Below are 72089 nucleotides of genomic sequence, written 5' to 3'. Positions count from 1 at the left end.
AACCCAGGAGATGCACACTTTTTTTTTTCTTAACTCATTAACTAGTGCCTTTGAGATCTACTTATGGAAAGTCCTGCAGAAAAGGTTGGTGTTGTTAATTAAAGCTTTCGTGTCTTTCTTACTTGGTAGGAGATGAAATGCAGCTGTCAGTGTTTGCTGTCCCGATAGCTGTAAAGATGTTGGGCCATGACCTTAGTCCTGTACACATTGCTACCTGCCCTGCTTATCAGCCATGCTCATGTCAGCTTCCATTTCCTTATTCTGGGTTGAAAAGTTTCTGTGGCACTTGTTTTAAGTAGCGTCACTTGCCTGAGAGCAGCAATGACAAAGGACTGCCCGAGGTGTGCTCACCTGGTGAAGCAGATCCACACATTACACAGCACAGCCCTCTCCAGTTGCTCAGCTGCTCACATCCTGCCAAGCAAAGCTGTTGGAGCTCCTGCTCCAGCTGCTGGGCACAACTATCCTACAGGACCTGAACTCTGCGTGTCTGATGGGGTATCACCAAGAGGCAGGAGAGAAGTTCTGGCCCTGCACTGCTGGGTACACTCTAGCAGGGTCTCACCAATAGGTACATTTCCCACCTGCTCTCTAGAAAATTTGTTTTGAAATTTTGCTTGAATGGAAGTGATGTGTTCAGTAACATCGGTGTGCTGAGGACTGAGTAAACTCTGCTGGTTTCTGCCTTGGCAGAAGGTATGTTAATAATGGGAAGTATTTGGGGCACAGGGGCCCCCTAAAGCTCTGAGGACTGAGAAATCAGCTGTGGCTCATACTGAGTGTAACTACTGCAGAGAGTTCAGTCAACATGCACTCAACAAGAATGATCATTTATCTTAAATATTTAAATTTTGATTGTGTATGAAATGGGGGGGGGGGAAACATTATATGAAGTTAGGATTTAATAGCTGTTTTGTATCTTTTGAGGCATTTACAAACACTTTGTGGATGATGGATAGTTCTACAAATATGACTTTCCCAAGAAAATCAGTCCATTTTGCAACTGTAATGAATCATGATATACAGTAGTCCAAACACTGCTTGCCAGCCAGCTACCTTAAGACAAGATGCTAAGGGAATATTTTTCTTGATTAGATAATGGGCTGGTTGAAATTCTTTCAGCTTTGCTGAAACAGAAGTTAGCAATTTCAGACATATCAGATGATGCATCAATTTTCTGTAAACAGAAGACTGTGCAACCCACTTTATTGAAAAGGCCTTTATACTGCGCTAGATTTAATCTCTCAATTTGAGAAGCAGCCCCATGAAATAAGATGTTTGCATGCAAAATCTCCCAGATTTCCAATGGAAATATAAAACAAAGAAGAGCATGTTCCCTTGGGGACTGCACCTATCTTGGATTAGATTTTCTCTGATGTTTTTGCATCATATTACCAATGGCTTCAGGGAAGTGAAACAGCAGTTTTCTTTCTTGAGAACAAAGGCTTGTGAAGTTAAAAAAAAGTTAATATATTTAAAGTACTTTTGGCCACTGTTCTTTTTATTACTCTGAGAATTCTGGAGAAAAAAGACATCTTATTGTATTATTTTATCATCTATGTTAATGAAATTTGCATTTAAGGCTACAGCCTGAGAATTCTGTAAAGGAAAATGATTTCTAAATGAGTGCTTTCTGTTTCTCATGGACATAGATGTTTTAACTATTAGTACTGCTCTGATAATGAAGAGCCAGCTCCAAACCCACTGGAATCATTAAAAATATTTTCTTTTTTTTTCCCTTTGTCAAAATTCTGTGAATTTTGGAAAGGATCCACTGGCCACACATGCAATGTATGTAATCGCAAGAGCAGGATTGTATTCTCCTACCCTAGATTTCAGTTCTGACACCTTTCCCTATTTGTGTGAGTTTTCCCATTGTTAGCTACATTTTATATTAAATCAATTGTAGTAGCTCTCAGAGCTGTAAGTTTTGCTCATATGGTTTGTCCCACTGAATGCAATGGGTTAGTATCATAGAAGGGAGCCGCATCAAACACTTTTGTTCTGCACCTGTATAGATCCAAGGGAAGAACTTTACTTTTGCTTTGCTTAACCAATGTAGCAGATCGTTATTATTATATATAAATTAATTAATAATTTAAAAATCCTCATCTATTGATAAATAATTTAAGAACGTGGGTTTTGTCTACCCTGTTTGGACAATGTGAATTAATAAAGCCCTTTGCAAAGAGATAGTTCTTTTTACACGCTTCAGGTAGAAAGATTCATTTTTGTGTTTAAATCACTCAGTGGTGGCCTGAGCATGCTTTAATCCTATGAAGTGTTATAATGCTTCATTGTAATGTTTTAAGTGTTATAATGATAAATGCTTAAAAAAAGTGTCTTTTACAGATCATTCCTTTCTCTCAATAAGAGATTAGCAACAGGTATTATAACTTAAAAATAGATTAAATAAAAAACATGAGGGTAGATCATCTGGGAATTTATATTCAGCCTTTTTAGAACATTCAGTGAAACAGAGAACATGCAATGATTTGGAAGAGTATCCAGAGAAAAATAGCAAATAAACACCTCTTCTGTAGGAAGCTCATTTGATTGTGGAACTGATGGCCTCTCAATGGTAAGAAAGCAAAGCAATGAGCAATTTGTTTTGAGTTTTTTTTTTTTCATTTTGCGGGGAAGTGAGGGCAGAGAATTGGTTATTGCTATGCTTGGCAAGAGTTTCTGAATTTCTGATTAAGGATATTTAAAGTAAAGACAAGAGCTTGGGAAGTGTGTGCCTACAATTCAACTGGTTATAAACAGACAGCTAATTCTTAGATCTGAGTAGCACTTGGATTGGCATGGTGGAAGGTAATCATTGAGGATACAGCTACATGTTTACTTCTCTTTAAATTTTACATATCTGCTGTTAACAGTCACCAAGATTGCTCTTGATGCATGTCAGTATTACCATTTCTACTCCCAGTTCACAGACTAACTGGGAGAGCAGTAGAGCAGCATAAGACAAATTATGTACAGCCACTCAGCAAGACAAAGAGTTAGAAAAAAAGAAGGGTTGGGGGGGAAGAAGAAACCAAGCCACAATGCCATGGGTAGCGCAGCAACAGCTGTACTCCTATTACCTCAATGTTGAGAAGATTTAAGTTTCACAAGGTCAAGGAATACAATCGAACCTACTACAGAAAGTAAACTACATAACAGAATATTGCTGATTAGCACTTCCTCTGCTTGTGTTGCTGGGAAAAAAAAACCAAAAAAACACCAAAAAAAGCAACAGCTTCTTAGGCCTCTGGACATGGAGAGAATTGCCAGCAGTATGCATCAATAAAGAAATCAGGTAACCTTCTCCTAAGTTGCTCAACTTGTCATCTGCAACCCAGGTAGACAATTATTTGAGTACAACTTTGGTTGTTGTAAAGTAAATCAAGGAAGAAGAAGCAGAATTAAATTTCACATCTGACATATAAAAGGCAACACCACTAGTATTGAGTGCAAAAGCACTAAAAATGCTTGTACAAAGCAATTCATAAATGTACCCATCCTATTGCTATGCAGGCATTCCTAGGTTTATATCCAGTAAGTTCCTGCAACCAACCAGTAAGAAAGATCTTTGTGATGTTTTCCCAAATGGTTAACATGAAACTGTACCTGTTCCATATAAAATCCTTTTGAAGAACATCTAAAGTTCAATTTAAGAGCAGCATAGCTCTGCTCCGCATTAGTTGCCCTTCAATTTCTTATAAATGCCTTTGTGTTTCAATGTCCATACATAAAAATCCTGTGGATGGCTGCAAAATCTGTATATATGTATACATATCTAATAAAGATGTGATAAAAGGATACGTATTTATTATAACAAACTCTACTTGTAATACACCACTGCTACTGTATCTAATGTGATAATCAAAAAACTATATAGAAAGAACTAGAGTCTTAATTTTGTCATTGCTAACATTCAGACATCGAGACGACTTCACCTCAGTTGACCTGGGGCCTCAGTCTTGAACCACTGGTCCTTACTCTCTTCATAGTCCATGGAATAAAATACATACTTGTAGTAGATCCTTCACCTCTTCCTAAGGTGGACACCCTACACAGACCTGATGAATGCCTCCTTGGATGTGCCTGCCTCTCTCTAAGTTATCTGCAAAGTCCAGACAAGGACACCAGATATGCTACCAGCATAAGTAGTCATGGTAAGCACCTAAGTGGGATGCGACGAAGTCTGCACTTGGATCATGTTAGGTGAAGGTCTGACCTTCTACAGAAGAAAATAAAACCAGAACAAGGCATTAATTATTCAAATAGTGTAAAGTTGCCAAGTCCTCCTAAAGCTCACTGTCCCAAATTATCAGATACCTTTGACTGGCTGTTTATTCTTGTCCCAGTCCTCCTTTCCTCATCTGTAAAATGGACATAGCCACTGTATGGAGTATCATGGAGTACCACTTCGTCTCATATTTCAGATACCAGTCTCAACATTTGTGAAATGTTCCCTCAACTCTTGGTCTCACAAGTGACCCTACATGGAAATTAACAATTCTGTACTCACTGCAGGGTCTGATGATACGGATTAAATAAGGCCTGGGGCCTCATGTCAGCTGGGGGAATAAAAATAAATAATGAATTGTAAAGCACCACAGAGGAATGACACTAACAGAAGACTAGAATAACAGACTGGCAAACTAACCTCTTAAAGTCCAGTACTAAACATAGTGCAGTGCACACAATATCACATATTTGGTCATATACACATTCACATATATTTTCTGTCTACTTCTATGCTACGTTGTAGCTTTTAGCATACCAATCAAGTAGAAAGAACTTGAGAGGAATTATATCTAAGATATAATTTAGTCCACTGAACACCAACATACAAGTAAATACAGGAAAAAAAGCTCTGTTTATATAGCCACACTCTCTTCTGCTTTTTAAAAAAGCCAGCTGATCACTACCAAGAAAAAATACCACCAATATTCATCCCTCTGAACACACGGTGGAGAGAGGTCACCAGAACCAGTCTTCTTATTGTGTTTCAGGTTTTCAAAAGTGCAATGGGGACATACTACTGGTTGTGGGGTATTTACTTACAGCACCCAGAACATTCCTGAGCTGTAGGACACAGTAAATACACATATGGAAGCAGCACAGGTCTCTGCCTTAGAATTAGAAAAACAAAGAAAGTAAGAGAAAAAAATCCAGACTGATATGATCAAAATATTCATATGTGGTGGTATGAACTCCCCTTTTCCTCTGAGTTATCTTCTCTTAGGTTCAAACTTTGGATAAGTAGGTTTGCATGCTTAACTCTAGACATGCTTATCTTAGGCCCATTGGAACAAAGAGGTTTTACCATAACTGAATTTTCATCTCTGCTGTGAGAAGTGCAAATTTTACTTCAAACTCAACATGACCCTCTGAGGCACAGTGCAGTGCATAACATCAGGCCTCCTCTCTAGGCTATCTTCAGCTCCTCTTTGCTGCTTTTCCCTTTGAGTCATATGCTATAAGATAAAAATGAATGAAACATGTTAATAGAGCACACAGCTAAGTTGAAGGGACATAATTATATGAGATCATGTAGGATTTTTGAAAGGATGACTGAAAGAATTCTTTTCAAGCAGGTGGTTGCTATGTTAAAAAGCAAATTCTCCCTGTCCATTTGGTGTGGATATGATCTCATCTCAGGTGGTTTAAGAAATCATCTTTCAAATGTAATTAGGTTAGAAAACATGTACACTCAAATCTGGAGATTTTGGAAGCACGGCATGAATTTCTGGTGAACTATGACTGGAAAATGCAGAGGCAATATCACATTTCTTATCTGCTGGAAAGGCAGCATGGGACACGAGTAGCTGTGAGAACCCTGCTAACTCCTGAGATGTGCTCTTTTTAGGGACAGCTTTTGGGCCTTCTCTCTCACATGTCCCCTTTATCCACACATCTTGTATTTCTAACTCACTCACAACTTTTCCAAAGTCAACTACAACCAAAAATCACAGTGGTATGAACAGGACTTGACTCAAAGGACAACACAGAGCAAAGTCAGAGACTTCCAGAGGTAGACGTCCAGAGGTGAACCTCTGGGTTTGGCCAGCCAACTCTCATTGCCTTCATTAGGACTTCGTCATAAAAGAACAACTCTGTTTTGCAAGATTGAGCACTTTGTAAGGCAATGTCCTCCAGTTTATACATCAAAACATAGAAGGTGCTAACACTGGTATTTCTGTTGGGCTGGATGACTCCTTTGTAAACTGGAAGCTGTGCTTGGCTAGCTGATGATAGCTGCCTATACACGTGTGGGAGAAGAAAACATACTGCGGGGCTTCCTTCAGCAGCTGTTCATCTCCTCCAAGGTCCCTGCACAAAAGTGCTACAGAAGATACTCTATCCATTCTCCATTTAGGACTACATTGTTCTAGGGTATTAAAAAAGCCTTGGAGACCATAAAGCTAAGAAGGAATATTTTGGATATTAACATCACAACCTTGCATGAGTAACGTTTGTTAAGGTGACTGGGGTCTTATCACTGAAATTCAAATGCTGATGGATGCAATCACCTATACAAAAGGATTTTTCAAATTAAAAGCCCTGTAGAATGTACAGAAAGAAATTTTGGTTGTCTTTAAAAAACACACATGCTAAGGCTTTTTCTATGAGTTTTTCTTCTAGGCTCATGCTGGAAATCAATGTAAAACTTGAGTGTTGCATTGTGCAACAAAGGTTCTAACAGACATTGTTCAATAGTCTGACAGGTATTTCCCACTTGAAAATAATTATAATTTTCCATACCTTAGGATATGTGTACTTTATATAAATGTCAAATAACCACTCAGCCTCACCGTAATTCAGCTTTCTCTACATTTGAAAAAACCCATATGTTGCTTTGTAGTCACCTCTAGTAGTGTGACTTGCAGAGAAGGGAGATAATTTAGCCAAATGCAAAATGTAAGCATAATTGCACTTTAAAGAAATGCAGTTTTCAGCTACATAAACTGAGATCATCTATGATGACCAGATTTTGTTGCATCTGGAAAAAGATTAATTCTCTGACATTGAACCCTGAATTTCTGTTTTGTTGAACTTACAACTGTTTAAAGATTCCTTCTAGTATAAACTTGAGATTGGCATATGAATACTGAGGATTACTGTGTAAAGTCCCAGCTGGAGCAAGTCTCTGAATGTACTGTGTCATTGACTCACACAGGAAGAAAAGGAGAACCTGGTAAAGTACTTCATTCACTTATAAAATATGAGATAAATTCTTCTCTCTTCCAGTGAGCAGCCCTGAATTCAATAATTATACAATTCAAAGGAGAATTTTGCAACTTGTAGAAACAATAAACCTAGAAAAATTCCATTGATTTTTCATTTCTTAGCAAGATATTTGTATAAATAAAACACTAGGTGTTTCTATAACTGCAGATCTTATCGCTACTGACTTTAAAGAACAAAAACAATGTGGAAACAAGAAAAAGAGCGAAATCTGTCGATAAAAAATGTGAATAAAGGTAGCTGCTTTCCCTTTTAAATAATTTCTGGGTTTGTGTCTTACTCTTTTAACACTATCCACTTGATTAGACAGAAAAAATGTTGTTAGAAAACTATCAACAAAGGATCAAAGCAGTCAAAAAAAAGGCATTTCTGTCCTCTGTCCTACCCAGAGTCATATGATCCACAGATATAAAACAACATAATTCCATTGACATGAAACAATCTGGGCAAGTTTCTTTTAAATGGGCAATGCTGTGAAGAATGGTAGAAGCAGCAGCAATACAATTCATTACGATGGTGATTTTTAGATCCCTAATACACAGCCAGTTTCTGGTCAATGAATTGGTTTAAACAGTATGTGACTAGACCAAGGTTTTCTTGGTCAGTATACAAACCCATTGGAAACCATAGTACCTACTGTGTACTGAGATGAAATATCAAGAATTACTGAAGGCACAATCCAGCAAGAAAAAAAAATAAAATCAGTTCTTGTTTTCTCTCCTTTTCAATATAAGTTTTGATAGGCTCCTTTAAAGGGTGCAACTGCCCAGGAGTGCCACTCATATGAATCTGTTGTTATGTCTAGCACCATTCAACTGCTCGTGGCAGTTATTAGCTCTGCATTATCCTAAAGAGAATTTTTAAGTTATGGAGTAGCTCACTTGCCGATTCCCATCACAGGAAAATAGTCTTCTTAGATTTTGTTCTTGTGTGACAGTCTTAGTCACTAAAAAGAGGTTCTGAGGTATACACACGCATGCGTGCTCATGCACACCCTACACACAGTGCTACATATGCATATGTGTATGCAAACATGCACACACAGACACACAAGAAAACCTCTACAGGTATTTATACCAGGTCTGTGTCTGAATCTCATGAAAGAGAAGTGCATATTGCAACCAAAAATATCTCATTATTTTCCACAGTGAAAGTTGCATGGCCTTTCTAAGCAAAAGGTGATGCCACAGATACTACAGGCTACCTGGCATGGCAAAAATTTGGGCATTCCCTCATACCAAAAAGAAAATATTTCAGGAAATGCACAGAAAGGCAGAAGCACAGTCACAGAATACTTTGTTGTCCATTCAGTTCTTATTTAGGTATTTTAAATCTGATATTAATTTTTCAGTTCTTTCAGATATTTTACTTCTCAGTTCACTAGCCAAAATTAACATCCTTGTGAGCCAATACTTCAACCATTCCCATGCCTACAGCAAACATCGCCTCATCCAGATGTTCTCTGCCAAGAACAGGCGTAATATGTGTGGAATAGGGATACATGTTGTATTTACCTTAATTTAATAATTAGTCTTCTGGATGACAGTGACCACATCTCAAACATTAATAGCCTCTATTGTGTGATCACTGGTATCAATCACAGCTGTTCCATAATGAATCTCATAAAAATATTCAATCAGTGATGGAGAGGGCCTTTGAGATCCACAGAATGAGTTTCAGATGTTTGCAAAGTACTCTGAGGTAGGCTGCAGCTCACACAAGGGAAACTCTACCAGGTGTTTGCAGTTTCATGCCTGCTGCATAAGTAATGTAACCCATAAAAAGGATTTTTTTCCCTCCCTTGGAGCAACTCAGCCAGGGGAAGCAGAACAAATAAGAAGATAAAGAAGCACTTTTGGAAATGGAAATTTTGACCAATAGGGGTGAAATTCACTTAGTGTCATAGCATTGGATAGGGAAAGGGTAAAAGATGTTTCAGGGCTTTTCTGTGGTTTGTGTTTTTGGTTTTTTTTTTTAGAGGGAGAGGAAAGACTTGAGGTGTTTTAGATGTAGGAGAATACATGAATATAGTCTGAATGCTGAAAAACATAATTGGTCCAACTTTGTGACAGAAAAATTCAGTCTTTTCACAAGTTTTGTGGACTGTTTTCTCTCTTGTCTTGCAGATAATATCTTAAATGTAAATAAACACATCTAAACTTTTCTCAAACTATGCATCATATTACTTCCCCTTTTAATGGTTCCTTTTGATGAAATGCAGTATATGAGACCCTATATACTTGAGCTAAAGCACTGGAGTAACTGTTTCAGGTTTGAAAACAAAAATGAGGATATGTGTGAGGGTCCTCTATACTACTATACAGAAGTGGGTCAAGGATCCAGAAAGTTTCATACTTGGTTTCAACAATGTTTCCTTCCAACAACTGGGATTATGTCCACTGAAAGGAAGCCATGATGCAGCCCTATGCCCTGATCTCATGTTGCAGATTGCTTTCAGGCCATACACGATCACGATTTTCTTTTAAATAAATCTTCTTTTCCATAAATTCTAGTTTTTCTGGCAATTCCATCTCTTGCACAAGGATTTTAGCCTCTTTGCCTCAGTATATTTGTATTAGTGTAGGTGTAGGATCCATTCAATATGTACTTAGAGACATGACAACCACTATAATCGACATACCAGTTATCTCATTCCTTGTATCTGCAAAATGAGTCCATTACACAGCAGCTTTTTCTTGTGCGAAACCTGCCTATGAATACTTGTCCCATTACTCACAACGGGAAAAACCCCAAAACCAGCAAAACCCAAAAGGGCCAAACCCTGAGAGGGAATTCTCATGAGAGACAACTGTCTTGTTAAAATTTCCATTGGCAAACAACACACCTCAGGAACAGCTTTCTGCGGTAAGTGAAGTTATATATTTCCAGAGACAGGTGAGGATGTAAAATTGGAACAGATTAAGTGTGTGTGTGGGAGAAGTTATCCAACATTTTTTCAACATCAGAAGTACTGCTCGGCACTGGACAGCTCTGCTGCATACAAATGTGCACATCCCAAACTAAATACAGAGACTTCAGCAGTTGCCACAGCGAAGTACAGTTGGGACATCAGTCGGACGCACTCCTTTGATTCCCTGCCCAGTTCCAGGGTAGCCTTGAGCAGTCTGAGGCCAAGGGACAGCCTTAATTTGTGGCAGCTGGACACAGTCATTGAGGTACCATATGGCAGCTGGGAGAAGCCAAGTCAGCCTTCTCCTGCCCTGGGATACCCTTTACAGTGGTAAGAGGGAAGCTCTGGCCCCACAGGGTTTGCACCTAAGCCCTGTGTAGCTTTAGCCCTGGGTCTTGCAAGGTGTCTTAAGGGGACTGCAAAGGGTTTAATGCTAATCTGTCTCCAAACATCTGTCCAGGCACATCCTCTGATATCCAGAGAGATATTTCTCCACTGGAGAAATCTCCTATGGAGTTAAATGCTCTTACGAATTACACAAGTAATGTGACCTTTGCACTGAGCCCATAATTTCTGCATCACTGTGGGAGCAGCCACTGGGACACCCTCCTATGGTATGTCTTGGGTGACAGCAGCTCCCAGGGGTCAGGGATTGGACAAAGCACCACAGATTTGGGAGCTAAACGCTTCAAAGACATCTGGTTTCAATAAAAGTAGAAACTGGGCCAAGTTTGGTCTGCAGAAGTTTCTTACAGTTACAGCACTGATGTCTTATCTCAGCAGCATCTTAGCTTTTTCATACCTTTGCATTAAAAGTCAAATGATATTTATGTGCATACAGTTACAGCTCATGTGGCAATCTTCTTAAAAGACATTAATGTTATGTTTTCATTGTTGAGCCAGTAAGAATACAAAAATTGTAAATTACAGGGAACAATAAATCACAATATGACACACTGAACATCCTTTAGGATCCTTTGTTTGTATTGCAGGATCCAGAGTTGTTGGTTTTTTTGTTTGGTTTGGGGTTTTTTTTAAATCTATATGTGACCTAAGATAACAGCAGTAAAAGAAAAAGGAGAAATGTCTGCTCAAACCTCACATGCAAAAGCAGGTTTTTCTATCTAGTTTAGTCTAGAAAAACAAGGCAGTCTACCTTCCCAAAAGGGCCAGACATAAAAACAATTTTACTTGTGGCTTCAGACATATTCAGCAACATTCTGGATTAGTTTTAAACATTAGGTAATGCAACATTCAAACCCCATTACCCCTTTCACAAACCCAATTCATAAACCTTCAACTGAATAGTGCATTCACGTATTTCACGGATGCATAACCCAAGAAACAAAAGTTTAATAAATTCTTCTATTCGATGACTGGATCAGAACATGTGTCTTCTCCTTAGGAGGTTAGGAGGTGCTCAGACTGAACACAAAACTCAACAGCTATTTTCATCCATTTCTTGACTTCCTCCACAAAAGTAATTTGGCTCATTAGCATGATGATAAGCCATTTTAAAAATTGTTCATCTCACTCCTTTTTGGGGTTCACTAGTGTTTGAAATCTTTTCCATTATTTTTTAATTAAATGAGAAAAATATACTGGTTTAAAAGTGAAAAAATCTACTATGACATATCAGAGAACCAGTGCAACTTGAAGATGAAGGGAGAAACATCTTAACTCATCAGGTTTCCACTTGAACTTTTGGCCTCAAAGAGAAATCACCACGGCTTCTCAAAGGCTGGGAAAGTTTTCTTGTTAGATTCAGGATCTTCTTTCTGGTAGAAACCAGAAAACTTTTGCTTTCAGAGAGCCTTGCACTTATTTTTGGTATGGTGTGTGCCAAAGTGAAATAGAAAATATGTTTGGTGCCAAAGATATTATGCCACTGAAAAGACGATAAATCCTTGACTGTCAGTCAGTCTGTATCTTGTGGTCTGAAGCTGCAAGGGCAGCTGCTAAATCTGCAGCTGCAGTGACACAAAACTTGAGGTATTAATCAGCACTAAGAGCTACATGAATAAAAGCAAAGCAATGTGCACCATACCCAGCTCTAAAGATTGCCACATGAATTAACCCTTGTTTCACTCCTCTCTTCCAGGAGTTCTAGAGTTCTACAACCACAAACCCACCAGTTAAGCATGGGGATGTTGCAATCCCCTCTGTCTTCCTACCTCTCCCCAGGTGAACAGGGAAAGACTGTGACCATCCAGCATTAGGGAAGAGGAGGTGGAATCAGGGAAAAAATTCTGGTAGCAAAACAATGTGGGGCAAGGATGGGCTTGCCTCGGTAGTACAATGAGAGACTTACCATATATTACTGTAATGAGACTTTGTTGACAGATTATTTTGGTGCTGTTGAACCTCAGGCACTCTCTACCTCTCTCTATCTCCCATGCTTTTTACTGTATTCCTTTTCAAGGTTTTGGTTTTGAGGGATGAGAGGAAGATGAGGCAGAGGTGCAGGAGGAAGGCAGTCCGCAACATCTACCCTTTGTTTGCAGGAATGTCATCAGAGGAGGATTTGGGTGCAGGAACCTCAGGATCTGGCAGGAGTGACGTGTCGCAATCGGTCGTGCGCAGCGTACAGCTGGATCATAACAGAAAAGTCACCAGCAAGAATATAAGCCATGCCAGGGTCAGATGCTGCTGTGATTTGTATTGGTGCAAAGATGTAATGTCAAAAAAATGGCAGTACCTGGAATTTATAGTGGTGGACCTGAAGTCAGGATGAGACCCACAGGTCTGAAAAGGGTGAAAAAAGGAAAAATATGCAGAGAGCAGTATGTGAAGGCAGAATGGAGAGACAACGAGATAGTGAGAGGATATACTGCACCAGGATAGTGTGTCAGCAGCTTTGGAGATACAAAAGTGGAAAGGGTTAAATTAAATTGCATTTTAGTGCTCTTTCTGGTATGCTTGAGTATCATGAATATTATAATCAATAGATTGATAATTTTGATATCTTAGCAGAACTGAAGTACACAGTCCTCAAAAAGTGTTAGATTGTATCAGCGTGGAAATCCCAGTAACTGGAAATTTCAAAGATCTCTAGACAGATCCTTAACTGCTTCTGTGGCAGTGCTCCCTTCTTCAAGATTACATTTTGTTATTTGATTTTTAAAAAATATCTCTGCTAATAATTAACAAAGATTTGTATCTGAGAAAACAATCTCATTTGCCTGTTAGGTAGGAGGCGATCAAAACTTTGCACAGTGACAGTCCCAAGGGACAAAGGGTAGCAGCTCCACCACTCCACAGTGTCTCATCAAGCTAATTCACAGTGTCACATGCAGAGAAACCCACAGGTGCTAAATACAATCTCCAGTATGAGCTCTGTGACCAAGCCTGTCCTCAATAGATTTTCCTGAACAACCTTGCCAGGGGAGGGAGTTTGCAAGCATGGTATTTGGAATGACTGCTGTTTAACCAAACCAAGCAATTAATAAAATAGCCTACTCACTGATCAGAATGACTAAAAGCAAGGATAACCATTAGGACGCCTCTATGTCTTCTGCTGGAGAACTTACTAGTCTTTCAGAGGTGTATTTCTTATTGTTACTGTGAACGGTAGCAGGTATGACAAGATTTTCAGAACTTCATCCATAAGTGCTAATAATTATGTTGCTACTGAGAAAGGATATAGTGAGGGGAGGGAAAAAGCCAAGTCCTCAAAATAGACATTTTTTTCCAAGCCCCGAATGGCAGCTCAGCTTTCCTTTTAATAAGCATTCTGAGTTGAATTGCCAATGCTGCCGTTTCAAATTTCTGCCAAATTTCTCCAGCAAATTTTACTCAGTTTTTAGTCTACCAAAATCATATTCACCTCAGTTGGAGTTTTATTGGCATTGGAAGTGAATGAAAAACCTGAGCAAGGACTTTGGAATGTGGCTGAGATATTATATGTCTTTGCATGTGTGTTTATTCATTTTTAAACATTGTTATTTATACCCTCTGGAAGCAAGAGAAAAGAAAAAAAAGTGGGGATGTACTATAGGTTAGTTTAACAAAACAACAATGATTTGCATTGCTGCTGACAACTATCTTGACTCTCCAGCACTGAGAAGTGCCAGATGGCGAATTTGGAACAGTTAGCAGCAGAAAATGTGACCATCCTAGGTTCAGAGAGTCTCTGAAAGGAGGATTTGGAAACTGGAACTCCACATAAGGATATGATCCAGAAGCAGAGCTCACTTTTATTGAAGAGGTGGCTGCAGGTAGCGTGCAGTGCATTAAAAGTTCTTCAAGGTCTCTGTTCTATTGTTTGTCTCCATTCAGCTGATGAAAAGAAGAAAGAAAAATCTCTTCTGAATGCATATATACAGGGGATTTTGAAGAAGAGACTGACAATGTAGAAGTCAGCTTAATAAATATAGGTACATATATCATTGCAAGCAGGAACCTAGAGCAGAGTTCCAATTCAATGTTTTTGGGGAAGACTCAGTGAGCATATTGATAATACGTGCTACCAAAACAAGCATTTTCAACTGACTGATGCTGTCTGGTGGGATTTCATGCCTACACATTTTAGCGGGAAGCAGTGGCCACATATCTGACCAGCCAGAGTGAGGTTAGAGTGATCAGCTGGGACAGCTATGTCAGGGAGGCAACATACAGGCCTAGTCTGAGAGTCAGATGCTTGTTTCTTTCTCTTTTCTTAACAGATTCAACACTGACAGAAGACAAAAGCAGTGGTGTGTAGTATTCCTGTCCCAAAATGTTACATATCTAGGTAGTTATCCAGGAGCCCCCTATTCTTTCTAGCACTGAAAGGCAGATATATGAACTGCATGAGTTACTCCATCTGAAGGTGCGTGTCTAAGATGCGCTGGGTAAATCCCAACTTTTAGGGTTCATACTTTTCTTGACTACACTGAATGCCAGAACACCCAGGCCTTTAGGTGAGATGTGAGGGCCTAAACAGACACATATCATGATCGGTACCCCAGGGTGTCCCACCTGACCTCTTACTGCCACCCCTGAAGAGCACAAGTCTGTTGTAGATCATCTGCTTGGGCTCTGACTTTGAAAGGAGGATTTTCATTACCTTTTCCAGCCCTGTCCAAATGTCCTGAATACCTCTAGGTATATCTACGGTGGTGCCAAACACCTGAATTGCTCTCCTAGTGGGGGAGCAGCTACTAGGTAAACACAAATCTATTTTGCGTTGTCGAAAAAATTTTACATTAAATGAAATTACAGTACAGCAGAGCAAAGGTCCATTGAATACATTATGCTTTCTCCAACTGTGGTAGTTAAATGGATGTCTAAAGAAGAGAAAGAACAAGATAGGTATGTTTGAAATTTCCCATTAATAATCTCCCACTCTTCAACTATTTTCAGTTTGGGAGTTTGTGATTAAGTTCATGGTACCTGTGTATTTATAATCCTCACTGGGTTTCTCTTCCAAGGACATGTTCAGTCTGGCCTTGAACTCAAACTAACTTCTACCAAAAACAGAAACAAAAAAAGACAAACATCCTGCCTTCCCCAACCACCTAGCAGTAGAGAAATGTATCCAAAAATAGAGAAAGTCCTCAAAGACCATGTGATCACTGCTGGCTTAGTAAAAGATAAACAGAGTGACAGAGTAGAAATAATTTCTAAATATTTTCTGCTAAAAATGGTGTTGGGACAGGTTACAGGTAAGACTCGTAAACATCCACTAATTTTCAGATGGTCCCATACAGGCAGATGCAGAAGGCCTAATACTATGCTAGCCTGAAAAACATAGGCCTTTTTTCAAGTTCTGAGGAACTATAAGGAATTATGTCAAGAGTTTTTTAATACATGTTAAGCAACGAAAAGAGGTTATTGCACTATAGATGGAAAATCAGATTCCTTAAACATCCACTATGTGTCCTTGTTAATCCTTCAGTAAAAAAAAACACCTCACCATCAAAGTAATTTTTCATTATCGGCCTCTACAACAGTACGTTCTGCTTTTCTTCCCTTCTCCAGTTGATCCCAAATTTAAAATGTATTCTTCCAAATCTCATCCATTACTGTAAATTTTACAATTGTATTTATTGTTTCATATGTTCATCTATTAAATTAATTTAGATTTGAGAATACTGGGGTAAAATATGTTTTGTAGAATATAAATATTTTTTTATAAAAACATAAATGTAAATACTGAGACAGGCAACGATATTAATATGGAAATCCCATGCAGCAAGTCCATTTGAATGAAGGGCAGGAGAACATCTCAGTAGCGTAAGGCAAAACATGTTATAGGAATGGTGATTGTTTCAAAATCACATTTAACAAACTGAGGAAATACATAGTGAATATGGGAACAGGCTATAGAAAAGTGGAGAGAGAGAAAAATCAAACAATCTGACAAAGATCTCAGGTGACGATGAGTTTGCCTCTTTTTTCATCCTTTTGATGTGACCAAAGGACAGAATTCAAATTGTCATGGATGTAAATAACTACAAGAGAAGATGGTAAATTAATTACTTGGACAGAGAAAGTAAAGTTGGAGTTCTGCTAAGAAACTGATATTTAGCTATTGCCTTATGATATAGTTGAAGATACAAGAGACCAAGAGTAAATTACAGCAGCTCTCTGGAGGCTGTTGTGTTCATAATACCAGAAACTGTATTTCAAATGTTCTCTGAACAGTCTTTGGGGCCACTAATTGTTGTGCAAAGGCAGCATAGCTCCTCTGGCACTTGTAGATGTGCTCTTTGAACTCCAGGGCTGTAACACAGATGAGACTTGTGCCTGGGGACTTTCCACAAGACCAGGCTTTGGGACTCTGGTGCTGAGGACATCAGAGGATATTGAATGGAATAACAGGAGGAACTGGAGAGACTTTGGTAGATGTTTTCATAAGTTTACTGAGTTCAGGAGTGGTCTCTGAGGAAAAGGATGACTAATGCGTAATTCCATAACTTTAAAAGTGAACCCATAGAGACATGGTAGGAAACTACACACTAGTCAACTTGACATGAATTGTGAGCAAAAACCTTTGAAACTCTTTTAAGAGTCAAAAGGGAGAACATTTGGAAAAGAGCAGATTAACAGAAAATAGCCAGCATGGCTTCAGGAAGGGGAGGTCACCATGGCTCACTAGCAGAGGGGAATTCTTTGTGGATGTTACTGCTGGGCTATGGAAGGGGCTACAGTGCATCATTGCTGGGGCTGGGCATTTCTCAAAGCAGTCTGACAAGCTCCACAGTGGTAATTAATGGGTGATTAACAAAATAAAGGTATGGAGTTTACGGAACTGGAGGAGACTGCGCATTCAGACTGAGCTAAAGCAGAGACTAGAAAAGATGACCTAAAATGGAAAATTTTAAAGACGAAAAGTAAGAGAGGGCTACAAAGTCCTCCAGGAACTTGAACTGGCTGGAGTAAATAAATAAAATAAAATTAAAAAAAAAAAAGGGGGGGGGGGGGGGGAAGAAAGAAAAAAACCAAATCTCAAAAAAAGAGAGGAAGGCTTCTTACTGATTCAGAAGACAGTGACCAAGACCACCGCTCCTTGGCAATTATTAAGCCCCTCAATGCACTGTAGGCTAGGTAAGAATTGCTATGGTCTTTTTGCACAAGAGGGAAAACAGAAGCACCACAATATTAATAGCTTGCCCAAGCTCACACCTCCTACTTCAGGTGTACGGCACATCAGCAGCACTTGAAGGAGAAAGGCAAAACCTAGGAGTATGATCCTGATGAATAAGTAAAAGGGAAAATGATTTTTTTCCATATCTTGTTTTAAAATAAACATGCTTCAAATTTGGGGGGAAAATCTTGTGAGACAAGGGAAAGATGTTGATTGATCTTCCCTGGGAATCTGTATATTGAAGTCTACCCTCTGGTCTCCCTGATGAGGTCCCTAATGCTGAGAGCTCTTAGGCACCCAAGCTGGACTCAGGGTGACTTCTTCCAGGGATACCCTCACAACAAGATGATTTTCAAAAATCACCACCCTTTATCTCCTGGTACAAATATATCATATCCACTTGAGGTTTCAAAGTTGCAGATGGAAACAATGCCACAGTGAAATTGCACTTCACCTAATTGACAATCTAACTGGTTTGTTTGGGGTTCTTTTCCAGAAAAGTCTGGGTGCCGAAAGCTCGCCTCTACTGTCTGTGAAAGACTGTGATCCTGTAGTGCCGTCCAACTACCACAAGAGCAAACAGCTCTGTCCTGGGCACAGAGGTGCTGGGGCTGCTCAGCCTCCTGTGCTATGTGAAACCTCCCCTCAAAGTAATGAATCACAGAGCCACAGATTTCAGTGTGCAACCTTTTCCAGGCTTCTCCTGCTGTTGACGGGAACTATAAAGGCCAGGACTTTACTCTGACTGCCTGTGGGTTTCAATGCCTCTTTTTCCTTTCCTTTTCTGGTGCTTCTTTGCCCTGTCTTACATATTCTAATTAGCTTTCCTGGAGGAGTTTTACAAGATGAAGATAAGCAGCTTATCCTAGGCAGTTGTTTGTCTTCACTTTTTGCCTCAGAAAAGATGAAAAAAAGCATTTAAGGACTGAACTTCTATCTGAACCATTATTTGAGGGGCTAGAGAACACAAATGCTCTGGGCAGTCAAGCAGGGAACTTGAAAAGGAATCCAGCAGAAATGCAATAAAACAAATATTTGAAGGGATTTTTGAGGAATTCCAGGACAACCCATTCCTCCCTTTTTATTAGCTTCACCAGTGCTTGATAAGGTGGCTACATTCTCAAAGTGACTCACAAAAGACACTTTTTAACCATAATTTAAGAAACAACTATGTGGCTGTATGATTGTGTTACCCCACCAGAGAGGAGTTTCTTGAGCCATTCATTGAGCTGACATTTCCTTTTCCCAATTTCACTATTTTTGGGAAAAGAAATATTTGCTTTCCTTCAATAACTAGCTTTTGGAGTCAGTTGAGTGTAGCTGGGAGACAGCACAATAAATATTGCTAAGCCACAGCGTAATTTTTTTAGTAAAAGGTCATGACCCGAGTCTCTCCAGATATTCTGGCACTTACTTGCTCTGTATCCTGTGAGTTTGATTTCAGTTTGGCCCACAAATTAACAAAACTGTACTTGGCATCCCTCATGCATTCATTGCAGTCTTGGTTCTCATGTTATGAAGGAGGTCAAGCTTGCACATCTTCCTGAAGTGGTTTCCTTGCTTAGGAAAAACTGTGGAACTCCCTCCCACCACATGCTGTAGAAGTCAAAATATCAAAGGGCTTTAAAGTACAATTAAACAAATTCATGGAAGTCCACAAGAACATACAGACATAACCTTGAGTTCAAAATTGTCTAATCTGCAGTCTGCTAGAAAGGAGGTAGAAATACTGAGCAAGGATCGCTGTAAGATAACCTTGTTTTCATACTAAGTCTTTTTGGTAAAGCAATGATGCAGTGTCCACTAAAAACCTAAGTAGCCTAGCAGATGTTGAACTCAGAGTTGAGCCCCATGAGGAGGAAGACATTTTTCACAACACTGAGCTACAGCACATATATTTTATTCTGCACATCCCTCTTTTTTTTCTGAGTTTTGTTTTGATATGTTCAGCTGGTGTTCAGCTTACAGAAATCAACCATAGAACAGGAGAAAAAGCAGGCATGAGTACACACAAGAGGACTTCAATATCTGTCAAGGTGGTTTCTAGGTACAAGGCTGCATATTCAGAGGAGGTTTCTATGTAGAGAAGAATGGTAGGTCTAGGAAGTGATTTTAAGATGGATTGAGGGTTGAATGGCAGAGAATTTGGAGGTTTGATGATAGGGTTGGTGAAAAAAAAGTAGGGTATTTGGTTATTGGATAGGAGGACAATGAAAGAATAAGAAGTAATATGGGCAGCCTTTTACCTCTGTCCACGTGGGCATTTCTAATCGTCCTTCTGAAGGGAAGAAAGCAACTTTCTTCCCATATTCTCTTTCTCAAAGACACACAGAGGTAAACAAATGCACAGTCCCTGACTGTCCAGTTCCTACTCCTCTTCTCATTTTGCACAACAGTATAAGTTTTTTATTCTATTGGTAGAGAAACACAATGTAAGTTTTTTATTCTATTGGTAGAGCTTAGGATAGTGAGAATGTCTTCTTGACACTCCAAAGAAGTCTGATTGTTGAGCAGCTTCCCACATGGCAGAAAAACAGTGGACTCTATGGCTCACTCACTCCCCATCCCAACCCATCTCATCTTCTGCCTTAATGAGGGAATATATATTTGATTCTTTATCTCTGTTCCTTCTATCTCTGTCCTTATCTTACTGAAGATAAAGTCTTCAGTCCACGAGAAGAGGCTCTTCCATTGAGGTCTTGAGACTAAATATCTAGGAATGACCCAATCAGAGGCTATTTTCTGGACACCTCATCCAAGAAGCTGATCAATGAATTTCAACTGTGAACTCCTGGGAGAGAGACTTGCAGCAGTTTTGGGGTAAGTAACAAGAACACAGTTTTTCAAAGATATCACAAGAGAAGATAATTGCCTAACACATGGCTGACCAGAATAATTGCGGAAGTTCAAAGAACTTCAGGAAGAGCACAGATATACCAGCTGCCGGAATATACAGGCAAAAAAAAATATAGTATAAATAATATTAACCAGAATAAATTCTTTGTATTATTACATATTATGTAAAAGTTTTATGTGATTTTTTATAAAGGAAAAAACAAACAAACAACAACTTTAGGAAAGACTTATGAAGTACTACATACTTACTGGGATTGCTTTTCCATGTGTCCTTCTTTGGAGAAAAGGAAAATACCTATAATACTTTTGAAGCTCAGAAAAAATTATGGAGTATATACTCTGATATATATACTATTAATTTAAGGTCAACATCAAATTTTCCTTATATAGAATTTCTCTACACATCTACTTACATATATTTTGCCTGTCCTAGTAGTATATGCATGTCTACCAAATCTATAGCAAAATAGAATCCAAATGCCTTGAAACACAAGGAAAAAAGCCAAAGCCAGAAACTGTTCCAAATAACACCTCAGCCAAAAATCTATGTCCAAACAGTCACTGAAACATTAGGAACTAAATAGTTTAGGACCATTTCCACTGCTAATAAACCTATCCTTCATTATTAGCTACCATACAGGTGCTTTAATTTCTGTCCAAGTCTCCTATGGACAAAGCAGACAAATAACATTGTGAGTTCCGTGTCAGATTCTTCTCTCCTTGTTGCTGTGCATCTTTCCTGTGTGCTGCTGACATAATGCCATTTGATTAACCCTGATGGCTCTTTTCCTTTCTTTTTTCCTTTTTAAGCAAATGGATGTGATCAGCATCCTCATAGGAAGTGGTTGCATGGTTTTGAACACATAATATTTTCTCCAGAATCAAAATAATAATTTTTCATTGGCTGTATTTTTTGGGTTATGGGTTTGGCTCAGGCAAAATTTTTTCTTCACCATTATTGGAAGAGGTGAGGGTATAACTGACCTCTTAATAACGGAGAAGGACTAAGAATGGAATAGAGGGAAACAGTATGGTAACAAATATTCAAAATATGAAATTTAGTTCTTGTCTATCTGTCCTTTCCTCTCCTTGGCCCTCCATTAAAAAAAGGAACCATAAAACACATATAGGAAGATGAGGATGGTCAGAAATATGAAGTGGCTTCCAGATAGAATCAGCTGGGTTGGAAGGGATGTCTGAGATCATCAAGTCCAACCCTTGATCCACTAACGCCCTGGTTACTAGACCATGGCACTAAGTGCCACATCCAGTCCCATCTTAAAAAACCCCTAAGGACAAAGAATCCACCACTTCCCTGGGCAGCCCATTCCAATGTCTGATTACCCTCTCTGTAAAGAATTTCTTCCTAATATCTAACCTAAACCTCCCCTGGCAGAGCTTAAAACCATGCCCTCTTGTCTTACTGAGAGCTGCCTGGGAGAAGAGACCAACCCCCACCTCCTTTCAGGTGGTTGTAGAGAGTGATGAGGTCTCCCCTGAGCCTCTTCTCCAGGCTAAACAGCCCCAGCTCCCTCAGCTACCACTCATAGGACTTGTGCTCGAGTCTCTTCACCAGCCTCATTGCTCTTCTCTGCTCCAGCACCTCAATATCCTTCCTGAACTGAGGGGCCCAGAACTGGACACAGCACTCCAGGTGTGGCCTCACCAGCGCTGAGTACAGGGGAAGAATCACTTCCCCGGACTTGTTGGCCACACTGTTCCTGATACAGGCCAGGATGCCATTGGCCTTCTTGGCCACCTGGGCACACTGCTGGCTCATGTTCAGGTTCCTGTCAATCCAAACTCCCAGGTCCCTTTCTGCCTGGCTGCTCTCCAGCCACTCTGTCCCCAGCCTCTAGCCCTGCACGGGGTTGTTGTGGCCAAAGTGCAGGACCTGGCACTTGGCCTTTTTGAACCTCATCCTGTTGGAATCAGACCTCTCTCCAGCTTGTCCAGCTTGTCCATGCTTTAGTCAAAAAATCTGTGGAAGTTTTTGACAGACCAACCCTGTCTTTCACATTTTGCTCTACGTATTTCGTAGGGGATTTCAGAGTAATCAAGGAGGTTTGTAACACATTTGGGCTTAAGCCTGAACAACTCTCCTGGGTCATTGTTCCACTCTTCTGATGGTCCTTCCACTTCCTCTCAGTTTTGGACTTACATGAATCCTACTGTTGACCTAAAAAACCCTTGATTTTCTTGCCTCTGTAGCTGGAGACAAGAGCTTCCAAACACACAGTTGTTGACTTTGCAGATGGGCACACTGCTACTGTCAGTGTAGAGGTATTAGTCCAGTTAGGACACGAGGCACAAGGGAAGATTTAGGGGAAAAAGGTGAACAAGAAGGAGACAATTAAAGTATCCATATCAAGCTTTGCACTGCTGACCACTGAGGCAGAAACACTGGAACAGTTCTCATCCATTTTCCACACAAGTTTTATTCTTGCTTTAACATAGGTGGTAAGACAGATAGAATTAATGAAATAAAAAAGGAAGGCTCTGTGGGTCTTCTGAATGTTTTTTGTGATAGGGATTTTTCAATTCTCTCATGTCCTACACAGTACCTTTAAAGACCATCCCAATCCATCTGGCTTGTGCAACTTGCAAATACAGTTGCCGAAAGGAAGAAATAAGTATGTGGATGATAAATATTCATGGTGCATGAAATAAGAAAAGAAACTGTTTCTTCAGAGAGAGAAGAAGAGAGAATAATACACAAGGTATGGGAGATATTAATGACTACTGTAGTGCTGGCAAGAACATGTCAAAAATTGGTGCACATATGCTATTCATAACTTTTCAGACACCATTCTTTTTGCTGCACAAATAAATTTACAATATGTTTTTAACCAGCTCAGTAGACAGATGAAGAAAATGGTACAGTGTGACAGAAGGCAAATATTTTCAATTCCCCCAGTACAAAGATATAATATCCTTAAAACAAGGCATTTCCCACTCCTTTATTCCAAACTTCTCTGCCATAACAAGACTCTTGTATTGGCTCAAACTGTACATGTACCAGAGTCAAACAATTTTCTGAGTTTGGAGGTTTGGATTACTGGGTAGTACCTGCCTCCATAGCCAATGAAATTAATCCCAGCATTTCAAACTCCCTAGTGACCCATGTATGCATCTGACATTTTGATCCTTCCAAATCCATGCCTTCGTTTTAGGTACTAGTGGCCTGAGTTATGGCACAGTACACACCAAATCATCAGGTGCACAGCATTTATATACTGTCATTCAATGCTGCAGAGATCTGACCTGAGAGACTTGGTGGAAACAGTTAAAGCCAGAACTATGTTTAGAGTGAAGCAATGCAGGAAGTATAAAGTGAGTGCCCACATCAAAGTATCTGTGACTACTCTAAATGGCATCTGCTCTTTCAGGCTCCCACAGTATTATTTGCTTTAGCATTTGTGGTTGATCTGCAGTCAGACCACGCAATATACTTCAGGAGTGCATCTGAGGAGATAATCTGAGAAAACAACGGGTTTTTGCTCTGTTTCTAAACAGCATCATCATCAAAACTTACTGAAATCAAAAACAAAAACACAGAAAAGCACAAAAGGTTCAAGTCTCAGTCAGTCTGGAACCTGGAGAGTGACACATATTCCCTCCAACAAATGCATTTCTGCACCTATTTCAAGTTAATCACCAAGCAAATCTTTCTTGACCTGAATGGAGTGCCGAAGAAATGCAAACTAAGATAAAACAATGGAAATGAAGGAGGAATTAAGCTGCAGTCAGAAGCTGATCTGCAAATTACAGTTAAGCAACTTCCTCTTAGCTCCATGCAAAGGATGGAATACATTTGCAAGGCACACACTATTGCAATACTGAACCATAGGCCATTTTTGCACATCTTTCATTGACTCTTAAAAGCTCCACCCATATTCTTTCAAAGGAAGGCTTGATGAACCTCATCTTACAGGAAAGCTTAGAATCACTTCTCATCCACAACCTTTTTATTATTATACCTGCCCTGAGATAGGAAATGGAGATTACTTTTCTTTTAGCTCAGTGCCGAGGATGAAGGATCCCTGCAATAGGAACACTCATTTCAGTATACGCAGGTACAGTACGTGGCACAACCTCAAATGAAGGGCAACACTGACAATAAAACATGCAATTCAGTGCTACAAATGCATCCATGAAGCATGAGACCTAAAAGCAGTTTTTCACAATGTTTTGTAATGTGCTGTCTATACTACGTGGGTTTGATCTGTTTTGTTCTTTACTACAAAGTGTATGCTTAAAATAGGATAACCTTTTGTAGAACCATTTCCAGTATTAACTGTAGGACATATTGCTGGAATAAGTAACAGCATAAAATAGGAAAGAACTTCTAAAGCTGAATCTTCAAATTCCTACACATCATCTTGTCATTTTTACCCATGCAGAATGTAGACAGCTACCAATCCAGAACAACAACAAAAGGCTGCAGCAGGAATTCTTGGGGGGCCATAGCAGAAGTGAAGTCTATGATCTTGTCTGCATTGTATGTTCTGAATCAGAGACTCATCTGCTTCTCAAAAAAAAAAAAGAAAAAAAAGTGGCTGAAACAAAGTGCCCTACTCTGTCATCATTTTCCATCCTATTTCAGGGTAGAGAAGAACCAAAACCCATGTGCACTCAACTACCATATTCAACTTTGAAATGCAGAAAAGCTTCTAGAAGATAATAATTCACTAAGGACTGACTTTTTATGCCTCTGATTATATTCTTAACTGGAGTAAATGACTGAACCTCAGGCACACGTTCATTGTGGGGCTGTGAAGAGATAAATGTCACACACAGAATCATACACAGAATCAACCAGGTTGGAAAAGACCTGAAAAAGATCACAGAGTCCAATCCACGACCCAACACCACACTGTCAACTAGACCATGGCACTAAGTGTCACATGCAGTCTCATCTTAAAATCCTCCAGGGATAGTGAATCCACTGCCTCCCTGAGCAGCCCATTCCAATATCTGATCACTCTCTCTGTAAAGAATTTCTGTTGAGGCCAAGAATTAGAATGGGAACGATTTCAGAAGTGGAAAAATATGTACAGCGATTGAAAGGACTTTATGATGCAGACTTTACAGTTATTATGTACATACACATTGTATGTTTCCCCAGAGTTTGTACCTCCCAGGCATGTCCCAGCTTGTTCACTTCCCCGCTCCCCTGTTTCTCTGCTGATTGGCTGGAGAAGCTGCAGAGAGGAGACAGCCTCCATTCATCCTTTCCTTCCCCGGTTCCTCCTACGCTCCTCCCCCTTTTGCCCGTGTCCCTATCCCGATTTGTTCCCCCGCTTGTCTGTCTCATGCTCCACCGCGTGTTCTGGCCCTTTCCCCTTCTGAGCTGATAAAAACCCACGTGCATGCTTGAATAAAGCATTCTACCTGCACCCTGCCTCGTGTCCCGGACCTGTGCTGTGCCACGGCCCCATCCCCCCTTTGGACCACAGCAAATTTCTTTCTAATGTCTGACTTAAATCTCCCCTGGCACAGCTAACTACTGTGCCCTCTTATTCTACTGCTGGTTGCCTGGCAGAAGAGATCGACCCCCACCTCGCTCCAGCCTCCTCTCAGGTAGTCGTAGAGAGCAGTAAGGTCTCCCCTGAGCATCCTCCTCTCCAGGCTAAACAACCCCAGCTACCTCAGCTGCTCCTCATAAGGCCTGTGCTCCCAGTCCCTTCACCAGCCTCATTACCCTTCTTTGGACACTCTCCAGCACCTCAGTCTCCTTCCTAAACTGAGGGCCCCAGAACTGGACACAGTACTCAAGGTGTGGCCTAACTAGTGCCGAGTACAGAGGCAGAATCACTGTTCTGGTCCTACTGCCCACACTACTCCTGATACAGGCCAGGAATGTCCTTAGCTGTATCCTTTCCCTGAGGATAACTGGGAGCACCTCACACAACAAGCAGGTTTTGTATTCCCTCCCCACATAAGAGCTGCTCTTTCTTCCATATGCTGTTCACCTTCCCTTTTCCTGAATTTTTCCTATTTTCACTGTGTTCTGATTGGTCTGAAATCACCACATATTGGCACAGTATCCCACATGGTAAGTGAACACATACCACATACTTAATTTCATAATGGCCTACTAATATTTTCCATATTATTTTTCCCTCTGCTCCTAAAGAAAAATTAGTCCCTGTTACCGGTATGATGTTGGGGTTTTTTTCACCTACCATTTCATATTTAGTTGATAGCATTATTGATGTGCCGACAGTAAAGCTATTGATTTTTTTCCAAAGTAACTACATCCAGCACAAAAGTACCTAAAACTTCTCTAAATAAAGACAGCAACATTAGTAACTACTGAAAAAATCCCTGAACAAATAATAAGTAATTTTTCAATGCAGGTATAAGAACTAATGACAACCGAAGGATAATCAACGAATTGACCACCACATCTTAGATACCGTGTTGAGTGCTTAACTCGTGGGATGGTGTATCTCTTGACTGTTTGCGATTCATAAAAGGTTTCTGCCTAGAACGAATTTTGTTGTTACACATGACTCTGAAATATCTATAAATATTTGTGCAATCAAAATTCTTTCCTTACTGATGTACCCCAACAGCACATTACAAAGAGATAAAACCAGGCTGAAAATTCATTTTTAATGCGATGTAAGCCTTTTCTGAAGGAGTCTCATGGTACTCAGCCACATGTTCCATGTTCAGTAGTCAACAGTAGCTCCTGTACAACACTATCCTTCCAAGAAACATTATTTTGCACTTCAACATACTGCTATGAGTTTCAGGACCAACTTATTGTACGGTTGTCTAAAGTTTGTTATATCACAGAAATTTGGAAATTACACGATAATACCAGGAGAACAACAATGTATAGTCTCCAGAGGTTGTTGTAGTGAGTTTACCGTCAGATGAACACGGAAGAACACCAACAATCGTTAATGGCAGAGTGGTCTCTTCGTAGGATGAACCTCTTACTAACACTGATTAAATGCTGACATGAAAGAAAATCTCTCTTCTGTTTTTTTATTCCCATGTGAAAAAATGGTGGATTTTCATCTTATCCACAAACCTTTTAAATCACTTAAAGACAATCCAATTCCTTATTTTAGCTTCTTTGGAAGCCTACAAGCCCTTTGACACAAGTCGAGTATTGGCCAAGCAGAGGAAGTTGCAATTGGCAATGTGAAGTTAGCTTTGTATTTCCCTGTATGTTTGTTTATCTGTGCACAGTCAGCATACTCACTTCTGAGCATTGCATTCTAAGAGATCTTATTCCAGGAAATGTGGCAGGCTGCAGAAAGCAAAATAAAAAGATCCTTATTGAAGAAAACCATGAGAAAGAATGGAAGATGGGATGGATCTGACCAGCAGTCCCTTGAGCTTCAACCAGACCACAATTATCTACCAAAGAGCTCACTGATGGTGCAATGCCAGAGCTGGTCTCAGCTCTGTGCAGCAACTCCATTATTCACAATCATCCCAAACAACTTACCTCCCAGACAGAGAGGAGCCAGTTGGGGTACACGGTCTTGCATCTTTTGCACATTCCTTCAGGAAAAAAATGTCAAAAATTTTTATATAGTTCTAAAAACTAAGCATTTTATAAGGTATGCTTTTATATTCACACATATGTTTAGGTGTTAAATAATGGGTTTTCCTTCAGTTATGGATTTTAGTTCCACTTTCCTTTCTTCATCTCGATCTTGAGCCATTCTAGGTGTTCTCTTTGTACAGATAACTTTTCTTGTCTATGTGCTTTTAAAATTATTTCTAACTGGTAATGTATAAGCTATTTCTTTGTAACTCATCTCGTGGATTTGTAAGATATTACAATTACTTAATGCAAACACATGTAAAAAAAGGTTTTTCTTTGATTCTCTTTTTAAAGAACAAAAATTTTTACATTTTTCAGAGAGAATTTGTTTTGTTTCAAGCCCAGAATTTTAAACAAACTAATTTCCCCAAATAAACAAAAAAACCCCTGCATATTAGGGAAAATGAAAAGAAAGAAAAAAAAAACCAACAAAAACTCACAAAAACCTGCTCTCTCAGAGGGTCCCTTATTATTTTAGCAAATCATAATCTAGATGAAAAATTTCAGAAACTTTGGATTCCCAAAATACTTGAAAAGTTAATGTAGATAAAGTTTACCTATGGAAAGTTTACATTATTTTTGTTTTAGCAGAGCCTAAAAGTCTTGTGTTTTTTATTAATTTGAGGATTATAAAAGATGACAGAATCCATAAATCAAAAAAAAATATTAGTCACAAACAGTCCAACATGTTTTCTCATAGTCATATGATAAATCCCCTATGCATTCACATCGTTCCCATGATCCATCTTTATTCAGTTTTATTAGACTGGCATTCACAGACTTCTGATTAGTTCATTCTTACAGTAAGAACAGTCAAGAAGCAGAGATTTCATACCGTACACACAAACTTCATGGGACACACATAACGCCAAAGATCACAAAGAGATCAGCAATGTCAGAAGAAACCATCTGGCAGTCAGGATTTGTAAACTGCTAAATTATTTTTATTAAAATAGGGTATTAAATGAGACTATAGACTAGGTGCTCTGGAAAAGCCACAAAGTCATCAAGAGAAAAGTAATGGAGACAGGAGTGTGAGCTGGAAATAAATAGGGTGTTGAGGCCAGATTCAGTATTACTGAGAGGGCAACATGAGGAGACATGATGTAAGATGAGACCTCAGACATCCGTTAGTGTTTCCTTCTCTCCTGAGGAATGGCAGCTTCTGACTAGGAAGAACAAGTGGAAGAAAAAAGAGAAGAAACTACAGGGGAGACTCGTCTCTAACTTGTGTCTAAACGGTGTCTCATCCACTCCTACTGCTTCCCACCAAACATTTTCAACCACTCCTGGTCCTTCACTACTTTGGTTGCAGCAGACAGGTAAGTTTGACCCACGCACATTATCAAGCCAACATCAAGTTTGAACATGGTTTTGATAAGCAAGTTGTTCTTTTTCTCTTTCTGCGGCCAGAAAAAAAAGAGTTGTGCCAAAATGGAAGTGATTTTTTTAAGTACTAGGATTAGCCCTAATATAAGCAGTGTTCACAGGTCTGCTCAGCTGCTATCTAGCCCTGCTGCCTGTACTCTACAAGTCCTTAAGTCCTGAATTTTAAATCCAGGCTTGCTACTTAAAATTGCATTTTTGCATGGCCTCCAGGGTACTGCCTCACTAGGGAAGTGCAGGTGGGTACATAACTCTTGTCTGATCCTGGCTGAGCTCCAGGATGTGCATTTCCACGTGCATCTGCCTTGCAGGGCTCACCTAAGCAGCAGCAGAGACTTCTGCGACTAAGAGATCTGACTCCCCACTCATCCCAGGTGTATCAGCACTCACGTGGATGACAGCCTGTAGGAAGTTCATGGTGATCAAGCTTTTGCTCCTGCCCTCTTTCTCTTTTTCCCCATTTTCTGCCAGTTCCCAGGCTTCCACATTCAATTCTCTCCCCTGCCCAGCAAGGCTCAACTTCACAACACCCTCCTCTCCTCCTCCTCTAGATACTGTTTGTCTTACAGGGAGTAACCCTTCCACAACACACAGAGACAGTCCAAGGACCATGTTCCAGAACTGAGTTCTCCCAGTTCTCAGCCCAAGGCCATAGCACCAGAGTGCACTGCACAGAACCCTTGCTGTCTCTCCTGCTGTGCCAAGGAGTCTTAACCAATTTTCTGCAAAGGCATACAGCAGTACTGAGAAGAGTGAACAGTAAGGAGTATGTCAACCAAAACGGTCTCTAATGTAATGGTCAAGGTACACACTGGACAAATGACACAACACTCCTAAATAGGCTCATCTTTTCATCATTTTCTATCTTTGTGTATCTGCCATCCTACTTGTGCAAAGCTTCTTGTAGATCTCCCAGGTGAGTGCTGAAAGCCCAGGAGCTCTTTTGGAGATGTCACTTGAACAGCATGAGTTCACCCTAGCATGATGCAAGGAGTACCCTTAGCCTGGGCTTGGAGCAACTGCCTTGTACGCTTGACATCATTTATATGTAAGTTTATAGTTGGAGTTCATGGTCTTCTGATTTTTAACAATACTAACCAATTCTGCATGTAGCATCCTACTTTTTTACATTTAGTAGAAGTTTTCTGCAGACATTTAACAAACATTGCTATGCCATACTCTAGGAACATGCCTTTCTTTGAGCCCTGACTTCTAATATTATCCACAATGGGTGAGTCATCATTGCTGTAAACTCAGAGAGAACTGAATCTGAGGATTTGAGAACAAAGAGCACAAACCTTAAGGAAACCAGGTTTCATTATCTACATTGCTTATGGAACAGCTTGTTTCTATATATATCATTTAAGAATCATATATAGCGCCGTCATCTTATTTCTGAGGAACATGATTAGGCATCAGAGAAACATGTGCACTTTGTTTATGAAGGTTATTTTTCCATAGTGCATGTAAGGATATTTTCAATGGGTTTAGATAGGCAGCTTATGTTTTCCTTACATAGCTGAAACATTGGACTTGATTACTGTACCTCAGATTGATGAAAAACATGAAACAATGTGATTAGAAACACTGCAATGAAATTACAGCAGAGCCCAACCAACATTATCAGAACAAAATGTTCATGTCCCAGTCCAATTTTTAGCCCATTTAAACCTCCCTGCATTGCTTGTCTGTTCACTTGACTGCTCACGTCACTTTTACTGCCACAATTTTTAATTTGCAAGATATTGATGTAAGAATCAACAACAACAACAACATACAAATACAGGTTAATTCCTTTTACCATATGCAGTAAACCACCTTTTCAGCACTGACTCACACCTGTCAGATGAAAGAGAAGAAAGTTTTTTGTACTACTTTGGTATCAGAAAGGCTAGACATTGTGTTACTTTCACACATTGCTGAATAAACTAAAAACAAGACTTCAGAGATGTGCAACTGTAAATTGTTGAGCTACAGAGCTGCAATTAGAAGGGAAACTAATATGGACAGTGGGGTGCTCTAATGCAAAGTGTGACATTCAAAGGAAACCTGGAATTTGAGCAGTTGATATTTCAACTTATCACCAAAGATAACTTACAGACTTTGTTTTCACAGTAAATTTTGCATTTGCTCAGGAAGACTAAAAGGCCCAGTAGTTGCATCATTAGAAGAAAAAACAAACCACATATTCATATAAATAAATAATTGGAGTTCCCATTTAATTCCTGCTATAGGAGGCAAAGACTCCAGACGGCTATACACCAGGAATTCTGTGGGACAAGAAACATGGAACTCTTCCTTGTTGGAACAAAAAACTCATAGTTTCCAGAGTAAAGGTCCTAATTTTTCCATAAAGTAGACCATATTTAGAAGAAAATCACAGGTTAGAAATTGAAATGGGCCATAAGTGAAAACAGAATTAAGAAATTAAACATATGCTAAGTGCAATAAACACATTCATAGATTTCTTTTGCAGTAATAGAAATCAGTTACTAGGTAATGTTTTATACCTTAAATACAACTCTATACATTTTCTTTACATTAACATACTCATTTTATTGACTCACTGTATTTTTCCGACTGTCTGATTTTTAGTTTACAATGCAACTTAGGGACAAAAGTCAACATAATATGAAGGACATAGTATAGACCACTTTCCTAAAATCAGAAATTACAAATAATTGGTTGTAAAAACTGGCAAAGCCACCATAAACCTCTTTGACTGACAAATATTCCAGTCTGAGGAACAGTTTTCCGTTTTTAAGATGGTCACAGCAGCAGCTGTCCAACCATGGTGCCTAAGACAGGGAATTTCCATATTTATTCTTTTCATAATATACTGCAACAGGCAATCTTCCCTATTCACTGTGGCTGCAGAAAAGAAACAACATCCTTAGGATGAACTTCAGAAGATAAACAATCCTGGCTACCTGTAATTTTCAAAGTGCTGTTGATCTCAAACTATTTGCAGCAGATCCTGTAAGTGAAACGTGGATTTTCTGAAGGGACTTGGTCCTTTCTTCCTGAGTAATTCAATGATAGGCAAAAATGCCCTCGGCAACAAGGCAGTCTTCAGTCATAAGCTCAGCTTTTCTAATAGAGGTCCAAAACCACAGAGTTCACAAGATTTTGCCTTTTGCAGTCCCTTCTTTGCAGTAAAATGTAGGTCTCAGACATCACTGCAGAAAAAGGTTGATTTGTAGTGAATGCAGAACACAGTGAGATATCCCTATGGGAGGAAAATAATCCATGCAAAATTCAAAAGGAACTTAATGCTTACTGGGACATCCCATTTTGCTTTGTTTCTGCTAAACAAAGCATTAGAGGGGATGGGAATATCTGCTCAGGAATAAACAGGTAAAAAAGCTTAAAGCAGTTTCACAGTCCTCCTTCAAAAATGCGTGAGAACCCTTTCACTACTGTTGTCATGGAGTGCTTTGCTGAAAGTCACACAGGAGGCTTTCTTCACTGAAATGTCTGTTTGGATGTAGTTTGTATACTTGGCTTCTTCAAGATGCATGAATTTAAAGTACAAAAATAACAACTTCCAGCATCATGATGAAGAATGGGAGATGGAGGCCTGGCGAGATTCAAGTACCTTCATGTTTGATAGAAAGCGTGGTAGAGATCATGCCATTTTCTCAGTTCTCCTTAGGCAAAGATAAAGAAATTAGGCAACCTGCTTTCAGTGTTGTTTATTGGAGGAATCAAAAGTGTGCATCTCTCTGCTAGTTAGCAGAGAGATAGGGAGGATGTGCTGAGACTGCTCTCTGATGTGAAGAGGACCAAGACACGAAATACACACCAGTAACTGGACACCTACATTCCTCTACATCATGCTAGCTACAATGTTAAAACAAGAGCAGTCTCTAGACATTTTCCTGCCTAGCTTCATCCCACTGATTTTAAAGAAAAATAATGGAACAATTAAATAACAGAAGGCAAAATATACATTTTTTTTTTAAAGATTATCATTAAGGAAGTACAGGGTCTGATACCAAGAATTTCTGCAAGATCTCTTAGAAAAGCCTTGCATAAGGCAAGCTGCAGCTCCTTCTGATTGCCATCTCGGATGACTTTTTCCTTTGAATACTGGCCATCTGTAGAGCTTTTAAAACATCATTGCTGTGGGGATGTCTGATGGATATTGAAGGAACACAGGGATTTATATCTCATAATTATCTTTCTCAACTGAGACCTACAGTCACAACTAAAATACAAATAATAAATATTAATAACTCTTCCTAAGAGTTAAAGCGATCATTTCAGACAGTTAAATATTATTGAAGTAGGCCCCTGATGTGCTTACCTCTGTCTCATGTGTATTTTTCTGCTGCAGTGTAAGCTCAGCAATGAACAATTTAAGTGTATGCCAGATATTTTCATTATACATTCTTCCTTAAACAGGATCACAGCAGTTAGTTGATGGACCAAGCTCAACTCTTACTTACAGCAAGGTGACTCTGAAGTAAATCACTCGGATTCAGTTGAATTACATTGGTGTATAGCCGAGAGGAATTTCCTCTGATAGATATCATTTCCATGCATGATATACATACATTCCTCAACAGTAATTAAGGCCAGATGGTGCTTCATATTTATACTGTAAGTGCGTGGCTATTGTTTTTCTCTGATACCTCAGAAGACAGTTTTCTGCCATTCCCATACATGGCCAGTCCTTTCCCACACATTCGACAGCTAATAACTTACAAAGATTCTCCTGAACAAGTATCTAATGCAATTTAAAATTGAAAAGCTTGGCAAGGAATTAGGTAACAGGTGCCTGGTATCCATCTATTGTGGATTTACAGCTGGAAGAATTACAAGCTGGGTCTTTCTAAAAAATGTTTGGAAATCGGTGTCTCCAGAGGAATTGTGTGCCGAGGGCTTGACACTGGAGCAGGGACACCTCCTGCTCTATAGGGGCTGCAACCACAAAAGCAAGCAGGGGACATGGGTTGGGAGTGAATCTGCACACAAGGGCACGTGTAGGAAGATGAAATTAACTTACATTTTTAGACTGGCAATTCTGGTAGTTTCCACATATTCTTTAGGCTTGGGAAGACTTCAGAAAAGTCAACCAAGATTGTCAATTTATTCAAGCTTTATAAGAAAAACTCTGAAAAACTTTTGAGATATACATACACATTACACATTACATATCAATATATATTTTAATATATATTTAATATATAGATGTATACAGGAGTGTACATGCACAAATATGTGTGTTTGTGTGTAAATATGTATATATGCGTATTTTTAGTGTTCACAGTCCTTTACTTGCTGCCTCTGTAATTAAAAGAAACTCATCTTGTACTGGCAGAAACGTTAGTACCACTACGAGAGATAAATAGAATACTGACTGATAATTGCAGTTACCACCTGTGACTCAACTAATTTCTGAGACATAAACTCTGCATAAACACACAATGAAAGATGTTTCTGTGGGGTAGAATATGCCCCTAGAGAAATTTTCAGAGGCTACATTGAGTATCTTACAAATTTATTACACTCTTTATCTTGTAAGACAAAAGCCTCAAATTGTGTCAGTCATAAATAACAGCTGTGGTTAGGGTTAGGGTTATCCTGCAGGATATAGGTTTTTATCAGTAACCAAGTTTCTGAAAAAACTTACCTTCACTGAACTGTTGCACCTTGAATGTGGGTGAAAGTTCAGAATTAACTTTGCAAACAAATTCTTTAAGTGTTCAGGATTGAATGAAGACTATATTTGAACAAGCCTAGATTTTAAAACAAGGTTCTTTTTTCCTTATGATTTCTTCATACATTACAGCCAACTGGAGAAGGTCACAGACGGATAATTGGATAACAAATTCTGTGATCTTCATAAGAGTACAGGTAAAGGTTTCTAGAAGACTACGGAAATAGGTGACTGACCTTTACTGATTAACTACCATTTTTCCACAGACATATACTTGGAATATGTGCTTGTTACATGCCTGCCCACTATTTAGCCCAAAGGTGGTTTGGGTCTGGACATCTGCAGTACAAAAACAAGAAAAAGCAACAACCACTGATGAAGGATTGCATGATTTTCTTTTTAACACTTTCTAAGGTATCAGCTGGCTCAGTATGAATATTTTGTTTCAAGCAGATTAAAGTACAGGTCAGATTTCAAAAAGCATCAGGATGAATCCTTACAGATCAAAATTGCACTTTTCTAAAATATTTCAAAGCTCTCCTCCTCCTTTGCCTATCCCTAGACACAGGTATGGTGCTGTGTATCATCACAGGAAAGTAGAACAGCCAACACCACAGAAACTGTGCCAATGTCCACATGTCACCATCAGTTACTCTCTGTGTACAGCAGATTTATTGGTGTAACTTAAATGATCATCTAGGTGAAGAGTGGCTAGTTTTATTCAGCCAGAGAAAGGTTTTACTAGCAGAGCCAAGAAAGCATTTTTAAGACTTTACCTTCTCAGCACTGCCAGCTCTCATAATTGTAATTAATGTTTGTTTTGCTCAGAGCTCCAGGTTCTGGAGCTGTGAAAAATCTCAGCTTTCATTAAAAGGAAAAGTAGGTTTTGTGCCTGCAGAGACAAGTCTGAAAACAGGAACTTAAGGCCTAGGGGATTAAAAAAAAAAATAGGAAAGGAAAAGTACTTAAAAAGGCATTACTTTAAAACACATGATTTTAGAAAAAGTTAATTACATTAATTTTTTGGACTTAAAGTATCATTTCTAAATGCAGAAGGGTGCATATGATGTACCTTACAGTTAAAAAACTCCTTGCAAATGAAGATAACTTTCCTTTTCAGAGCCCATTTGGCTTCCACAGAGCTCACAAATGATCAAACAGAAAGAATGGAAAGGAAAGAACAAAGAACTTTCCCCCATAACAATCCAATAAATGGGCCACTAAACTACCATTCACCTGTTCACTCACTTTCCTGAGTGCAGCATGTCAGGGTAGCCCATCACTGGAAAACATCTAGGAGATGGATAGGAGAGTACCGGACACATCTCTATGATTTAGATGCTGCTATGGCAATATAAGCAGAACAGGTCATTGCACCCTACACAACTTCTGACTGGGGGATATGTCACCACCTGCCTGCTTCACACAGCCATTCCTGTGCTAGACCTGACTCTACAGTGAAGGATATGAGACTAGCTTTCCTACAGCTATCTCCTATGCCTTAGTGCATTGACTTTCACAGCAACAGGAGAACTGAAAGCCAAAATGACACAAAGCTTCAGCAGAAGACGACTCTGCTTTCATCTTCACAAAATCAACAAGTATCCCTTCAAGTGTCTTCACGCACCACATAATCTCTCCTTTTCCTCCAGATTGTTAAACAGTCAAGACATATTTTTTCCTAGCTTCTTTTTCCTTGACAGGCAAGAAGATGGGTTTGTATTGTGACCTCCTCAGTGCACTTGCGATTCCCCGTCCTGCCACATAGTCTCACATAAGGTGGCCACAACCTTGCAGGCTCCAACTTCATCTTGCTGTAGGTGAAAGCCTTTACATATAACAGTCCCTACTTTGGGGATACAATCCTTCACACATCACTGAATGAAACTACTATATGTTTGAGTTTTTTTCCCCAGAAATCAACTTCTTTCACAGGCTGTTGTTCCTTCATTTTCGTTCTGGTTCTGGAAGGCCTCAGAGGAGATATTATACACATATGCTACCAGGGGCGTTAAGAGCACACTACAAGCACTAACTTTCAGAAGAGGAGAACTGGGGATTGCTGATTTAATCTATCTGTAATAACTTGGTAAACATCAGCAGGAGACAGGTGTTGCTCAGAGCATCAGGCAGTGTACAGAAAACAAAATCCTTAGGACAGGATGGATCAGGAAAATCACAGCATGACCAGTCGTAGTCAGCCAAGGTGCTCTGTAATTTGTAAAACTGTCCCCAGGAATAGTCCATCTGTGCAGCCAACTATGTGTCTGGGGAATACAGATATGATCTCCAGTTTACTGGGAATGAGTGGAACAGACAAGGACAAGCACATCAGTTCCTTGAAAGGGAGGACCAAAAGGGCATTATGATCTGAGGGCTTCTGGGATTTTGACAAGAGTCTAGAATCTAAAGGTAACAGAAATTGTGCAGCACTTGTTTCAAGTAGAGCAAATGTAAGGAGAGATGAGTTTCCTCTTATTCCATAGGCTTCATATTTATCATTGAAATATTAAGATGAAAGAACTAATTTTTAAAACTCAGACTGATAGAAAATCTCTGTATTATACGATTAACATTTTGAAGCCGTAGAAATGCAACCACCACTTTATAGCATGATGAAACATCCACTTCTCACTGTTCCCCCACTGCACATTGCCCCCATAACACATAACTTCCAACTTGTTCCACTTTAACCACATTTCTAATCAATAACCTTGATTTTGGCAATTCTCCACTGCGGAGCTTTGATTTCAGCTCTTTAACATTCTTTTAGCTTCTTTGTACATCATAGCTATAAAATAAGTAACTGATGACTTATGCAAAAATTTACTGAGAATGTTGGCCTCTCCTCACTGTACCAGTATCAATAGTAAGTATGGCCATTATTTAATCAGTTTTCATAAAAGCAACTTAAAATATCCAATGCAATCCTCTCCCACTTATCTTGGTCTCTGTGAGCACTTGAAGCTTTACTTACTAGACCTGAATCTCTGCTGTCTGTGCCTAATTTCTTTTATCTGTTCAAATGTTCTCTGCTGTCTGTTGCTGTGTAAAAGATCCACACAAACAACAGGGGAACCACTGGCAATGGTGCATTAACTGTATGTGAATGCTCTTGATGCACAGTGTAAATTAAGTACAATAAATGAGAAACTTCCTGTCCCTCATCACTTTCCATTACAGTTACCTTATGTATTATTTGTTACCCCAGATGTTAAAAAAATTTAAACGGAAATTTGTTTTTGTGCTGCCAGTGCTCCTACAAGGGAAAGAGAAATACATTAAGATAGATCAGCAAAGTGAGTATGGTGGTGGTAACAGCTAAAGCAGCAGAAAAACTTTGGGGTAACAAAACACTGAGGCAAATGGAGAAGGTCTGCACCTTTCTACATCCAAGCTATGTGTACCTTTGTAAAATATATGAATAGGTTTTCTTCATGGTCAGAAGCAATGAACACTTAGGACTGCTTTCCATGCAAGTTATATATGAATGTCCTTAAACTGGCTTAGTAACCAAATCTATTACATCAGCATCTCCCCTCAGCATGGATTCTTTCATGCCCTGCAGTAAAATAAATGTATCAATCTTCTCATCTAGAATAATTCAATCATCTCCAATTTTGGATGCTTGAGAAAATGGGCAGGTGGAAACTTCTGGAGACAGAAGTTCATTGTCATCACTAAACACAAAAAGCATAACCAATGTTGGTATTAATTTCTCAGTATCCCACAATCAGGTAAAACAATTTCTGTGCCTGTTCTAGATCCTGTCCTTGCTCCTGTGAACATCATCATTCCATCTCCACAAGGTAGCTTTTAGATATATGCAGGGCCCGTTCTCAAACTCTGAGTCCAGCTGGCATGATTTGGCCATATTTATACTGTTAGTCTCTTTCACCCTCTAAATCACAGTTAAAGGAACTAACTGCATCCAAGCTGCAGTCAGACTTAGGGAACCACCCCTGGTCCATGCTAATTCTTTCAGCATGCTTGGGAGTTGTTTGGGAGAGGGCAGGTTGGTGCAGGACAAAACCTTAGCCAGAAGCACACTAACAGTGATGCCAATGAGCTCCAATGCTCAGACTTTGGCACTACTTAATTTACAGCTTTGCTTGAGCTAAGAAATTCAGGAACTGCCCTGAATTGTATTAGTAATCTTTCATCTTAGATCTGATTTATTGCTAAGAAACTTAATTCTAGCAGTGACCAGACAGTAAAATCTTTTTTCTCCAGCAACACAGGCTGTTGCATGTTATCAGCATGCAGAGCCAAAAGGCTCTGCATGCCCAATCCAAAGGCAATTCAAGTCAGAGGAAGTCTGGAAAATTAATAAAGAGCAAAACAGGGAACATCATTGTGTCACTGTACTATTCCTTCACCTCCTTCTCAAACCCCACCCCCCTTCAATACTGTGCCCAACTTGAGACCTCTGGAAGAGGGACTTAAAGAAAGGAAACAGGAATAATCTAAGGTGTGAAATGGATTTCATATGAGGAATCACTGAGTAGTTTTGGACTCTTCTACCTGGACTTGGTGAGGATACGATGAAGGTCTATAAAATCCTGAGTAGCAAGGAGTGGCTGAATTGCGAATAACTGCTCACTCACTTTTCCAATGCAAGAACCAGAGCCACCAGATGAAGTCAAATGGAACCGAGTTTCCCACATGGAGAAGTGTTTTCTTTAGCCAGCAATTAGAGAGCTGTAGAACTTTTACCAAAGAACTACATGGATACAAAAAGTTTATGTAGGCTTGAGGGGAGACTGCACAAGTGATAGAAATAGAAATCCCCTGGGTGACAGACAAACTTCACCAGGCCGAGGAAATCCCCTGAGCTGAAAATAGCTGGAGGGTGAAAAAGTAGTTATCACATATGCTTGCCCTGTTCCCTTTCCTGGAGGCACTACTGGGAACAGAGCCCTGGACTACGTGTCTGGGGCCTGAACCACTTTAACCATTTTAAAATCACCACTGGTGACACAGAATGACTGAAACATTCTATCTTCACCATTATCAGGGCTGAAATCACACTTACAATGTCCCTGTGGTAAGTGCTCTCTTTTCTGAAGGGTCCTGGCCTTGCACGACACCAGGAAGAGGCTGTGAGTCTGTCCCTCCTGAACACTCCATATCATCTGCATTTACACTGCAGGGTGGCCAGGTGTTTAAATCAACTCTACCTCATCTAAACAACCCTAAATTACAGCACCAACTTAGCCAAAACTTAAGGAACAGGAAAATTATCCTGATGGCTGCACACTAGGTCATAACCTTGGTTAACACAGCAAAAATAAACTCGGTATTTTTTCCAGTCAGTTTTTTAATGTCTTTCAGAGGCAGCATGTGGATCTTCGCCAACTGTTAGCACTGCAGCTTTGAATCCTCCCTGAAATCCTGCCGGATTCAATTTTCTGTTTAAAATTTTTCTTGTGATATTACGCAGGATTTGGGAGTAAGGGAATAGGGAAGGGTGAGCTATCACTGCATCTGGGATTTGAAAGGCTGTTTCAATCAGTTTTCTCTTCTGCCACAGGAAACAGTGATTTATTGGTGAAATGCCTAATGCAGCTGGGAAGCTCTGCTGAAGTCTTGAATTTGTGTGAATATTTCCCACGTGAGAAAAGCCCAGATGGGAAATAGCCACACAATGGGAGGGAGAAACCTGGAAAGCGGTAATGTCAACAGAGATTTAATAGAAATAGTAAGAAGCAAATTGGACGTGCAGTAAAAAGTAATACAGTAGCAAAACAGATCAAAGATATTTTGGCTCGAGTCACCAAAACCTTCATTTCAGACACTGGAATGTAGCCTTAATTTCAGGGCATGTTGTTACCTGAAAGACTAACTGGAGTGAATTCTGAGAAGAGCAGCAAAACTTGTGCAGTGAGACACCAGTTGCTAATAGCACATTCTGAACAAGCTGTGAATACGGAGGCACAAGGGGAGAGAGCACAGCTATCTGGGGGATGCGAATGCCAAGCTGAGAGGAGACAGCAGAGGGCATGATGCCTTATCCTGAAAGACAAAGAAGTGTTGCAAAAAAAAAAAAAAAATTAGATAAAAGTTACAGAGGAGTTTCCTGACAGTGGCATATGGTAAGCTGTGGAATGACCACCAGAGCAAAGATGCCAATAACTGTGATGATTTAGCCCATGGAAAGGAGGCAAAAGCACAGCAGGAACATTCTACGTTGGTGGACACGTGGGTTGGAAATGTTAGGCTTTCCCAGTGCTGAGCTGTATAGCCTGCAGATTCATGAGCTCCTGAGTGAAGATGACACAGAACAGTCAAAGGCAGGCTGTGACAGATTTTCAGCAGATTTTCAGAAATGGCCCAGGCCTATTCAGATACAGCCATCCCTCATGACCGTGCACACCACAGCTGAACATCTACCCTTGACACACTGGAGGAGGAGAGGGGGAAAGTCATACTTCCTGGCTTGAATATGCAAAGCAGATGCTACATAGTTTAAAGTAGTACAGTAATCTTGTACGTAACTTGCTTCCAAAGTCTTCTATACGAGAAATTATTACATCATGCCTACAAGATACAATTTTGGTACAGAAGAAAAAACAATTTGCCATGGAGTTGGTATTCTGATTAAATAGTTTTTCAATAGCAATTTGATTCTACTATTTTTGACAAAAATCTCCACCCAAAACCCAGTCCTTAAGGTTAAATATTAGGGAGTAGTAGAGAGCCGAATTAGTCATTCTACTTCCTCACTCTTCAAAGAAAAGGAAATCAAAATTAATAGAAACCTCTGATGTATATAAGATTGTTGCCCTGAATCTTTGCCACCAACTTTTTGCAGTAGAGACTACCACATGTGCTTCAGCAAGCTCGGCCTGGGTGAAAAGAGTTAACAAACAGCTCTCATGTTATCAGGGATCCTCAAAATCACTACAGATGTCACCTACCAGAAGCAGAAATCATAGGGTGTGAAGGACAGGGTTAAACACAGAGTTGGAGACTTAGCACTGAATTCTTAGATACTTTTGCCTTCTAGGACCACTAGAGTTATCTCAGTAGGCTGTGTATATGTTTGATTCTCAGTTTTAAGCAGAGTTAGCAAGGTAAACCTCAGCAGTGTAGCTTTACGATGATCCCCTTTGGAAGGCTGAATGTGAGTGAAGCTAGAAATTTAAGAAGTCTGGATCAGCACCAGGCACTGGTGAATGCTGCCAGCATTTCCTGCTCCTGTTCAAAGCTGGGTTAAGGGTGTCTTGTTATCTCTGATTTTATTATTCGGCAGATCCACAAACTGTATTATGACAAAGAGTTATGCTTGAAGCTTCAGGAGACATGATTTTAGGTACATTGAACTTTATAAGACATGTGGACAACTAGATCCTAGGCTAGCTTCTGCAATTGTTTTTACTTGCATTTCACTCATATTTAAGGATGTACATGTCTTTAGTTTCTTCTAGTAATTTCCAATGAAATAGAAAGAAAAGTAGAAAAAAAATTAATGGTTTTGCAGTGACATTTAAACAAAAATCTACCTCAAGTGCTAAGCAGTATTTCAGCTCCTTACTCCTCCAATGACATTCAGCTCCCATGCCATCAAGGTCAGCATTTATTTTTACATGTTGGAATAAGCTCCTGACAATTAGAAATAACTTTCTGCTGGGTACGGGGTGCCACCAGCAACATGCTACAGGTCTCCTGCAGGAATAGTGCAACCTTAAAAGTGTATCACTTAACATTTCCTACTTTATCCACCTATTTCACCAAGGTTTAGAGGGTTGAAACGTCACGAGTGTGGAGGCTGCTATTACCTTTTCTCAGAAGCACTGCCTCTGTGCAATCCCTACAGGTCTCCAGGGAGAACTGAAGCCTTTCTGTACAATCTCACTGACTATTTCTGTTGTGTACTTGATCCTGTACAGGAGGAAATGAAACATAACCATTCTGTGGGCTGTGAAGTGGGGAGAAGAGCAGACCTGTACCTCAGGCATGGCTGGGAGGCAGTCACCTGGGTTGGGTGCCAGATTCAAGAGATCAGATTCATACCACGGTGCTATGCACTCACCAGTGGATTGCAGAATTGCATCTCCTGTCTTTCATTTTCCTCCAGGTGAAACAAAGATGATATCAGTTGAGAGGCTCTCTGAGGTGAAAAAGCCCCTAAGCCTAACAAATCCCATCGGTGTTAATTTTAACATTTTACTCCATCTTCAAATGAATGTTGTTCTTATAAGGGGAAAGAATTATTTTCCTCTACCCTCCTCTAGAATAAACCAGGAACCCTGACAACAGCTTCAGAGGTTAATGTGACAGCTACCCACACTTTCTTCACGAAATCCAGACGTATCTATGTTAAGCAGCTGAGAAAGGATTTCTTTCAAGGCTGTGTGGCTTTTGAGCCTTGAAAAGTCTTATTAGTCAGATAGGGAGAAAAAAGTGTATATAAGCAACCTGTTCTAGGAATCTAGAGGCTTGTAAAGAGAAAGAATACAATTATGCTGAGCTGCATGGCCAAAAGTTTAATGGATCAGACCCCATGTGCCTTAACACACTCAGTCTCACTCTGACTTGCTGAGCTGCTTTAAGCCCTCTGTCAAAACGGCATGAGCCTCAGCACTTCATTTCACAAGCACAAGACACCAGTGTAAGGTAAAGCTGATGCAACCTGGGAGTAGCTGGATCAGTGAGATATGACTCTCGTGTCTAAACAGGGCTTTGGACTGAGCAGAGCTGGTTTAAAGCAACTTTCTCATCACAAAGCAGAATGGATAAACAAAGCAACTAACGCACTTCCTCTGACCCCCTGGTTCTTAGCTGCAAAGGCAACCACTACACTCCGCTGTCATCACAAGGTCCTTGTCATGTCAGCACAGTCATTGCTGAGAAATACTAGTGGTAAAATTCCTTAATAAAACAACATCCCTAAAAACTCCAGAGAATAGAGGCTTCCAAATTTTAAAATTTTATTAGAAAGATATTTTCTCAAAGACTTCATTTTGAAAATTAACCCCAAGGCTTGGAATAACTCTAAAACCTCAGTGACTCTTTAAAAAAATAAGCAGCCCTTCTTTTCCCATTTCTGATTTCTGAAATAAACTATTAAACACACACACACAAAATCTTTATATCTTAAGCACTTACAATTTAAAATTTAAGGGTTTGGCTTCAGGAAGCAGTTATACAAATAGAAGGAAACATTTTGTAATGCAGCAATCTTGGGCCCAGTTTTGTTATAGCACTGGGCTATTGCTCTCAATTCAGCCAAGCTGCAAAGCACTTCTAACAGGTTTTCAGGCCAGAAATCTCCCTGCTCCTTCCCCGGTGAAAACTACCATTGAATAGTGGCTGGAGAGCTGCTGCATGTTTAAGAAACATGAGAGAAAGTCAGAGATCTGATTTAGGCTTCTTATCATATCTCTGGAGAAATCTGGAGACCATTTTTTGTCTTATTTACCCATCTACAACTTTAAAGTAGTTTCCCTCCTGCATTGTACCGGTCCTGAACCGTTGTAGGACAATGCACCAGTAACCCCAAGTTACCTGTTAACATCAAAACTGTGGCCCATATGTCCTTTCCTGGCAGTCCCACAGCACGGTTTTACTAGTGATGGGAAAATGAAGACCAACTCCTTCTTGAAAACCATCCCTGAATCTTCTCATCTCTTCCTAAAATAGTCACTGTCTTCTCATTTCCCTTGTGCAGGATTACCCTCTCCCTCTCCTCTGTGTTTGGACAGTGGATACAGCAGTGTGCTTTGCTCTTTGACCTGGATGATTGGGTATTTTTGCAATATAAGGATTTGTAAGGAGGAAATTGGTTGATTTTTCTCTTGCGTGCCAGGCTGAGGACTTCGTGGGCTTCCCTCTGGCTGGCTGAGTCCTGCTGATTTCAGTGGGAGGTAAGAATGCCCTGCACCTTTTTGAAAAGACACCGAGGATCCCCCCGGCAAAGGATCTCCCAAAACAAGGGCTTTTTACCATTGCAAAATGGTTCCATAATTAGCCTTTAAAAGCTGTAAATTACCCCAGTAAGCCAAGAAATTTGCATTTGTAAAGTACATGCCTGAGGTGCAAAACACATTAACAAAATATACAAATAAACAAAGCTGTTCAAAACCGAATGCAATTATACATTCAGGGCAATGTGCCATGGAAATAGACGTCAGTTGTGCATGTATGTTTGAAGGCAACACTATGCCCTGAGTCCAAACTGTTTCATTTTTCCCTTAGGGAAAAAATACTAGAAAATAGTGGTGCTATTGTATTATTTGCAGGGTAGCAGTAGCTACAGAAATTCATTGCGTTTTGTGCTGGACATGGCCAGTATGCAAAGGCAGACATCTGAGAACTACTCCTTTGCCTGAGAGGTGCACGCTGCAGTGCACACCTCTGTCTGTGATTATGTTTAATGCCGATACTTACGCAAGGAGAGTGCTGGCAGGCACCTTGAGGTGATTTAGGGACTGAACCTCCATTCCCACGGCAGGCCTTCCAAACTCCTCAGGCATTTATAGCAATGTGATGTATCTGTGCAGCTGCTATATGCAAGCATCACCTGCAACCTCCCCTGAGTGGCACTTCTAAAATACCGAGAAGCTAGAGATGGTCCAAGAACATTGCAACAATACAGACATTCATTTTAGTAATCTTCCCCAGCATCCTGGGGACTGTCCTGTGGATGGAAGTGTGACCTTGGAGCAGAATAATTTTTCAGATGTATATCCTGATACATAAAGGGTGGCTTTGATTACCACACAGCTCAGCCACTCACATTTTGCGTCGCTCTCATGCCTTTCCAGCAAGGACTGTGGGACCTTCCTGATGGTAATGGAAAAATGAAATTTCACAGTTCCTGCACGAAGTCCATTCTCCTCCAGCATTGCACCCAATATGTCCTTCAGTGAATCTCATTGCCTTTAGCTTCTGTCTTTATACACCCATACGCAGCTTTTAGTTTTTATTTCCATATGCCTAACTCTTGTGTTTGATGTCATTCAGTGCAATTGAGTGATTTTTAACAAGTGCTTTGCAAGGCCCATAGGAGGAAGGCGTCCACCCATGTGGACAACTCTTAGGGGTCCCCAAAATGTAACTCAGTTTCACCTATGCAGCTGAAGCTCCCTGCTCAAGTCATACAGCCTTCCTTATGCCTGTACAGATGTAGGGACCAGACCCCAGTGCACATTGCCTTCCTACTTTGTACTTGGTCTCCCTGGCCAGGGAAAGTAAGAGTTGCAGTTGCAGATGTGTGTGAAGCACAGAAAAGCTTGGAATTACAACCCCTGTGGAACACCTGCATGAAATACAAACATGCTTTTCCAAAAATCACTGTCACCAGGCTCGATGACCCTACATAGGGCCCAAAAGTACATGGAACACTTTCTACAGGTCCACAAATCCAAAGTGGCTGGAGGCAAACATTCAGAGAGGTATGACAGGAGGACAGCCACAAGACAGGTTTTCAAGTAGGAACTCTGGGTGTCCTTTCTATGAAAATTTGTCTTTTGAAAGGAACTACTAGACCTTTTCACAGCAGAAATTCCGGTTTATTCTCTGTTTAGGTCATGGCTATCTGAATTACCTGTGTTTTGAATACAACCCTTTATCCTGGTGGCTGTCACAAGTAACATAACACCAACAAGATAGGTTAGGCTTATTCAAATCCAGTGGAGAGAAGTCTGAAATTGTTTTCCTGACTGTATCAACAGAGATTTAGTGCTATCTCGGAAGGGCTTTTCTGAGTCTTGTTTTGGGAGATTTTGGGTGAGGAAAAAAACCATACCAAATTAATTCAACAGACAGAACCACAAATTAAAAAGTTTTTGACCAAAGCAGACATCATCTCACTAGTATGTCCTTGTTTCATAGTGTCAACTCCAGGTAGCAATCCTGTTCTGACTACTCAATTAAAAAAGATTTACATTTCATCATAAGAAGGTCCACATACACTTGGTGTTGGATTTGCTTGGTTACAGGATAGCTGGAGCCTGTTCCTTTTTTTTTTTTTTTGTCAGGGTTTAATTTCTCCTTTTCCAGATGTCGAGTTTGCACTTCCCTCAGGTAGGGACTGCTTTCTTTCCTAGGCTGGGTTCTAACTGCAGTGGCCTCTGTAAGGGCAGATCAAATCTGAGTCCCAGTGGCTGCTGGCCTGAGGTGTGATCACAGGCATAACATGGCCCAGCCATCACACTACAGGTAAAACTATATTGACAAAATAAACTTTTTAAAAATAGATTTTAAAGTACCAAAAAATCCACTTGCGTGTTCATCTGTCTAGAAACTTATCTCCAGGGTGAAGTTTCAAGCATCCCCGCAGCTTCTTTGGCTCCATTTTGCTTCCTCCTGGCAACTGTCAGCTAGTTCTTGAGAAAGCATCTCCCCTGAGCTGTGCCAAGTTCTTCTGTGTATCTGGGATTCACTCCTCTGTGAATTGCAATCCCAGGCTAAATGACAGTCTTCAAGGCTAGTGACTCTGTCTCTCCTAAGACATTTAAAATCTTTCAGAAGGATTGGCTTATTGTAGTCCAGTTCTCCTTATGCCTGTTTTTTCCAGAAAAATTTTACAAATTATATTAAGAAAATACAGTTCAATAATCCAAGCATAATGCATGGCCTGTCTCAAACACATTAAGATGGCAGAAATCTTTATGGAGCTGTTTTTTTCACTGGGGAATCAAAATACATGAGACTTATCTCAAGGCCCATATGGTTTATCTGGACTTTATTTATGTGACTGAGTGGTCACAGGATCTTCTCAAGATGCAGTGCCCAGTTGTGGATGTTAAGAACATAATAACTTGGGCCAGTGACAATGAAAAACAGGTTTGGTGTCTTTTCACTTGGCCACAGAACGTGGAGGGAGCCAAAATTCATAGATTCTTTTGAAAAACCTGACCTTAGAGACTTGGTCAAAATCCAGTGTGTCATTAGGTAAACTGTAAAAAAGATACATTGTTGAGTTATATACTTTTATTTTTACCTCAAATTTTTTTTTAATTCAAATTCAAAATATTTGGCTAGCCTATTTCTCATTTCTTCTCAGCTCCTTTACTACTGAGATGGAGACAGGAGAAATTAAAATTCTGACATACCATGAGAGATCCTGTTATGCTGACATAAAATTGATTAGAAAAAACCCAGTTGTGGAATTTTCCAGCAAAAATTTGAAGCTTTGGAAGGAAAAGATAACAAGCAGACATGTACTTGTTTATGTGAACTGCAAGGAGTGAAAGTTGCTTATCAACAGAAAAAAGGGCAGAATTTGGCCTTACCCTGCATGAAAATAACAGGAAAACACAACAAAACCCATCTCATGAAGTTTAGATAAGATGGTAACTGCAAGCTGCATAGCTCAGATCAGGAATCCCAAGCTTTCCAAGAATACGGAGGACCTCGCTTCAAGGGTGTGTATTCAACCTCTACTGTGTCACACAACTCAGGGTTATTTGGACCTAGTACTTTGCAGCAAGCATATAGAAATTTTAATTCAGATAGTAGAGAGAATACAACTTCCTGATGGAAAAATCCTTAGATAATGACTCATAAATACCTTAGTATTTTCAATTTTCCCTTCTGTAGAAGGGATTGAATAATAAAGTAAATAAAATAGTTTTCCTCCTTGTGGAAAGGCTGAAGCAAGTTTTCCTTTCCATTTTTTTTTTCAATGCATTATGCAAGCATATATGTATTGTACCTTGCAAAGATAGTCATAAAGTTTTTATTGTGGGATGGATATAGATGTAGGTGACATAGATTTGCAAGGAGTAAATAATCAACTGTGTGATTATAGGACTATGTGTCCATTCTGTGATCATCTTTAGTACATTGCAGAATGAACCCCTATAGAGCTAACATTTGTAAAACCACTTTGTAGTCCTCAGATGAAAGACACTACAGGAGTGCAAGACATTATTATCATTATTCAAACAGTAAGTCTGAAATAAAGCATGAAACTACTGCCAGAGTGACTGTGGGGAGGTGGGAGCAGGGCAGGGGTGCGAGAGAGGGTAAAACAGCAGCTGGCATTCTCATTTGCTGCCATTAGCACGGATCACATATCTCTATGTGGAGAATCATTTTCTAATTCTACCTTGGGAGGAGAGAGTGGGAAAGAGAGAGCCATTCATCCCATGTCATTCAGAAAGGACCTTAAAGACCTATTTATTATGCTGCTTCCTTCAGGGAGCTTGCTATAGGGTTTTGATTTCAGCTACAAAATACTGATTGCTGGAGGAGAAAAAAAACTTCCTGAACCAGTGCTCTCCCTTCCTCTTCTCAACCCTGAATTTCACAACAAGTTATATTGTTCTCTTTTCCCTTTCTGTTTGTAATGTCAAAACATATATGCACATACACAGTCAGAAGATCTCTAAGAGATATGAATATTCCTTTCTCAAGAACAAGGATAGTGGAAGATAGCCTTGATCCTGTCTGGAAAAGCCTGAGAGGAAGTTGTTTAACCCTTTCAGATGGGATTCTCAATTATTTAGATCAAAATTAATTTGGATTCGTTCAGTCCTTCAAAGCTGAAAAGTAGAGTTAAAATGGGACCAGATTTCCATTTAATAACAGAATGATCACTCTTCGACATGCAGCTCCTGCTCCTAATTGCAGCTATTCCTCTTTACAATGGAGCAACAGTTTTAGATATCAAGTCATTGTGTCTACAGTTCTTATCCAATAGGAGGTTTAGCAACAAATAAGCATTATTCATATATGATAAAGGCAGAGCAAGTAGAAAGAATCAGGTTTTGGAGCATCCCTAAAACACTGAGAGCAGACATGTTTAGGTATGAACACATGAGAAACCAACAAAATTTCAACTGTGTTTGCCTGACCTTCCTTCTTCATTGTGTTAGGAGTGGTTCAGGCCATGGGTCCTCACACATTAATCCATCAATGCAGTCCTCTATTTTTGTATGTTTCCTTTAGGTTACCAGATATTAAGCAGCTGTTGTAAAACCAGGAGATTAAGTGGAGTATTTGGGGAGGAAAAAGAACAGAATTTCACCACAGGCTAAACACTTATTGGGTTTGAAATGGGGGTGTGGAATTGTGCCTGTTTACTTCAGTGAGAAAGTGTGCCCCTTTTTTCCAAGCATCTTGCAACTGAAAAATGTGCAAGCACAACTCAAGACCATATCTATATTTAATCATGTGACAACATTTGTCAGAAGTGGATTGACTGATTCTCCCGTGCTCCTGAATGCAAAAGCCTCAACCACTTAATCTGTATCAAAGAAGCGGGTAAAAATTTCAGGTTGCCATCACAAATCACCAGTGAATACACTATTAAAGAAATTCTCCTTACAACTGAGGCACATACAATACATTTGCATTGCACCAAATATCAGAGCCCCTTTGCGGACCTTCACAGATGATGCTGAGGTAAGTAAATGATGAACTGATACTTTTGCTGTCCCTTTTAACCCAGCTGGCCCTACTGACTTATCAGAGCACAGTGTTTGGCTGCAACATTTTGTGGGATGTCACAGGTCTAATGACAATAAACTGGGCCTCTGACAGCTATTGCAAGTGTTTGTGACATTGGAATTTTACTTCTATATCTGCCAAGAAAAGAAGGAAAGAACAAGCAAAAGTGTGAAAGATCCCAACTTACTGCTTTATCTTTTATCCCCCTTCCATCACTGTATTATTTTTCTTTAAGAGCTAGTTGCAAATAGAAATTGCTACATCAACAGTATCATGGTCACTGCAAAATGGCTGTTTTGCCCAAATTCTCCTTTTTCTACTTTTTCTCCACTTTCCTGCAACTTCGCACCAGCATAAAACAAGAATAAAGTTGCATTTAAAACACAGGCAGAAAGGGGAAATACGGCAAAAGTATGAGAAGAAAGAGACGTTTTACTGTAATATTTTATGAGATATAAATCAGTTCTACAGGGTTTGCACTTTAAAGTCCATTATAGTACATTAATTGTGATTTTATACACTAAGTGACAGAGTGTACTCCTCCTTAGTATTGAATTTATGAATAAAAGACTATCACCAGCCTGTGTTAAACACTGGTAAAGGCATTTCACTAAAGCCTTTGGCTATGGAATTCCATTTCTCCAGCTTCATTCACATTCAAATGTTCACACTGATAACTCAGTTCTCCTCAGCCAGGGGAATAAAGGATGCTCTGATGCCTGATTCTACTTTCAGTTATGCTACTGCAACTCCAGAGTAGCTACAAGGAAGTCAAGTTTCACACCAGTATGAAAATCAGTACAAGAGCAGATTTGGTCCAAAGGCTGCTCTGACAACGTGTCAATCAAAGGTCTTTCTGTCAGACTGGATGGGTCAGGGTTGATTGTGTAAAAAAGCAGTGACCTGGATGGCACTGCCGGATCTCATTAAAGAAAGCAAAACAGAAAGGACTGACCCAATACTTGAAAAAGTGCAAAGAGTTCCCTGGCCTCAGCAAGCTGGATGCAGCTAGGGCTGACTTGATGCCTCTGACAGCGATGGGGAGAGCAACAGGGACCTCAGAGGGGAGAGGTGGGGCGGCACTTGGTCTGCAGTCACGTCCACCACCCTTCCCTGAGGACTCAGCTCCGGAAACCTTGGTGAAACACATGTGGCCTTGAATCATTCAGCCCTCTCAAAAACGTAAACCCCAAAACAGGCCTGAAGTTTGTCCTCAGCCTCACAGCAAGGGGCCAGAGTACTGCCCGGAGTTTATAGCCAGATGTTAGCTTTGTAAGCCTCGAAAATATTCCTGTTCAAGGTTGTGTTCTTGTAGTTGGGCTCTTTTCCAATTTGGGTGTGTAGCTCAAAGACCTCCAAAAGTCTGTCTAAAAGTTTATAATCTGTTTGAAGAAATTTGGAGATATTAGCAACTTAAGCCTTCAAGATACTGTATCCATTCTTATCTGTCTGGACAAATGTTGTGATTATTGTAAGACTTTTCTGTTTCCAAGCTTGGCGTGAAAATTCATACAAACTTCGAGGTGACCGATAGTGACTTTTTAAATCAGAAACCTGAAATCTGGATTCTCTTTGGGGCAGTTTGAGAAAGTGGTCATGTGTAACATGTTTTGATCACTGAAGAACATTAACCACAATTTACTCTTTTCGGAAAAATCCTTGATTGACGTGAGGAAAGGGAAGGTCACATCCCAGATCTGTCCTCACATCTGCTCACTAAACTTGATTCCACATGGTCAGTTGCTTATTACTGTATGAATTGTGAAGGATGTTGGTATTCCAGATGCAAGAACCTCACTCAGGGAAGAAAGGCTAGAACAATAAAGTGATTCTCTAGGTGGGTCTTTATTGAAGTGTCTGCATAAAGGATGGTCTTCCTACTGATAAAGTCTGTTTTTTAAGATTCTCCCAGAAAATTGCTCCAAGACCTCAAATTTCATGGAACAAATATTAATCTGAAGCGTAATTAAAGTAGAAATCATGAATTTGGAAAGTCATTATCCCCAGACAGCTGTACTCTTATAATACAGGTTACAAATGGAACATGATGCATTATTGTGTCAAATAAGCAAAATCCTATATCTAAATCCATCCAAAATACCTGCTTTTAAACAGAAATTTCTAGCTAACTCAGCATTTGTTCATTTCCCTCCTGTGTAATTAGCTATCAAATACTTCTTGTTCAGAGCAGCTAATGCTATTCTACTTCAGTTATGGTGCAGTCAGGATAACCAGATAGTAAGTATATAACAATAATACATTGGAAAGGATTCAACACAGAGTAAAAATTAATCTATATTCAGTGTTGCAACATATACTAGGAAAAAAAAGCCTGGCCCTGCACTGCCCAGGAAAACAAGAGCTTTCAGTTGACTTCAGAGGACTTAGAGTTTCACTGATCAGTTCTACAGAAAGCTTACATAGGAGTTATTGTGACAAACAGCTAAAACAGAAAAGATTTGTGGGGTTTACGTGTCTCTCAGTATCAGGAGCATGTATCAGAACTGAATATGTCACTGTATTATAAGACTAAACTTTCAACTTCTTTATATCTCCATGCCTAAAGGAGAAAGTGGGAGGGAGAAGACCTCAAGCTCCCATTGCCACTTACATTTCTTCTAGTGCTCCATTTTGCTTGTACTGCCCTACCTCGCCCCAGTCAGCTGGAGCTCTTCCCTTGGCACTTCTGAAAAAAGCAGCAGGGAGAAGCAGCAGCTCTCCCTCTTCTTCCCATCGATGATATAGAGAGCAGCCTTGTTCCATCCCACCAGGGGTGTAGGCAGCTGGCAATTCAGCAACCTTCCCAGAAGTTAGAGGAAAGCATGTGGAGCACGGCTGGGAAGGGGACAGAGGAAGCACTTGGAAGCCAGTCTGTGTCTGTTCAGGCCTAGCACTTCTATGATCAATTGCTTTAGTAAAAGCCTATTTTATTTTACGTATTGTACAAAGGGTTTTTCAAAGACAGGCATTATCAAAGCCACTTTTACAAAGTCCAGTTGCTTTTCTTCTGAATGTTTTTAATTCACTCTAGCTTTCCAACACAAATAAAGTACAGTGGTTGTGGCAGTGCTTATTTCAGTGAGCCCAATAGTAAAAAAACCCACGTGTTTACAAGGTAAATGATACAGTACATAAAAAAGAGGGAAGCAGTAGCATGGAGAGACAGATCATCAAAAAATTGATTTCTAAACAGATATCACTGTACAAACCTTGAAGAAGGGTAATCTGAATCTGTAAGCAAGGTGGATCATGGAAGATAAGAAAGAGGAAGCAAAGCATCTCCTTTCTGAAAAAGAACAGGACATGAGTTAGACACTGCTACCGTGAGTGATCCTAAGAGCCCTCTGGCAGCTGGGAAAGGCATTAGCGGACTCTTACCCCAGGAGGAGTGAGACCACACAAAGACTGGTCCATTCTCAACCACTTCCTGACAATCCTCTTCCTATTCATGAAGGCGATGAGGACTTCATCATCATGGCTAGGCTTCGCGAACGAAGATTTAGGAAGGCTCTATTCACATTTGTTACAGGCACGCTGGTGGCTTATGAGGCCAATACGTGACAGACATATCTGATTGCAAAAGGCACAGCAGAAAGACTCCTTAGATGGTGTATTCTGCGAGACACAGTTCTTTCCGCGTTGTCTTTTCTCCTCCAGAGTGATCCTGCGTGCATTCTCAAAGGAAGCAGCAGCATTATAGATGGCGTGTCTCCAGACCTCTCGATTGGAGGCCAGAGTAGACCAGTTATGGTGATCAATATGGCCAAGGCTGAGATGTTGTTTCAGGGAGTCCTTGTATCTTTTCTTTGGGGCTCCTCTCATGCGGCAGCCGGTGGCAAGTTCACCATAGAGCAAGATCTTAGGGAGGTGGTGATCCTTCATCCTGGAGACGTGCCCTACCCAGTGCAGCTGTGTTCTCAGCAACATGGCCTCAATACTTGTGACTGCTGCTCCTTCTAGAACAGATGTATTGGTCACATAATCTGACCAGTGGATGTTTAGGATTGTACGGAGGCAGTGGAAGTGTTCTAGGAGACGCAGGTGGTGGCGGTAGATGACCCATGATTCGGAACCATACAAGAGAGTAGACAACACTATGGCTCTGTAAACACTGATCTTGGTACTTTTCTTCAAGTGTTTATTACACCATACTCTTTTATGAAGCTTTCCAAAAGCACTGTATGCCTTTGTTAACCTATTGTCTATCTCTCCGTCAATCTTACCGTCCGGGGAGATGAGGCTGCCTAGGTAATTAAACTTCATAGATATGGGTGTCACAGACTGAAAATAATGGGATCCATGTGAATCTGGATTCCTTTATGAAGACTGTGGTTTTGTGTGAAATTCAAATATTCCAAGGAGGCCATTGAGGAACAAGGGCATAATCCAGAGAAATGCTTCCAGCTAGCAAGGACAGCTGAAAGAAATGAGAAAGAACTGACACAACCAAGGATGTGAGAGGAAAATGCTACAATAGGAAAAAAAAAAAAGAAGAAGAAGAAGGTGGAACACTTACCTTGTATCTGTACAGAGATAGATAATAAGTACAGAGATCCGTATTAAAAAAAGTGATGTCACCATAGGTTGCATACAGCAACTCATGCTTTCATGTCATCAGTAGTTTTGCTAACCATACCAACATGCACAACATAGGCCTCCAAAGGGCTGTACAAGTCACTACACACTTTGCCTTCACTTACACTGAATTTTGTGTGTGCAAGCCTTCACTGGTATTGTTTCTTGTGCAATTTTTATGCAGTCATCCTCTCGTTTTCTAAGTAGATATGTTGTTAGGAGCTTTTCTGATGATTGCAGCGAGACCTTGGCAGATGTTACAAATAATCAGTACACACACACTGCAGAAGGAGGTAGCTAAGCATTAAGTTTCCATATTTGCAAGTGTGCTGTTAAACCAATTTTCTTCCAGCTGGAGAGTGGAATCAGCTGCACTGCAATCCTATGAACATGGATAAACAGCAATAGCTGACTGAAGACACATAACATACGTTAGCCTCATACAAGGAAAACATATAGAGGCCAGTGGGCAAGTTGTGGCTTTTGTGAGAAATCCACCAAACAGGAGATATTAACACCTGCGGTTTATAGAAAGAGATGTAGGAAGAACAGGACAAGCCTCGGATAGGACTGTAGTTTCATGTCAGATATTCTCAGCACTAAAGGGAAGGAAATACAGTTCCTTGTGCAGCTTGCCTGCTGAATATACAGATATATGTCAAGGACAAACACATTGACTAGACTAAAGCTGAAAACAGATCCCAACTGGCAACCTGAACCTGTTGAAATGTGGAGCTCCATTACCCATGATGGAGTCCCTAAGGAAAGAGCTGGCAGAGTTACATCTTTATTCCCACTATAACTTCCAGCCTAACAGTGACAAGGAAGAGTTCAGGTATGCCAGACTTGCGCCATTACACAGTTGGAAAACTGGTGTCAGTATAAATGTACTCCATGGGGTTTTGGGGGCAAATCATCCCCACTACGGGTACCAAAATCTAAACCCAGGCATACCACGATAGAAGAATTCTCCTGACCAACTCTCCTGTACCCTTTGGCAACTATACAAGTACCTCTGGCTGGTCACAAATACTTCTGGCATCAGCCCAGCCTGCTGGGTAAACTGAACCATTCACTAGAGCAACTCACAGACACCAAGGCTGTAGCTAATGACAGAAGGAGTTGACAACAGAGAAGCAATTCAGGACTATGATATCAAAACATCCTGAGAAAACGGAAAGCATTAAGAAAATCACCAGAGCAGGGATTATGAAAGAAATTCTGGGATACAGAAAGAGGCTGCACAATAGACTGAGAGACATGAAGCACTGATGTAGTCAGCGTAGCTGCAGAATCTCATTGTACGGGAAATGTAAGAGAAATAGTAGGCAGGCACTGACCTGAAGTCATCAAGCATGGGAAACTACTGTGTGGGGTTTCAGACTGAGACTTAGGAGCCATACATGTGTACGCAACACATGTGTCTGGGAATCCAGCTTTCACACATGACATACCAATACGCCCTAGAAACACCCCTCCTGGCTCAGATCTCCCAAGTCCTTTCTGAGAATAGCATTTCTGCCTTGGGAGTCAAAGCTGCTGTGCACCATGGCATGAGGGGCCAGCAACATCTTTGCTGAAAGACCCCAGGGGTCACAACAGAGGCAAATCTCAGGGTTGATCAGGTCACACACAGAGCAACTCACACAAGAGGTACACTGTGCTTCCAGCTGAATGGCAAAAGTAGCATTGCTCCAGGGTGACTGACAGTGATCCGAGATTGGGAATTATCTCATGAGACTAGTACATGTTTCACATCTGGGGCTGGAGTCCCATATGAAGTGATCCAAAAAAAGTTTGCACTGTGCTGTTCATGAAAACAGAATTTGGCGTACAAAGCCATAGCTTCTAATTTTCAGATTCCATAGCTTCAGAAATCCCAAACCTAAACCCAGAGAAGTGCTGACAGGTGGCTTTTCACTGTCAGTAACAGGGACTCTATGGTCACAGTATATCACTGCTCTCATCTTTGTGAGGATCACAGAATGACGGAATATTCTGAATTGGAAGGGACTCGCAAAGACCAGAGTCCAACTCTTAAAATGAATGGCCCATACAGGGATGAAACCCACAACCTTGGTGTTATTAGCACCATTCTCTAACCAGCTGAGTTAATCTCAGGGTGATCCTCTGAGGGACATGAGGGCAAGAGGCAAGCTCAGGGACCTAATGTTGTATTCTGTTCATAACCTAACATCCCTTGCTCAGTCAATTGCCCACTGTCCTCTGCAGCAGCATTCATGTAATTCAGTGCCAAAGGGGAATCCAAATGCAATGCATCTTCCCTTGAATGCCTGCAAAAGTAACATCAGCAGCAGAGACAGCCCAGAGATTGATGTCAGACATAGAAAACAGAAGTATCCTGCTTATCAGACAGCATGGACCATCACATACCAACATGAGGCATTTTCCTGAGGACTAGATTGTTACTCAGCATTGACTGAAGGTAGAGGGAAATGTGATAATTTCCCATAAAGAGCCCAGAGAAGGAGCAGTGCAAGGCACACAGGGAAGGGGAACAGAGTGAAAGCCAGCAGCCTGCTTGTCACAAAGAAGCTAAAGACCTAGGGTCACAGTGCAAATGGATTTTTACCTTGCTGTCAAATAGATACATAAAATAAGGGGAAGAGGCAATATCCAGGTTGCACTGGAAGGCTTTTTATATGAGGTAGCTACAGATCCAGGATGGCAAGACAAAAGGCAACTGCACATAGAAGACAGCACAGAGGAACAAATAAAACCAAGGCCAGGGGACATGGCATAAGCCTCAGCCAACAACACTGGATGTCACAGCATTTCAAACTGGCAAGTCTGACTCAAGAGAGTCAGGCTGGCAGCATGAGGGGAGAAGTCTCCTGCTGGCCACTCTGACATGAAGCTCCTTCAGCCACTGAAGCCAGTCATTGGCTGCAGTGGTACGGGCCACATTATTCTTTGCCTCAACAGCCAACAACTAGGGAAAAAAAAGCCCAACAACACACAGTTGTAAGAAAGAGCACTCCAAAAGTTGGAAAGGTGACCATAGAAGTTCTCTACCAGGCCTAATTTTCATATTATATGTGACCACCTACATAGAGGTGGAAGAGAGGGATGGGAGTTGTGACCTGGAGGAGCTCATGGGAAGCACCTGGAAGCCAGTCTGTCTGCACTTGGCCAGAGCACTGCCTGCATGTGTGACACCTCACAGGTAAAGGGTTTCAAGCCTGTTTAATATTCTGAGCTTGGAGCATTGTCCTTCTCAGCCAGAATGCAAAATGAGATGCAGTAACTTATTCCATTTGAAGGGGTAAGGCTCTCTTAGCCCTTACTCTCTGCTAGACCCCAAGAGAAAGGAGACAGGGTACGGGGTCTGTGACCAAGTTGCAGCTCCTTGCTTGCGCAGGTCTGGGACAGCTAAGCACCATGCATTGCTCCAGGGAGGCTGTAAAGTTACAGTCCTGTATATGGTGTTAAAGAGTGCTGTGATATGAGGGGTAGTTTTTTGAAGAGGACATTAAAGCAATTCTTGAACACTTGCTCATTAAAAATTCTGCTGCTGTTTTAACAAGAGTAGGATGCTATGTCAGGCACTGAGTTTTTATTAGGAAATGTGAAATCATGCCAAACATTCCTGGCCTGAGTCTCATATCAAGCTTAAAGATCAACTCCCTTGATGTGTCAGAAGATCCTGGACTTAGCTTTTAAACCTGTGTTGCCAGTTCAGATAATTTATATAAACAATCTTTATCTCTTTCAAACCTTACCACGTCTCTGCACAGATAAAGCCCCAAAAATGTAATCTGTAATTCCTTTTACCCTTCACTTCCCAGTCCTACTTCATTTTCTATCCCACTAGCTTTGCTTCTGCTGGGTTTACTGGTTCTTCCCTTTTCTTTATCCCTTCCACAGAGAGTGTTCTCAGTCTGCCCCTTTTACAGCCCTGATGTGAATGCTTGCAAAGCAAGGATGAAGGCATTTTCCCCTACATGTCAGGCTTGAAACTGTTGCTGTTGCTGACGTCCTGCTGTCACAGTACACAGCTTTCTTTGTAAAGGTAGCAGTATGATTGTCTGTCTCAGGCTTTTAGGTGACCATCAGCTGGGGTTTGAGGAGATGCACTCAGCCACACAGACACACTGCTAGAATGGAGAAGACAGTCAGGAAAGCCCTTGGGAAATCCCAGTGTTTTACTGAAACCAGGGCAGATACCAGTTTCAGCAAATCTTCTGGGACCCTAAGAATGCCTTGCATGGCTAAGACAATCCCAGTAATGCAGCACATCTGGTAACCCCATGGACAAAACTTTCCAGGGAAAAGGTTAGAACTTTGATTAATAACTCCTAGAAAAGCAAAGTGCTTGATGCCGATCTCACAACAGTTTTGCATTAATTTTACACGAGTTCACCACAGGCTTTCAGCACTTCTGGAGCAGCATTTTCTGATAGGCAAACTTAGGTACTCTATCCCTTGCTCCCCCAAATTTCAAGACATTCACACTCCATAGGTTTGGAAATTTCTCTGGAATAGCTGTCAGGGGCCTTTATAAGTGTATCTTAGAGTGTGTATTCCCAGTTGCTTCATATGTCATGTACTTCACTCCCCAGTTCTGGCAGGCGAGATCCCAACAGATGCATGGACAGCTCAGTATAAAAGTTCATAATAAATGAACATCTATAAATAAATGCCCTATTTATTTATAGATATACAAATACCCACATCTTTTTATTTACTTGCTGTTGTTTTCACATGTTGACTTGGACATCCAGACATTAAAACAAGTTCCTTGTCCAGAGCCTAGGCACCCTAGCAGATTAGTTACATAATGAAGCTGAGATGAGAACAACATTAGCAAGCCAAATGGCTTCTCTTTGCAGCAAAACAGCCTAGGTATTCAGCCCAAACCTAATCACCCTCAAGATTAATACAGAAAGCTAATTCCTCCAGCTAAAATATTCATATTCCCAACTGAAGCTCCCTGAATCCAGCCTCTTACTATAAGACATGCTTTCTCTCAAATGCTTCAAAAGCACCACCTGGGCTATGGCAGCATGACAGCTGACTAGAAAGGGTATATAAGAATGACATACCACTCTGATATCCTAAGCATGTATGAGTGCTACACAGGTAGGCTGCAGACTTGGGCCCAAGGTTTTCTGGGTTTCTCCAGACATTAGGTTCCTACAGCACCGTGGCAGAATGGTCACCATACCCAAGATAAAAGTATTTATTTGGCTGTGCTGTACTTTAAGGGAGGGAATAAGCTGTCAAGCTGAGGGTTCCCAGGGATGAACACCTCTTGCACAATTTTCACGTGTTTACTTTCCTCAGCTCCGTGTGCAGGAGCACAAAATAAAAAGTACATCACCGTGAGTGTGACTGGTAATATTTTGATAACTCACACTCACACATTTTGCAATGAAGTCAGCAGATGCTCCCAAGCCAAGCTTACAGAGCCAAACTGGAGAAGGAGTGATTCTATAGCAGGGGGTTCGAGTTGGGACCTCAGCACCATCAAACCCTGACAAACATGCAGCTTCAGGGCTCAGTGTCAGACCCATGGGTGGAAGAGATTGTTGTTGTGAGCACTGCAGTCAGGTCAGGCTAGACTTCTTACAGGGATGCTTGATGGCCCTTTTACGCCTGCTGCATGGGAGTCAAAATGCAATCCAGAAGGAAGAACAAAATATTCTCCAATTCACTTGTAGTATGTGTTTGTTTTGTTTACTGAACTTTACATTTCCTGCACACTATACATTGAGCAGAGTGATTGCTGCAGCATATGTATCCAAAGAGCAAGACTGCCAACGACCTTCTCAAGATATCAGCAAAATAAACAAACATAACATGCAAATAGGTGGTCTAAGTGCCAGCACTGGGATAAACTGAATCTGCGGAGAAAGTGCTGTTGGAATTTCCCTTTAAACCACACCAAGCTGTAAAGTCACTTGGGTACATGGAGCAGTCAAAATCAGATCAGCGTGTGAATGTTTTAAAAAGGGTAGATTAATTCACATGAGCCAGGCAGCTCAGTTGGAACGGCTGCTCTGCTGCTAGCTCCGACTGCCTGCTTTCTGCGTGCGTGCTTTTCCTTCCCCTGCTGAAGGCTTTCCCCGGTGAGAAGGCAAGTGTCCCCAGTGGCCACGCTCGTAGTGCAGGTGCTGGGCAATGACCTGCCAGCCTTTGCTCCATAGCTAATGGAGGCAGCTGCGGAGGGTCTGTCCCTGGCGAGTAGAGAATTGGGACCTGCCCATCAAAGGTGATTCTGACCGAGAGCAGGAATGTGTAATGTTCTCCCTGGGGCTGACTGCTCACAGGCAAGCGAGGGGGAAGCTCTTCAGAGCAGTCACTTCTCAGGGAACTGAACCTTGCTCTGAGTAAGGAGCTTCAGAGGAGTAACATACATACATATGTGTGTGTATATAATGTGTACTTGGCGGCTTGAAGTGATTGACTTCTGGGAAAAATGAAAAATGTTACTGAACCCTCATGGAAAAGCCTGGAAGAATTTAATAGAAAATTACAGCCTTTCTCAAGAATTTAATATAGAATTATATAGGACAGTTAAAAACAACAATAGAAAGGATATTACTCTCTATTAAACTCTATAGGTTTCAGAGCAGTTTAAATAGGCCCTTTTAATGTTTCTGCAAAGATTCCTATTACATCCTGTAGGGGTTTTCCACATGGATCTTAGCAGCCATCAGGGAAAACCTGGTGCCAGTGAGCTCCTAAGCAAACAAGTCAAGTAATTCTGATAATCTACATTAGACCAAGCTTTGCAGCTCTGTTGCAGCTCCATGAGCCTCTATGGGATTAGAAACAGCTCAGGGAAACTGGGGTTTTGGAAAAGACTTCCCATTCTCGTGTCCCAGTAGTATGTGGTCATCACCACATAAAACAACCTTTCCTCTTTGAACTGACTGGACCTTACAGGGATGTATAGATGTAATATCTAAACACAAAGAATAACCTTCATTTTGGACTGGGATATGATAATAAAAGTAGTTGCATGAAGTAGGATAAAGTATCTAGGGATACCAGTGTCTGGGACACCCTCTGGAAAGCAGTCTCTGAGGCATGTGTGCACTAGCCACTGCCCTCAGCAAAAGTGCTGCCTTTGGCCAAACGTTTTGTTTCAGATCTATTTTTCTCACAAAATAATAATACATGTGTACTGGCTTAAGCACTTTTAATGTGTTGAATTAGATACTTTATGAAAGGTATCCATCTTCATAGTCCTATCTTTAAGGTTATAAGAACAGTGAACAAACTATTTGGGTTACAGCACCCGTATAAAACATCATGGCTAGGCTTCGCGAACGAAGATTTGGGAAGGCTCTATCCATATTTGTTACAGGCACGATATTTGTTACAGGCACGATAAAACATCATTACATGGTAAAATACACATACAGTAATATATGATTAATTTACCTCTTCTTGACCATGGATTTTGTGTGTTTCACTGTCTTCAGTTTAGTGGTGTTTAAAATTACTATATATATATTGCACATTTCCCCCTCAGCAGAGCCATCCTAAATATCCTAAAATCTACCTCTCATCACTCGTAAGAACTTGAAAAACTGTTGTCCATCTTCTTCAGTCTGCACAGCCTGACAGTACCCCATAGCTTACAAAACCAAATGAAACCCCCAGCAGTGCTTACATCAACAATCAAACACATCAGAGCTTTCCACCAAATCGCTCCCTGACCCGGACAGTGGCACATGTCCATGGCAAAGTACTGTTCTGTACAAAACCTATTTTTGTTAATCAGGGGGAATGACAAAGGTAGAAAGCAAAGTAGTAAGCTTGCTCTATGTGTGATATTGCAGTGTGGTGATCCTACCATAGTCCAGATAAATTTCCATACCATTGTTTGAACCCTGCTAGACTCTTGTCGCTGGAATGAACATCATCATTACATGAGTGACAGTTTCATATACTAAGATGTTGAAATGCCCTTCAGTTTCATTGAATGCCTTCTGTTCATAATTTTTTTAACTATCAGAATACAAGAAAGCCCTAACTGTACTTCATCATAGACTTTTTTATAATAACTTGATATACTTGTCTTCCTTACCTAATAACAGGTCCAATTCAACTTACCTGCTATTGATTTTCTTTTAGATTGTATGAATTTGGCATTCTTAGCAATAACATAGTTTTCAAAAGTTGTTCATCCTTTCGAGTTTGAAATTCAGATATTTTTCAAAGTAAAAATCATTTGCTTATGAAACCTCAGCAGGCTAACAACAGCAAGAATTAGTGTATGGGTCCTAAATATTTTGCATAATTCACTCAACTCTACATATACCTTACTTGAGAGATGTCTAAGCAGAGGAAGAGGAAGTAAATTATATACCTGAGCTGTCATTATACCCCAGCTGGAGCCAGACACAAAAATCCCCTTAATATCTATGGCAGAAGCTCAAGTTTCTTCAAGGATTCACACAGTCATACAAAACTATTCATGAGAAGTTATTTATTTTTGTAAACATGTCTGCAAGATGAGGTTCCAAAGGCTGGAGGGGAGAGGAGATACTGAAGGACCCATTGGACAGACTTGCCTCTGAAAGCACATTTTCCACATTTGTTCGTGGAAGATCTCTCAATGTGACTTGCTGGTTAATATTGTAAAACCAGTTGAATCATTAGTTGTGTCTGAATCTAATTTTTCTCTGGATGTCTGTCTTTAAGGTCCAACCATATTCGAATGCTCATTGGATGCACAACTGCAAGGAGCGGAAAAATCCCTTTGCCTGGTGAGAGAACCAGAAGCAAGAATCCTTCTGGGGCAGTCTTATCAGCAAATCTATAGAGACTTATCAGAAGATACACATCCAGAGTTTTTCAGACTGCTTTTTTGTACTTCTCCATAGGCCTGAAGTTTGATATAATTATGGGACATTCCCAAGGTGGTGGCAGCAGCAACAGCCACTGCCTAATCTTTTCAAAAGATTTAAATCAGCTTCAGTAATTATCATAATAGATGGTTTGCTCATGTTTTCTTGCTGGGAAAAAATACCATGTCTTATAAATTCCTCAGTGCTGTAACATCAAAGCAGCAGGGTAGGCATGCAAATCCGGAAGGGAGGGGAGACTAATTTGATGAGGATGTATATTTGATAGACAGAGATTTCCTTTAAGGGACCATCCTGAATAGCGTATGCCAGACTGAGCCCTGAAATCCTATATACTGGACATGAAAAACATGTACATCAGAGGTGCTTGCCCTTGAAGAACTCAAGTGATAGCTCATAACCGAATACAATTAGGAAGAGCCAAAATATTTTGAAACAGCACTTTAGGGAATTAGGCATAAGATAGAGGAAATCCTACACTGCTAGCAGCACACAGAGGAAAAGGAGGCTGTCTGAAACTGGGCTTCTGATGGTCAGAAGGGCTCCTTTGGGACTGACAGAGGCACAAGAATACCATGTCTCTCTCCGTTGGGCTTGCCAGTCAGGCCAAAATGGTCCTGGTCTCCTCATCACCAAGGTCCCTCTTGGTTATTTTTGCTCTCTTCAAATTTTAGTTCCCTTGACTGAAACTGAGAGAATCCAAGAGAGCTTTAGGGATCAGGGCACACATCCTGCCTTCAGATGGGCAGAGTAATTTTTCCAAAAGAAATAAATGGCATCACTTTTTTGTTCAGGAAAAAACACCTCTGTGTGTTATACTCCAATGAGCAATAGGTTCACATTGCAGAGAAATGGTAGGAACAGAGGAAATGAAATTTAACACAAGAGAGGAAAACAAGTAAACATTACATATTTTTTTCAAGTGAGTCCATGTGTGAGTGATTAACTTTTGCTATCGAGGGAGGATAAAGGGGAAGCCAAGATTCTCTGTAACCATTACAAGAAGTGAACACAGCAGCAAATATGGAAAATTTCACCAGTTTGGCAGATCCCATAAAATATTTTTATCTCGAATACCTTATGTTTGTGGTCCTAAAACTGATCCCAGCCTAGCAATTTGTAATCTCAGGAAACATTGCATTAGCACTCACAGAATTTCACTTGTGACCAACTATTACAAAGCTACACCTCTCAAAGAAAATTTACAGTCTCTGAACTGGGAATGTGCTACAGTGCAATGACAAACACTAGTTTGTCTGCAAAGATAGAGTGTTCCCATTCTCAGCATCCTTGGGACCGAGGGAGACAGGCTGTTGTTGAGCGGCTGAAGAATGCACACTGCTCAAAGTTCAAGAATGTGGAAATGGCAGAGCTTTTTTACAAGGCTATTAAAAATGACATCTTAACAACATCTGCAATTAAAAATGCTCAGAGTTGGAAGAGACCTTCCAAAAAAACATGTGGATCATAGAACTCATTCCATTCTTATGACTTAAAAATCTGACAGCATAAGCCTAGAAAAATGAGAGAAGTCTCTCTTCCCTGTCTGTTGTTTAAGCAGCTTCCTCAATTCCAAATTACAGCGAGAAATGATGGTTGCCTTGACCCTAGGGTGTCCTCCAGCAGTCTACTGCTACAGATGTTATTGCAGAAAAAGGGCATTGCTTGTTGTATATCACCTCTATATGTCATTAATGTATTTCACATTCTGCGTATTGAAATATACCTCAAGCTAAAAAATAACACCAAAAATCTTTAAAAGGGAACTGGATAACTCAAGAATTTGGTAAAGTAGCTGCACTTTTCATTTTTGTGTTTTCGATTCAGGTCCATTCACCAAAAAGCAGTGGAATTTCTGTGAAATGAGATCTTTTCCCATCTGGGTCTGAGCAGAGCTGTGGGTTCTTCTTAAGACCTATCACAGTTATTAGCACTATCAAGACACACTTGTTAGTGATCTGAGCAAACACAACCTCAATGGGCCATAAGGGCACAAAAGCTCAGGTCAAGTCTTCCACCTGATGTGAAGGCACCTCCTGCTACCACAAGTTATGATTCACATGCCCTGCAGCTGAACAGGCATCTTCCTACTCCAAGGCTGGCAGGATATCACCCTTGCGATCACTCAAATTCATGCTGAAACACAATAAACAAAAACAACAACAATCAAAAAAAAAATGGTGAAAAGTAAAGGAAAAGGGACTCCTTGGTGGGCTTCCTGAGAGCTATCTGGCATGTAGGATAAAACGGCAGCTATAAAAGGAACACTCGAATTAAAGAATTGTTGGGATAGGGTTAATACGAGTTTGTTAATTATCTGGTAAGGACCTGCTCAGATATACTTTGTCTCTGCATGTGCACACACACAAACACTTCCTTCAGTGCCTTGCTTGAATAATAAGGCACAACAGGGCAATCATTGTTGTACCATAATTGCACTCCTCGGGTGTATGCCAGCCATGAACCCAAAGGAGGAGTGCTATCAGCAGCCTGAGAAGCGTGATTATGGCCCAACAAGATATGCCCTGTTGTGACTTATTACAATTAGAAAAGCTATCTACAGTGTTGCAAACATTGAGGTGAGGGTGACAAGAAATGTTTTTTAAAAGCCTGTGTTCTGGTAGTGCATATTTAAAATGTTGTACCTGCTGCTAGGACTCCCCATTAGCCAATCATATTGCTCAAGTATCCTTTGAATGACATACTTCATGCCCCATCTCAACTCTATGCTGAAAGATTAGAGGAATTAGTAACATTTTTCAACCCTCTTTGAGCTCTCAAGAGACCTTCAAAGCAATAAGTGGTAGACAGCGACTGAAATTACGTGCTCCTTACCACCACCAAAAAAACCATTGTTGAATATCTGGGGACAATTAACTGCTTTCCTTCCAAACAGATATCTTTTTTTAGCAAACAACTTGTGGGTGTAGTTAACAGACACTAGCTGAAAGTTAAAAATAGGGCTTTTACCTCATGCTCTCATGAATACACATCTACCATTCTTCAGCTTTCAAACAAGGGCCAAATGGCAACAAGGAGACCTACCTATTTTACAGAAAAGTTGTGAAGATTGATTAGCAGGTACGATGGCCTCTGAGAGTTCCACTGGCAAGCGTTACAGGTATGTAAAAGAAAGTATTGGGGAAAGCATAGACATACAACAAGCTGCGAAATATCTAGGTGGGAGACAGCGTTCACCCTCATGTGACAAGATTTATTAAAACAAAGACAGTGCCTTTTTTATGAAGGGATCCAGGCAGAAGCTTTTAGGGGATGTTTGTTTAGTAATCCTAAATTAACTAGGGACTATGGCAAGTATGCAGGACTAAAAACAGACATGTAAGGCTCTTCATCCAAGCAAGAGCAGAATGGGTCCTGCATGTTCAGAAGGCTCTTTCAGCTTGAATATGAAAGATAGTCTCAAACAAACAAAGTGATTGTGCACAGGTTTTGATGAAATCTGAGCTCCCTCTAAACCACATTGGAGTAAAAGCTACCTCAAAACAGTTCTTGTAAGAAAACAGCTAACACAGACATTGCAGCTTCAATCAGTTTTGGGAAAAAATAATAAAAAGAGAGGATTGCATACAATATTAAATTCAGAGGGCTTTACAGACAACATCTGGACGTTGGGACAGCTGGAGCAGTGTTGTGTAATGCCTGAGAAGGGCAGAATAAAAAAACGCTGAGAAATTACCCGGTTATACCTAGTCATCAGCCAGTCAAAACATGCTGGAGCTAATGTATATTAATCACTGGAAACCTTAGATACCTTAGATAAGTTCAGTAAACATTGTCTATTACAATAATAAAAAAAAAAAGGGCACTGTGCTCAGGAGTCTGATCCAGAGCTCACTGAAATATGTTGGAATGTTTCCATTCACCTCAGTTAGTTTTGTACATTGAGCTTTTTCAATCCCAGGCAACAGTTCAAAAATAACTTCACAGCATTATCCCAATTGTTTATTTGTATATGAACGGCACTGAAAAAGCAGACATGGCCAAGCAGAAAAGGAACACTTACGAATATTTTTAAATTGCCATCATCAAAACCACTGACAATATAAAAATTCAACTATTTATGATGTTGTAACACTGGCTTTAATAGGGATGGTGGTGGAGAAACTATGTGTAATATAATCAACAAGCTAACAAATCCCAAGGCTCTCCTGAGGATTTTCATATGCAGAATGTTTAAAATATTAAACAAACAATAATAGGGAAAATCAGGATATGATTAAATAATTTTAACAATCAGTCCTGAAAAGTTCTCTTCAAAATTTGTTCAGATTGTTTTGTTGTCAGCCCAAAACTGCAGAAAACATGATATATATTTAATGTGACCCAACAGGATAAAAATAAAGCTCTGTTCGTCCACTGTTGCCTGACTTTGGGTTCATTGAGTAGATTTGAAATGAATCAAGATGTTTAACATCTGCCTCCTGTTATTAGGATATTCTCTTCCTATTTATAAACAAATGCATTGTTGGGGTAGGCTGCAGATTCCATGACTCTGTGGTCTCATGTTTCCTTAGCAATCTGAACTTCAGGCCACTAGTAAAAGGTACATTATAAGTCTTCTGAAATTTCTGAAATTATCAATGCATGTAAGAAAAAATGATTAATTAAGAGACAGTACAGTCTTTTTGCTTGGTCTTACACACCTGACCATGTGACCATATCATGTTAATGCAAAAACAGATTTTTGAATAAAATTAGCTAATGAAAAGTATTTCTCAACGTTTTAGTTAGAACAAATGTGTGCATGGTCATCACATCTTCTCAAGATTCTCATGCTATTAAGGCTCATATATCTCCTAGCTACTGACATATATGCTTGAAAATCCCAACACTTCCATAAACATAAGTACAAAACATCTCCTTTGTTCTCCTAGTTCTATTTACTCCCTTTCCGTGAGAGCTTATGTTAATCTCTCCTTCAACCTACTGCCAGTCACTGAGTTAGTTTGGATTCCTCCTTTCTCTCTTACATTTGGTTCCTTGCTCTGTTCTGGCCTTTTCCAGTTAATGTATTGAAAGTAGACCCCTTTTCTCCACCTTTACTGACAGCCTGGTTTGTGTCTCTGTTCTCTCTCACTCACTCTGATATAATACTTTCCACTCTGCTCTTCCTGACTGCATGCCTTTTGCCTCTCCCCGCTACCCTGCATTTTGCAGAAAAATAATCTTCCCTAGCATGCCCCTTCCCCCCTCCCCTCCATGTAAAAAAACCCCAAAACTAGCATCACTTCCCGCCTTTGAAAGTTTCTACCAGAACAGACTTCTTCCCATTCCAGCTCTGCTCTGTATACTGTCTCCATCTCAACCTGCTTCATTCAATACTTAACAGTACCTGAATGTCTTTGATTAACATAGCCTTAGAGTTCAAATTTACAGTTTTTCTGTTTGTGTTCAGAGTATGTTCATGGCAAAAACCCTTAAAATACATGACTTCACAGCATAATACTGCACAACATATGGGTAAGAATTTATATGGATACACTCACATCCAACTTCACTACAAACAATCAGATCTTAGGAAAGAGGGATTTTAAAAAGAGGAATATTTTTTTGAGAGTAGAATTTTATGAGATCACCTATTCCAACCGGAAGGAATACTAGTCTATACCAACTGTGGCACTACCTAAACTGTTCCTAAAACATGTAATTCCACTATTTCTATCCCAGAGACCAGTGCTGACACCCCCTACCAAGTTGCAAACAAACTGTCCTTGCCTCAGCATCAGCCTGTCACTTCTTGCTTTATCCAAAGAGGGCACAGAGAGATGTCTATTCTCATTCTCTTCTAGCGCAACTTTCAATGTACTCGAAGGCTATGATCATCTTTCCCTCTAAGCCTTTTCTTTAGACTAAACAAACCCAAATCTTTCAGTCTTTCCTCAGGAGGTCATGCTTTCTAGGCTTCTGAATATTCATGATTTTTCTTTGGGCTATCACTAATTGGTCTCCTTCCTCCTTAAAGCTGAAACCAAAGCCAACTAACAATGAAAAGAAATAATTTCAGAGCTGATTTACTCTTTCACAGTAAATGGAAGATACTCCCTCAAATGACCTGCGTCCTGCACTCTATTGCTTGGTTTTAGTATTACTTAATATAAAGCTACAGTGAGCACCTTAATACCAAAGGTAACATTACTAAACATGATAATGCAGATACGGTAGCAAAGCAATAATTCTTAGTCAATACTTTTTTTTCTCCTTTTTTGTACCTCCCCCCCCCTTTTACACTTAAAAAAAAGAGATGTATTCATTACCTTAAGTTATCCACCATTAAAATTTCATATACAAAGAGATTTTGGCTTACAAATTGAATGGATGTGGTTCTATATGTCCCATTTATAAAGCTAAAGTGGATTTAATTTCCTGATATTTTCCAGTGTATAAACTACCTGGTATATGCTTGAATTTCTAATTCAAGGAATAATCACAGAGTTTATTTTTTAGCCAATGTAAGAAATGTTACTGCAAATGTTGTATATATACAAGGAATATATTCTGATGATTATTTAATTGGCTCAAGCAATGGAAAACTTGCAAATCTGGTGTTGATTATCTCAGGTCCTAAGCAGGAAAAATATATAACACATTCGACTTAATATATGGCTATAAACATGATTAATGTATTTTCAGGATGTCCTACACGAACATTATTTTCCAAAGATGACATTTTAATGATATTCAACATGCAGAATGTGGCACATGTTGAAAATCTGTCATGTCTTTTTAAATATCTTGATGTATGCACATACATGCATACAATCCCCATAGCATGTATTCCTTCATTGAATTAATTCACATTTCTAGAAGGACCATGTCCGTACCCATTTTCACAGGCAGGGAGTTCAGTTAATGCAGTTCCCTAAGTTTGCTTAGTCACTCCAAGTGTCTTCAGCTTAGGTACTAAATAATCCTCTGTGTGTAGCCCATGCTTCTCCCGATAATGCCTCTCAAAATGTTTTGACTTGTCCCTCCTCATCACAAAACAAGACACATGTTGGCTGCATGGTTCCCTCAAGTAGTGCTGGCCTGAACCAAATTTACACTAGGTTTCGAATATAGTCTTTGGGCCACTTTTCTCTCTTTCTCCATGTTATTTAACATTCTTCGTGCTCTACTCAGCACATCCTTGAAAGGATCTGGCTCCTTTGCTTAATCAGGAGGGTCAAAATCAAGGACTAAAAACTAAGTCATCTCTTGGACACAAACATAGATCCTCTGATCTGCCTTTGGCTGAGGCTAACTTCACCTGCCCTGCATCTCTATTGGAGGCACGAGCCCAGCAAGATCTTTCCTGCTGGCATCCTTGGTGCCCCACATCTCTATTTCCATCACCCACAGGTGTTGGAATGCACACAGTGGTTAAGTCTCTGCCTGGTGGACAGCAGTACACAAGCAGCAGAAGTTCTTGACCGCTTTATGTACCAAAGGGAAAAAAGCTGTTGAACGCCATTTAACCCATGCCTGCTTTCATCTACCTGTTCCAGACTTGGAATTTTGACTCCCTTGGCAACAGTGATGAAGCCATGATGCAAATGCAGAAATACAAAGACGGTACAGCAACACAAGGACTATTGTCCCTCTTAGCAACATCAAGCTACTACACCATTTGGTCCAGCATGGCTGTCTCCTTGTCAAAGATGGGTCAGACTCTGACCAAGCCAGGAATGGGTTTAGTTCACAGAAATCATGCTCAATACTCAGAGCTGCTTGTTTATTTTGCAAGGCAGTGACCTCAGCTGGCCGGTACCTCAGGAGACCATGTGTCATCATCAGATTGCTGTGCTGGCACAAAAAGTTAAAACTACCCGACTGCCCCCCGCTGCTCTGACCTCAGAGGAAACAAACCCAAACGGGGCTTGGAGGCAACGAGTAACTGAGTTCTCCTGCTGGCTGGCTGAGTGGGTGGTTTTTGGTACTCTCAGCCCATTCCTAAAAGCCGTATCTCCTCCTGAAGGGTGGGAAGGATCCCTGTCCCGGGAAATAACTCAGGGAGTGAAGCTGTGCGTGGGGGTGTTTCCTGCCTTGGAAAGATAGTAAAGGGAAGCTGC

Source organism: Corapipo altera, unplaced genomic scaffold (assembly GCF_003945725.1).
Source record: "Corapipo altera isolate COAL_440 unplaced genomic scaffold, ASM394572v1 59, whole genome shotgun sequence".
NCBI classification, from domain to species: domain Eukaryota; kingdom Metazoa; phylum Chordata; class Aves; order Passeriformes; family Pipridae; genus Corapipo; species Corapipo altera.
Note: the sequence above shows the minus strand (reverse complement) of the source record.